Here is a 72089-nt window from a genome sequence, read left to right as displayed (position 1 = left end):
AATTTATCCCATTTGGGCAAACTCTGTAAAAGAGAGTTGTATGCCTAGAATGTATCCAATTTGGGCAAACTCTGTAAAAGAGAGTTGTATGCCTGAGCCTATACAATTTAGGCAATCTTGTGAAGGAGTGTACTAGATGCCTATAGCTCTGTAACTCCATAACTCTCCAACTCCTTGCAATTGGATTCAAATTGGACTTATTTATAAGCTTTCAAAGAAGTTGAACAACCACCACATTTATGTCCTCATTGGAAGTCGAAAAGATAATCCAATATTGAAAGGTTATTACATTTATATGAGGACAAAAATTAATTAAAGATTAAAATATTCAATACTCTCACTTATTTGTGATCATACTATTGATTGAAGGTATGAAGATAAAACTTGGACTTATTTGTTGAGTTGATCCTTAGTTTGTTTGTCCTTATTTGCTTTCTCTACCAATATGGCCACAAAGACTTGAAAGTTATGAACAAAACCATATGTGACAGGACCCAAATCTACATGTGATACATTAAAATTAGCTTCATTAGCCTCATTTATATTTTTTTCGATAGTAGGCTATGCAACTTCAACAAACAAATTGCCTGATGAAGGATTCACTGCTAATCTGGAATCTACTCTGGTCTTCTTCACTTTGACATTTTTATGGGCCAAATTAGCAACTATTTCCATATTTGGTGTGTCTAACCAGATAAATCTTTTTTTCTTCCTTTCTAGACTTTGTTGGAGCCAAGATGTAGATAATTTTGATGTAGAAAGTTCAACCGATGTAGGAACATTTGAAACCAATGTTGGGATAGTTTGATCATTCACAATGTTTGTAACTAAAACCTCTTGAGACACATTGACATCACAAGGAGAAAGAATGATTGTAGGGGAAGAGATGGAATGAATTATCTATTTAGTGAATGATGAATGCAATGAATTTATTTCTTGAGCTTCTTCTATCATCTCTTGTATTGGATTTAGAATCTTCTCCTTTCATTTTGACCTTTTTATTTCTCATTATGGAATTGTTTTCACATATTTCAACAAGGTCTATTCCTTTATTAGGATCTTCATCATCACCTCTTCCTAAAGCACGTTTTTTCAAATTAGTAGTTGAATATAAAATATGGGGGGAAGATAGCATAGATGAGCCTTCATGTGCATCATTTATTTTAGAGGAAGAACTTCTTCTTGTTGGTCTAGCGGTTGTGGGTTTTTTTAATTTTCTTTCTAACCCATCCATCTATCCTTTTTATAACATAGAAAGTCCTTTCCCTCAAATATTTTATTTTATGAAGTGACCAATTAATGAAGGGTAATGGTAATAATTGGATCCTCTCAAAGTAGAAAGGATAAATCAAATTTGATTCATCCTCTTGTATACCAGTCACATCCCATCCCAATTTGAAATCAATAATTTTCTTAACTGTGAACATCATCCAATCCCATCTTCTCACTTCAAAATCATCTTCACAGTCTTCCTAGAAGTCTTCCATCGTTGGGAAGTGAAGGTATCTTGGCCCCAACTCTAAATTGTCTTTGATATATCCTTTACTATCAAATGGAAACATCTCATTATAAAAGTATAGAGTGAGTTTGACAATAGACCTTTCTATGTTTTGTGCATCTGATGAAGAATTACAGTTGTAATGTCTCATGCCAATTGGGAAAGGGATTAGTTTTTCTTTCTTATTCTAATATTTCTTGTTAACTTGGCCAATCTACCTACAAAATTCAGTCATCACAAGTTTACCATCTACGAACTAGGGTAGCATGAATGGGCAACCATCAAAGCCCATGATACAAATATAGGTAAAGCAAGGGAATTGTATGAAGTAACTCTCATATTGCCTGAAAAGGTTAGCTACTCTGGGTGATATCCAAAGTCCAATTTTTCCTTGAATCTCTCTAACAATGAGTATTGTGAATGCATTATTTACCCTACAGAAATGTTTATAGCTATTATTCAATTGCAATTGTGGGTAATAATTATATATTTGAGTTGTGTCTCCATATACCTTAGACTATCAAGTCCAAGACAAGGTTTCATGCTTGCAATAGCATACATGAGGTATGAAGACATATGAAAACTTTGATTGAGCTCGAATTGTGTCAACTGGTTATGAAGGTTATTACTGATTATTCCCCCCCACTCAGTAAATTGCTTGCCAATATATATTGTATTGATATACAAGAACATCCATTCATAAAAATTTTAAGAATTGTCATTTCCAATCAACCTGTTAAATAAAATTACCATGTTTGATATGTATTAAAAAAAGAGTGCTTTGTGGAGTGTCTTGGGTAACTATGATTGACCTTCCCTTAGTGTCACTAACCAGCTTTTAGCCATGGTAGTCAAACATTTCTTTGTGTTCATGAAAAAATATGTTTCAGTGTTTTCTTTGTAATGTCTACAAATTCTTCTCTAATAAAAATACTAAAGTAGATCCCGAAGGATATAGGGTCAAGTCTCACTCTGACATTACCTTCTATTGTCCTAACTTCTCTTGTGTTCAGATCATATGCCTTCATGCACTCAAGAACCAACTCCAAAGATTGAACTGCTAATGGATGACCTACATTGTGTGCTAACCCACTATCTAATATCTTTTGAGAAAATGGTGTTTATCCCTCTTTTCCCATATCTTCCTATAAATAACTCATGCTCACATTACCCAACTTTGTATCAAATATCTTCAGGAGTGTTCTTTTCAGTATTGAAACTGGTTCTTGCCCCTAGCACTTATATTTTGAATATTACTTCAAAAATTGAAAAATTATTAAATATTGAACACCAAATGTTAGAATATGTGTTTGGTGCTTCTTTATTTACTGTGAACTCAATCATTCAATCTAGACAAATTGGGTCCTTTGTCATTGTTTCCACATCTCATAAGGATGATTACCAAAGCATTGCCAATTTTAAAATCCAATAAAAACCCCCTTCCTCGGTGCATTTTATTGGCATGTCCACACTCTACTCTAAACTACCATTTTAACACATGCAAGAAGATATTGGCATACATTTACTTTTAAAAACCTCTAAAATTTTTTCAACAAATTCATTTGTTACATATCTTGCATTTAACATATTCCATGAGATGACATCTCTTTGATGCATTTTATCAAACATTTTGTTGGCCTTGTATATGCTCCCAAATTCTATGCACAAGTTGAGTAGATGCATATTCTTGAAAGTTTCTATCACCCTCACAACAATTCCATTTTGAGTGGAGACTACATAGTTAATCCCTTTAGTGTGGTGACATCTTTAGGCGTTGTTTTAATTTGCTTTCTATATCTATGCTTGCACATTTTGTATGCATATCAACCATAGCATTTTTGACAAAAAATTATTTATCCTTGTATGAATAGACAAAAATTGCAGCACATTTAGGATCCAATTTAAAAGAGGCTATAAATACTCATCTTATATTCATGTGTAATCTCTTTGTTGAATAACCAAAATACTAAGAGTGGAGGGGTGAATCAGTATTTTCTTACACTTATTTAAACTTCTTATTAACCAATCACATAACATAATACAAAATGTAGTAAATGAAGTGGAGACATAACACATAACACCAGATTTGTACATGGAAAACCCGATATGGGAAAAACCATGGAGAGATGATACTCTGGAATAGTGTAGTATGCAACTAGTAACACAGTACAAAGGGGTGTCTCACTGCTAGTTTGGTTCATTGTCGGTTTGGACTTGCTATCCAAAATACAAAAGAGGGCTTATAGCCAAATTTACAAAGTATACAAAATTTGAACTGTTACAAGTGCATCTAACATATTCTTGGAATACAGTTCCATTGAAGTACATAAGCTATCACATAAATTCATTGTACTGAACTTGCACGCAAAACATAACCATATTTTTTTCACATATAATACATCAAAATAGTTGTCTTTCAACAACCATGCCTTTAGCAAATGATATCCTCGATGATTTATGTTCATACAATTTGATTGTCAAGTCGGCTCAGCCAGGATGGATGAGACCAAAATTAACCATATGCTACATCAATTTAGGTGGCTTCATGTAGTGTCAGCTTTCATCTACAAACTTAAGAAGTGTGTATCACAACATATCTGGATGGGACTGAATCTCAAAATGTGTGAAATAATCATATCTCAATAGGACCAAACTCATACACATCTTCTGGTAACACAAAATACCTGACCTCAAAACTGTGCAAAACATGATAAAGAAAACTTTTTAAGATCAGATAACATACACACATGCTGGATAGAAACAATAACCATGACATCAATGACAACAATGAAAAATAGACCAACAATCTCCCCCTTTATCATTGGTAGCAATATATTATACAAAGTAAGTTTCTTGAAATACTAATAGGAAAAAAAGTACCAATACTAACAACTACTAATTTTCGAAGGACTATTTGAGGTTTTGGGCATGAGTAGTCCAAGAGTCCTTGTGCGAGTCCCAATGAGAGATTGCTTTTGTTAGAATATCTATCCGAGCTAGAAGGGATGCATGAAGTTGTTTTGCTTTAAGAATAGAATAGGGATCAATGTAAGATAACTCTAAAGCATGGGAAGGAACCTTGTTCATAAAAGAGATAATTTGATTTCTAAAATCTCTCAGCTTGCCTAGTGGAATGATGATGTTGTCTCTTTGCTAATGCGGCTCATAGTATTTGTCATGCAGTTCCTTAATCTTTGATCTTCCAGATTTAGATAGGTCTTTAGAAAGCTTGAAGTTTTCTTGTGCTTGTCAAATCTTGTCTTCAATGATGTTCATCTCATTTTTGATGATGTGAGTAGCATCTGACCATTGTAGACTGAAAGCAAACAATATATCTCCATTCTCCAAATAGGACTGACCTTTAGAAATAAGTTGGGAAAGATGTTGATGGGCTAATTCACACTTGGACTTAATTTCTAGCAAGATCCTTTCTCTATCATCAACTAAGTCCTTATCATACTTCTTTCTACTATTATTGAACTGACTATCCAAGGATTTGATCAGTATTTTGCACTTTTCCACACTCCGAATATCTAGATGTAACTGACATTTAGGAATAGCAGCATGGAGTGTTGTTAGAAGAACTTCAACAATTTTATTGTTAGGACTCGGAGGCAACTGAGGGGGGGGGGTGAATCAATTGTCAATTAATTTCAACCCAAATATAACTTAATCAAACTTGATACTTAATACCGGTAAACCAAACTTAATGTCAGTTGACAGATTAGCAGTTAATATTAATACTGGTGAAACTCAATGCATATAACAGAAAGAGAAACAACATCCACAACACATAACACAAAGATTTGTACATGGAAACCCTATAAGGGAAAAAACCACGGTGGGAAACCTTACCCACAATTAGATCATACTACTGCAAATAGTATGTGTATACAAATGGGGTCTGCACATGCAGAAAGGCCAACCGCCTAGAGCTCACTGCTCAATCACAAAATAGGAGTCACACTGACTACAATTGGATGATTAAATCCAATGATAATGTACTACTCAAAGTAGCATCTCTAATGCTGGATTCAGTACCGGTTAAGCTCTGATAATCACCTTCAAACCTTCCTTGAACCTTCTCTATGGTCTTCTCATATGATCTTCAATATTCGCACATACCATGTTACAATACCATAACCATATACTGTCCCTCTATTCTATTTCCTCCTTTTTCATCTCACAAATGAGATCTTACATATATACCAAAACCTAAGACCAAATGTGTAGGTCGGCTAATAAAGAATATTACAATTAAATCAATTACAGATAAGTCAAGATGTGATGCATCATGTCGGCTTGATACAATTACAACAATATCCAATTGATTAAATCATCTCCATAATATGTCATGTTGATCTGGAATAGATAATGCATGTCGGTCCATAACCTAGACCAATTTGCCGATAACAACAAATATGTCAACCCGATTAGACCAATAACCAAAATACCAAAACCAAGTGATCTCCAAATGATAACAAGTCATCCTCAGTGCTAGTGAATAATATAACCTACCAGTGAGTGGTATACTGGCGACTATGCATAAGTCACTGAACTTGCCAGTAAACATAACCAAAGATCTTTGGAAGGATAAGTGGTGATAAGTGTTGACATCAATGACAAAATGAATGCAACACATCCATAATACCAAAAATGTCCCCTTTTGGCATTGATGGCAACACAAGATGGAAAAACATCTAAGAGCCAAAATAGAATGCCAAAAACCAACAACCAACAACCTCCAGAATAGATCAATACCAAAAATCAAAATACAAATGCAGAGAGTATATATCACTCCCCCAATAAGTAATCTCTCCCCGAAGGATAATGTTTTTTCATAGATATATCTCCCCCTTTGACATCAAATGCCAAAGCAATATAAATACCAGATATAACCAATTTATAGAACCAATTACAATAACCAATTGTTATAACCAACTACTTCCCCTGAGAAGTAGCTCTCCTTCATCAAAGCCGGAAAAAAAATTCTTTGTTAATTCTGCCAGTTTGATGCCAATCATCAACTGTCTAAGTCTCTACCACTGAGGGTATAACCCCAAGCTGCTCTCTGAGATATTCAAAAGTTTCCTTAGGCAAAGGCTTAGTAAATATATCTGCAATCTGTTCTTTAGTATTCACATAAACCAATCTCACTTCTTTTGCTTCAACATTCTCTTTCAGAATATTATATTTGATAGAAACATATTTAGTTTTAGAGTGAAATACCAGATTCTTAGATATATCAATTGCTATTGAATTATCACAGTAAATGATTATAGCTTCTTTGCATTTTACCTTTATGTCCTTCAACATTTGCTTAATCCATAATACCTGAGTACAATTAGTTGCTGTTGCAACATATTTTGATTTTGTTGTTGATAATGATGTACAACTCTGTTTCTTGCTCAACCATGAAATCAATCTACTACCAAGAAAGAATGCCCCACCAATGGTTCTCTTCTAGCATCTACATCTCCTACCCAATTTGCATCAGTGTATGCACATAAATCAAAATTTTCATCTTTAGGATACCATAAACCAAGATTTGTTGTGCCTTGTAGATACCAAAAAGTCTTTTTCACTGCCGATTCATGATTTTCTCTAGGATTATTCTAAAATCTTGAAACAATACACACTGCATTCATTATATTAGGTCTTTTTTGTGTCAAATATAGTAAATTTCCAATCATAGATTTGTATCTTGTCGGATTAACAGGAGCTGAATCATCCTTCAATGTCAATTTATCAGTTGTAGTCATAGGACCACTTACCGATTTAGAGTTTTCCATACCAAATTTCTTCAGTAGTTCCTTCAAGTACTTTGTTTGAAATATGAATATACCTTTATCAATCTGTGAAATATGCAATCCTAAAAAGAATTTTATCCCCCCAATCATAGACATTTCAAATTCTTCCTGCATCTTATTAGCAAAGTCTTTACACAATCCATCTTCTCCTCCAAAAATGATGTCATCAACAAAAACTTCAATAAGCAAGATGTCTTCATTAGTCACTTTGAAATATAAGTTTCTATCAGCATTACCTTTAGTGTAACCAAGCTTCAAAAGATATTTGTCCAATCTGGCATACCAAGCTCTAGGAACTTGCTTCAATCCATATAAAACTTTCCTTAATCTGCAAACCATATCTTTATCATTTGTCAATGAAAATCCATCAGGTTGTTCAATGTAAACTTCCTCTTCAAGATCACCATTCATAAATGCACATTTTATATCCATTTGATATACTTTATAGTTCTTGTGGGCTGCAAATGCAAGAAATAATCTGACTGCCTCAATTCTAGCTATCGATGAAAAGGTTTCATTGTAATCAATTCCCTCTTTATGTGAATATCATTTACACACTACTCTTGCTTAGTTTCCGATTACCTTACCATCTTCATTAAGTTTATTTTTGAATATCCATTTAGTTCCAATTACATTTTTATCTTTAGGTCGGGGAACTAATGTCCATGTATTATTCTTTTCAATTTGTTCTAATTCATCTTCCATAGATTTAATCCAATGTTTATCTTCACGTGCCTCTATAATAGATGCTGGTTCAATTTGAGAAATTAAACATACCTCTTCATTTGTTAGTCTTGCTCTTGTCATAACTCCTTGATACTTATTCCCAATTATCTAACTTTTAGAGTGATTCAATCTTACATATTTGGGTGTGTTCACTTGCTGCTATTTTGAGGTCATTGTGGAATTCTCTGATGATGCCGATGTAACTGGATCCACATTCTATATCGGTGCACTCTGTATAGGTTCATTTGTGATCATCTCAACTGCTGGTTCAAAATCCATAGACCTTGAATTTCCTCTAAAGTGGTCATCTATCTTCACATTTGCACTCTCAATGATTTTTTGCAATATTTTATTAAAACATCTATATGCCTTGCTTTTAGATGAAAAACCAAGAAATATTCCTTCATCACTTCTAGGATCAAATTTGCCTATATACTCATCTCTCCTAATGTAGCATTTACTTCCAAATATTCTAAAGTATTTAAGAGTAGGAGTATTACCAAACCATAGTTCATAAGGGGTCTTACCAGTTTCACCTTTGATGTGAACTCTATTGAAAGTGTAAACTGTTGTATTCACTACTTCTCTCCAGTACACATGAGGTAGATTTTCTTCTGATATCATGCTTCTAGCTGCATCCAGAATAGTTTTGTTCTTCCTTTCCACAACTCCATTTTGCTGAGGTGTCTGGGGTGTTGATAGTTGTCTTCTAATCCCATTCACTTCACAAAATGTATTGAACTCCTTAGATGTAAATTCACCTCCTTGATCTAATCTTAAACATTTTATTTTCTCCTGAGAAAAGTAACCCAACACATTCTAGAATAGTCATCAATGATTAGCATAAAGTATATATCTCCCTGTAGACTTCTTATTCTTGTCGGACCACACAAGTCAGTATGAATTAAATCAAGAACATTATTAGATTTCTCAGAAATAGTCTTAAAAGTTGTTCTAACTTGCTTTCCCATTTGACATTCCTTACATACCAGATTATGAGGTTTTACAATCTTAGGTAAATCCCTTACTGCCTTAGATGAACTAATCTTTATAATGTAATCAAAATTCACATGACAGTCTTTTATGCCATAACCAACTTTCATTAATATGTGCAATCAAGCATGTCTTTCCATTGTTATTTAAATGAAAGATATTACCTCTAGTCTGATTACCGGCTGCAATCTCCAAACCAATTCTATTCATGATTTTGCATTTACCATTCTTGAATTGTAACTAAAATCCCTTTTCAACTAATTGACCAACACTCAAAAGATTATGCTTCAAACCTTCAACATAATAAACGTTGTCAGTATTGTGCTTACCATCAAAAGATATAGTGTCTTTTCCTTTGATCAAACAAGTTTTGTCATCTGCAAATATTACTAGACCTCCATTGTATTCCTGAAAAGATAAGAATTTACTTTTATCACCAATCATATGATGTGAACATCCAGAATCTATAATCCATTCATCATTTTCTTCAATTTTAGTTGTCAGGGCCTACTCTACCGGTGGAACAGTAGGTGCTAGTTGATCTTATTTTATTAAAACAAAATCCCATCCATTGTTTGTCGGTTCTTCATTAGAATCATCAGTAACACCTTCATCAGCATAGTAACATGATTTGTCTCTATTCTTCTTAAATCTGTATCTCTGATATTCAGGATTAGGCTCATATGTTCTTTTAGCTTCTTCTCTCAATCTTTCATGTCTATTAGGACATCTAGATGCCATATGACCAACTTTATTGCAGTTAAAACATTTAAATGGTGCTTTACCTTCATACTTACTTCCAATAGGACCTTTAGGCATTTTCCTTGCAAATAGTGCTTCAAGTTCTTCCAGCTCTTCATTTTCCCTCCTAATATCTTCAAGTTCTCTTGCATAAAGTGCTTTCCAATCAGATTTATTAGATGATGATGATGATGATGATGCTTTGAAGGCTAAATATGTCCTAATTGTAGCAACAAGACCAAATTTCTCAAGCTCAAATGCTGAAAGTTTTCCAACCAAGGTATCTCTAGATATTGATGTATTAGGCATTGTTCTCAACTCATTAATAGCAGTTACTTTCATTTTGTATGCCGGTGGAAATGCTCTCAAAACTTTAGAAACAATTTCATCTTCACTTAAGGAACCTCCACAACATTGTATTCCCAAAACAATTTCATTAACCCTTTCCATAAAAACAAAAATTATTTCATCTTCTTCCATTTTCATATTTTCATACCTGACCCGGAAGCATTCCAGTTTTGCAATTTTGATAGTGGTATCTCCTTCATTCAATGTATCCAATTTATCCCAAATAGCTTTAGCAATAGATTGGTCTGATAATCCCATGATTTGCAGATATGACAAGGCACTCAAGAGTGCTTCTCTTGCTTTGCAATCATTCTCTTGATCCTTACCCAATGTTGGTGGATTAGGTTGATTCGGTGTAGGACCAACATAGCCATTCTTTGTAACATCCCATATGTCTTTTCCAATGCAATTTAGATGTGTCTCCATTCTGATCTTCCATATTCCATAGTTAGTTCCATCAAGTTTCAGGTTGTCCTTCCTGAAAAAGTTAGTTGCCATAGAATCTCCTCAAGTTGTTAAACTTTTGCAAAAAGAGGACTTAGCTCTGATACCAATTGTTAGGACCTGAAGGCAACTGAGAGGGGGGGTGAATCAGTTGTCAATTAATTTCAACCCAAATATAACTTAATAAAACTTGATACTTAATACCGGTAAACCAAACTTAATGCTAGTTGACAGATTAGCAGTTAATATTAATACCGGTGAAACTCAATGCATATAGCAGAAAGAGAAACAAAACCCACAACACATAACATAGATATTTGTACATGGAAACCCTGTAAGGGGAAAAACCATGATGGGAAACCTTACCCACAATCAAATGATACTACTGCAAATAGTATGTGTATACAAATGGGGTCTGCACATGCAAAAAGGCCAACCACCTAGAGATCATTGCTCAATCACAAAATAGGAGTCACACTGACTACAATTGGATGATTAAATCCAATGATAATGTACTGTTCAAAGTAGCATCTCCAATGCTGGATTCAGTATCAGTTAAGCTCTGATAATCACCTTCAAACCTTCCTTGAACCTTCTCTATGGTTTTCTCATATGATCTTCAATATTCACACATACCATGTTACAATACCATAACCATATATCGTCCCTCTATTCTATTTCATTATTTTTCATCTCACAAATGAGATCTTACATATATACTAGAACCTAAGACCAAATGTGTAGGTTGGATAATAAATAATATTACAATTAAATCAATTACAGATAAGTCAAGATGTGATGCATCATGTCGGCTTGATACAATTACAACAATATCCAATTGATTAAATCATCTCCATAATGTGTCGTGCTGATTTGGAATAGATAATGCATGTCAGTCCATAACTTAGACCAATTTGTCAGTAACAGCAAACATGTCAACCTGATTAGACCAATAACCAAAATACCAAAACCAAGTGATCTCCAAATGATAACAAGTCATCCTCAGTGCTGGCGAATAATATAACCTGTCAGTGAGTGGTATACCATTGACTATGCATAAGTCACTGAACTTGATGGTGAACATAACCAAATATTTCTAGAAGGATAAGTGTTGATAAGTGTTGACATCAATGACAAAAGCAATGCAACATATCCATAATACCAACATTTATTGCCTTTATGGAAACCTTGACATGCAGAGGAAGTGAATGCTTCTTCAATCTCAAGCTTTTGTTCTAGATCCACATTGGAGAAATCAACAAAATGCATAGAAGATGTGATTGGTGGGAGTATCAATAGAGAAGAGAATATCTTCTTCCATACATCTTTTGAGGAGTCAGGATTGGCTCAAACTATGGATACCTACACATTAGATTCCTTAGTTGGGACATCTTCTTTTACTTCTAATGGAATGTTACATTTAGTGATTTTCTCATCCTTATCAGAAACTTGGTTGACAAAGTATCCTTCAACTTATTTTCCCTTGTTAGATCTAGGATTGATTAGAGGGACTTCAGGAGTATCATTGTTGTCCATAACATTGTCTATAGGAATTTCCATGGCAAACACATCATTCACATCCAGCGGATTATTTGAGGGATCACCATTGTCTTTAGAGATGGTAATATGCACATCTTTAGATATATAATCACCTTTGTCTTCAGAGATAGTAATATTCACATCCTCAGATATATCGGTAGTTGTACCAAAAATTAGAGGAGAGAAGACCGTGGTTCTTGGCAATAGACACAACTGTATCCATGATCTCTTTCTGAACCTTCTCTTTGGAATTGGGTACACCAAGCATGAGATCATCTAAGTTCTTTTTGGTTCTTAACTTTGTTTTACATACTTCCAATAAGGTGGCCTTGATTTTTTGAGAGAGGGTGGAGCCGACTACTTCAGATATATGATCTTTAATAACATGTTCCTCTTCTCTATAAATTTTCCTTGTCCTCATTAACTCTTCATACAATTCATTTGGAACTATATTTTTTATATTCCTCAATTGTAGCTTCAAATTTTACACAATACATAATAGAACCTTTAATTATGGCATTCTGATCTTTAGCATTGACATTAGAAAATAGATTACCTACCTCCCTTGAACTCCTGCCTTGAGCGAGAGATTCACAAATATTTTTTGCATTGAGTGGTTGTTTGACCTTCTTTTCTTTGGAATTTCGGACATAAATCTGATAATTCTCAACTTCTTCTACTTTTTCCTCGGACTCCAAGACAATAGTTTTCCTTTTGATTTTTTATTTTCTTCTGTGGGGAGCTTGAAAAGGGAAGCTCTACCTGAGAAACCTTGGTTGTTCCAGATGCACCAAGTCTTCCACATCGCCTAACCTTAGATATCTCTTCCTTGGTCAGATTGGCCTTGTCTAGGGATTCTTGAATGACCTTTTTCACTCTCTTTTCACGGTCCTTCTTGGTGATTTCCATCCGAACTTATAATGATTTTTCATACAATCCCAAAATGTTCTTGGGATTCATCTACCAGACTCTCCAAGAGAAATTTATCTATGCCTTCAAGAATATAAAACACAACTTCATATCCAAAAGGAGGGACCCAAATTTTTCTTGGCACAATAGCTTCCATGTAGCATTTGTTAGTTGTAATTATAAATGTGATATCATTTTTGTATTTCTCAACAATCTTCTTTAGCATTCTATCTCAGTTTTATATGTTCATTTGGAAGATGACAAAGAACGCCACAAATATTTTTCTCTAGCCTTATCATTAATAAAACCACTGAGCCTATCTACAATCTGATGGGCTACCTATATGTCTTGAGACCACAAAACCCTACCACGACTAGGTAACAGTTCCATGAAATAGAATAGGATGCATGTGCTAGGGTACCAAATTTGAATGAGTGCTTCTTCTCCTTGCACTGAACAAGATTCTCCAAAAAATGTTGTCGCAGCATTTCACAAAGGTCAAAATCTTTGTTTAACTCTACCATCTCATAATCCATATACACAATGGTAGAAGAAATGGAATTTTCTTTATTTGTAAAATAAATTTTGTTCCCAACCATTAGAGAAAGATACTTAACTGCTAGATTTATGACATTGTCAATGGCTAGTGAATGCTTGTCAAATGTGGCACCAGTTAATTCTATGACAACCTTATTTTTGGCCGACTTCGATCTAGGAATTTCACTAGTCACTTAGACCTATGATGGTCTTCATAAATTCCTTGATTATCATATGGGTTTGTTCCAACTAGAGAAACTCATCATGAAATCTTCTCATTGCTAGTTTGACTCATTTCTCATTGTGACATAAATTTGGAAATTTTTTCCATGTGCTCAAGTTCTTCTAGACTAGGTTGGTGAATTCCGGTTTGACCTTGCCTTGTTGATCAACTATCAATTCAGTCAAGATATCTAGCATATTTCTATGATGAATGTATTCTTCTTTCCTGACATGGATGTAACCCCTGACATCTTCTGCCAAAACAACGCCAATCAGAATTTAAAAAAATGCTCCACTGGGATCTGTCTAAATTGCCACATAGGGTGTCTTTGTGAATATTCATCGAGGCCTATTAGCAACATCAACAACTATGGGGGATGCCATGATTACTAATTCTACAGATAGTTAGCCTAAACCTTGCTGAAAAAACCCTAAGATTATTTGATCACCTTAATCGCCTTAATCACCTTCACAATTCTTGAGTGTTTTTAATTCATGGTGAAATAACTAGTCATAACATTGTCCTTATATTCTTTCATCAACGGTTTCACATTAAATGTGCATGATCTATCTTCCATATTATTGACTTTCATAACAATTTTTTGGATCCTATCATGGGTTATGGTAATGACTATCAGATCAATTCTTTTGCTGGTATACAAACTCAAACAACTTTGGATGGGGATACGATTATAATCTTCCACTTACTCCCCCTTGGCGAAATCCATAAGATGCTCAATTTCCAGATGAAGTGCTTGCACCAAAGTGGGATGTAGGTATTTTTGTGGTTTCCTTCTTTATCTAGATTTTTTTCATTTCATCTTTGACATCCTCCACATTGACCTTCTTTACAGGTTTCATTTGATCTTAAACTGTATTTCTTCTACACTGCCTTTCTATGTGACTGAGTTTATTAAAACTATGACATTTGATATTTGTCAGACTTTGTCTTGACCTGCATTGGTTAGCTTTGTGTCCAATAATATTGCATGTATAACATTTACCTCTAAAATAGTTATATCTATTTTGATTTACAACCGGATTCCTACATTGATTAGCTTTATGACCATACCTATTTCATGTGTATCATCTACCAGGGAATGAATTAAAGGGTTGATTCAAACTATTTTTACATTCTACTGCGTTGTGTCCTACTTTATTACAGTTGTAGCAAAAACCATATAAATGGGTGTTTTCATACTTACATGTTGCTTGACTAGAGACTTACCTTTTTCCTCCTTAGAGACAGTCACCTTTTTCTAGAGAGGGTTCTTCTCCATCGAACTTCACTTCCTTCTTAGATTACAGATCATCCTTAGTAATGATTTTAGTGTTGGGCATGCCAAATTCATTGTTGCATTGTTGATCCTTGGTTTTCTCAAGATCTTCTTTCAGGAGTGTTACTTCTTTTTTTAGCTTCTCACATTCTTTAGATTTTCATTTCACCATTTGGTTTAGATATTCTTTAGTCTTTTCATTGTCTTCATCATTGATCCTTAGATTTAAAATGGTGTTGTTTTCTTGCTTGAGCTCGTCTTTAACTTCTTTGTGTCTAATCTTAATTTTTTGGATTTGCTCTCTTATATTTTTTATGCATTCATTTGCTAATTGAACATTCTCCTTCAAGTCTTTATTTTCAGCTTCTGTTGCCTCAAGTTCTTCAAGAGAATTTCTCAAGTCATTGTTTAAATCCATAAGTTCAACTTTCTTGATCTTTCTGGATCTCCTTTGAGTGGTTAGACTCTTCAAAGGACTTGGCTCTGATACCAATTGGTGAATAACCAGAATATTGAGAGTGGAGGGGTGAATCAGTATTCCCTTGAACTTTTTAAACTTCTTATTAACCTATCACATAACATAATTCAAAATGCAGTAAACAAAGTGGAGACATAACACATAACACTAGATTTATACATGAAAAAGTCAATATGGGAAAAACCACAAAGAGATGATAGTCATAGGAATAGTGTAGTATGCAACCGGTTACATAGTACAAAGGGGTGGCTCACTATCAGTTTGGACTTGTTGCCCAAAATACAAAAGAGGGCTTATACCAAAATTTATGGAGTATAGAAAATTTGAATTGTTACAAGTGCATCTAACATATGCATGGAATACAGTTCCTTTGAAGTACAAAAGTTCTCACATAAATTCGTTGTACTAAACTTGCACACAAAACATAACCATAATTCTTTCGCATATAGTACATCAAAATAGCTATCTTTCAACAACCATGCCTCTAGAAAACGATATCCTCAATGATATATCTACACCATTTGATTGTCAAGTCGGCTCAACCGGGGTGGATGAGACCGGACTTAACCACACACTATAGCAATCTGGGTGGCTTCATGTGGTATCATCTTTCAACTACAAAATTGATAAGTGTATATCACAACTTATCTAGATGGGACTAGATCTCAAAATGTGTGCAATATTCATATTCAGATAGGACCAAACTCATAAGTAGCTTCCAGTAACACAAAATACTTTACCTCAAAACTGTGAAAAACATGATAAAGAAAACTTTTACGGATCGGATTACATACACACATGCCAGATAGAAATAATAACCATGACATCAATGACAACAATGACAAATAGTCCAACACTCTCAACATTGAGAAAAAATGTTTTCACAATAACCACAGGTCCAAATGACATCTTAATAATAAAGGTTTTAGAGTCTCTTCAGGATAACCTGCATGAGCATGAAGGTTGGCTATGGGCACAACAGAGTATACTCCACTAATTCCAAGGTCTCAGGGGCTTCCTTGCAAGATCCTTTTTGTGCAAGATTGTAATGATTGTGCCATAAGATGGCATTTTCTCGAGGTATTAAATATTTCTTTGAGGCATTTTATCAAACAATAAGCATGCATCATTTGTATCTCCACATTTCACATTCGTCATGCATTCAGTCAAATGGTTCAAGTATCTTGTTATTGTTATTACATAGATTTGCACCGTGTTGATTAAACTTAGCAATCTAGTGATACATTGGAACATTCTCAGGTTGTGGGTAACCTGTAGTGAGAATGAACCTCTGGAGAAGGATGAATTCCTCTTGATACTTCACCTAAAACTACTTAAAACCAATCTTTTGCAGAGGAAAGGGTAAGAAGGAATCTAATGTTAAAGGTGATGCACCAAACTAATTTTTGAGACTTTCATAACATCTTTAACAAACAAACTGATTAGAAACAAAACTTATATATGCATAACTTAGATACTCACATACTATTGCATCAACACTTTATAAGAAGGCTATGACAATCTCTATCCTAGCAAGAAAACACAATTTTTCACAACTAGAGATTTCTTTAATTAGCTACACAACTTATAACCTGCAACATATATGAATCTCTACATAAAGGTATTACTTAATGAGACACAATAACAAGGAATAAAATACACTTCATGAGAAATTGCATCAATCATTCAACACACAATATACCAGATTGTAAGAAGGCAACACTAATTTTATTTCTCTCAAAAGGTGTTCAATTCTAAACTAATCTCTAAAATTGAGTTACAAATTCTCCACTTATGCCAAACAAATCTGAAAAATTACAAGTAGCATGAAATAATTAGCAATAATTCCCTTCAAAAATGAAGTTTGAGTCATACTTGTGCTTTTCCAAAACCGCTGCATGAAAATAGGAACTTAACTCTTTTGGTTAAATGCAACTAAAATCCCCTATTTTTCAGCCTCCTAAAAGACTCCAAAAAGGCATGTCCATGAGGAAAAGGTCAAGCCTCATCCTTAGTTACCATAAAGGCACTAAAAAATATACTAACCTTCCCTAAATTGACTTAAACAACCCCTATATTCCTTCCATATGTTGAACAAATTTTCCAAACCTCCCTATGTCCTTGCAAACTCATAAATTTTCAACTAAAATCCCTTGACTCATTCCAAAGACATGTTCCATTAAATTGCATTACATCTTTCCACTTAATAAAGTGACTTAAACATTATGCCTTTGTAAATATTTCTTTATTTTATGCAAAAGTAAGTTGCATGGGTTATTTGTTATGAAATGGATGGATTAAAAATAAACAAAGGCAAAAAAGATGCCCAAGTTACTCGAATGTTTTTTTCTAAGGTAATCAAAACCCTAGAGAAAGATGCAAAGTCATTATTCTTTGCATTTGCTGCATTTTTCCTCTATTGCTATTCCTTAGCGCTACCACTTTTGGATATTTGTAGGATTTCTCTGGAGTTTGAAAGGGGGCTAAATGCAACATTTGAGCTCTATTTTCCTCTTGCTATTAAACAATTATCTCAATTTTGCAAGTACATATTCTGTCTCAGATTTTCGTGAGCAAGAGTTTGGCTAGAACTTGAGACCCTTATCAAGGTTTTTATTGATACTCTTTTGGCTATTACAATTGTGCTTTGGTTTCTTTTTTATAGTAAACTCTCCTTTCACTATGGTCTTTGTATATTGTATATTCAGCAGGGTGCAAATCTAGGTGAACAATTTTTGGCACGCCCGATGGGACACGTTTGAACTATCCTAGTTCAATATTTTCTCATGCTTTGCTGATATTGGTGTGTAGGTCAACAAAATCTTCCTTTAGAGGTAATAAAATCACGTAGCTACTAGCTCTGGAAAGAAATTTTCCATTGGTTTGAAAAAGACAAGTGTTGGTATGTACCTATTTTGCTAAAATCACACCTAGTTTTTATTGCTTTCAAGGATTTTAAAGATTCTCTAGATTATATGAATGACTAAAGTATGTCCTCATTTCAAAGAAATGTGCCTTGTTTTTTACTATTTCATGAAATCATTTCTCCTACACCCTCTTATTATTTATATCAAACTGAACAAACTACTTCTTTTTGTTAGCATGATTGGCATAACTGATGCATATGAAGAATGATGACTGAACCGGTAAAGGACTATTTGTGATGACATTGTGATGAAGAGATTGAGATTTCATGATTGGATAACATTGATCAGTTATTTGTGTTGTCATTGATGGCAACTAATGTTTACTATGTTGTATTTTGTCATCTAAATCTTTTTGGTCTACTAGAAATGCCTTATCGGTATTGAAGACAGTGAACGGGGAATTAGGACCTTAACCGGTAAATGAGGAAATGTTTTGATTAGATCTGGCGATTGGTGATGATTGAAGTGTTGTGGTTTAGAATGTGATTTTATATCATTATAATATGTATCTGACCAAAATCGCATCATGTTTTGGTTATCAAAAATCATGTTTATGATTTCTATTGTAGTTTTGCTAGGGTTTAAGGACCGGTAGAAAAGGGTTTAAGGACCGGTAAAGAATTCTCTTAAACGGTAATGATTTTTGGTTTGGCAATGATCTAAATCAAGTTAAAATGTTGGAGGTGACATGGCACAAACTGCGTGAAGTGTTTGAATGATGTTTTGGCACGTTTGAAGATAAAATTTCTTGGGAAACAACAAAGTGCTTAGAAGATTGTTCTAAGGGTTTGACTTTGTATCAAATTGAGATGCGGTGATCATTCAATGGTTGTAATTGATTTGTAATTAATTTTAATGATCCATATGATGATTGATGATGATATGTAATAAGTTGCAAAGTAGTAAGTTGTAATTGTTTTTTTAGCCGACTAAGTTGTAAAGGTTATTTATGTCGGTACAATTGATGTTTGTTATGTCGGTGGTTTTGAGAAGAGTGTGAAGTCAAACCAAAGTATGAGATCTGCTAAAGTGTAGTAGATTTGGAGAAATAATTGGATCTAATTAAGAAAAAAGTTAAGTGCTATACCCTGATCATTCATTGTTATTATCTTCTCAGTTACAACAACAAAATTCCTTAACCGGGTAGGTCCTAACATGCCTTACATTGTAAATCCCTTGATCAAGTAGCTCAACATCTGAGTGTTAAATCCTCTTGCAAGGTTGATCCTAACAGGTCAAAGCTCCTAACATGGCTCATCATCTTGCTCCCTTAACCAGGTGACTCCTAACAAAGCATATTTGTAAGCTCCTAACAGGGCACATTCTGAAAGAGTGCACATTTTTTGTGGGTACCGATTCCCACCATGGTTTTTGCCTATTTGGGTTTCCACGTGAAAAAAATGGTGTTCATATGGTGAATTTTTTTGTGTTGTTATGTTTTACTTTCAGTTTATGCATGTTGATGAACACTTAATGAGCAATTCTGATAAATCGGTTTAACAGTTGGTTACTAGTGATTACTGGTTTATAATTGATTTGGTGAAGTTTTGCAAGTTCAAGTTTTAAGTTTGAAATTGTTGTTAATACTGATTCGCCCCCCCTCTCAATATTAACCGAATCCTCTAAGATTAATTATTGGTATTAGAGTATTGGTCCTTTGTGTGTAGAAAGCTTAATAGCTTGAGGGAAAGATCCTGAAGAAAGATGATGAAGAAGGAGGGTCCCAAGTCTACCAAGGACAACTACCAGATATGGAAAGACCGGATGAAGATATACATTAAAGGATTGGGTGCTTAGTATTGGAATCATGTGATAAACAAGTATTTTCCTCCTACTACCAGCCCCTTAACACTGGATGAGCTTAAATAAGATAAAATTCAAGCCTTGGAAGCAATTGTAAGTACTTTATCTAATTCTGAGTATATAGATGTTCATGTATTAGAAACTGCATTTGAGGTATGGGAGAAATTAGAATTGACTTATGGAGGAGATGAACATGTTCAAAGAGCAAAAGAAGAAAGTTTAAGAGGCAAAATTGATGACATAAAAATGGTTGATGGTGAGAACATTGCATAATAAGGTCAAAAGATTAAAGATGTTGTAGGTGGTATTAAGAGTGTTGGAGATAAGATTGATGATGATATTGTTGTTAGTAAAATGTTTAGAAATCTCCTACCAAAATATGCTATTAGAGTTTCTGCATTTCAATAACTGAGATCTATTTCTAAAGATAAAGTCATTGTTGATTCTCTTATTGGAAAGTTGACTGCATTTGAGTTAAATAACGTTGATAATAGTGTTTCAAAACCATCTGAATCTTCTTTTAAAGCTTCTATAACTAGTACATCTGTTAGGAAAGGAAAGGATATTTGTCATAATCATGATTGCAGGTCTAGTCATGGCGGTAGCAGAGGTGAGGATGATAATGAAGATCGTCTGATGGAACTTGAGGCACGATTGGCTAAAAGATTTCCGAGAGGCATTGGTAAGTATAAAGGTAAATTACCTTTGGAGTGTTTTTTCTACAATAAGATTTGACACATTGCTGCAAATTGTCCTAATGGTGATAAAAAGGAAAAGTTTAGGAAATTTAAAGGAAAAGGATAGAAGCATTGTTATGTTGTAGTTGATGAAGGAGTAACCGATGAAGAATCAAAAGAAAATGACAATGAGGAGATAGTGTTTGTTGTTGTGAAGGAATATCTAACTAATGAAAAGGCATTGGTGTCTCACGTGGATAACAGTAATGAATGGATAATAGATAGTGGTTTCTCATGCCACATGACCGATGATAGAAATAAATTCTTATCCCTTGAAGAATTTTATGGAGGTGTAGTTAGGTTTGCTAACAACTCACCCTGCATGGTTAAAGGTAAAGAAAATATTTCATTAAATGCAAAAAAGTAATACAAATGATGTCTTTTGGGTTGATGGATTAAAACATAAGCTTTTGAGTGTTGGTCAATTAAATGATAAGGGCTATATTCTAGAATTTATAAGTGGAGTGTGCAAGATTCTTGGAAGTAATGGAGAATTAATTGCTACTAGAAATCAGATAAGAGGTAATCTATTTCTTCTTAATACTAATGTGAATAGTTGTTTGGTGGAAAATATTGAAGATAGTTGGTTATGACACAAGAGGTTTTGTCATGTGAATTTTGACAATTTGATAAAGGCTAGTAAATCAAGTATTGTGAGAGGTTTACCCTAGCTTGTTAAACTAGATAATGTGTTATGTAAGGATTACCAGATGGGTAAGATGACTTTTGTATCTTTTAAGAGTAAGTCTTTCTCTTCAGAAATTATTCTAGATTTGGTTCATACTGATCTTTGTGGTCCTATGAGGACTAAGAGCTATTTTGGTGATAGATATTGCATGATTTTCGCTGGTGATTTTTCCAAGATGATGTGGGTAACTTTTCTAAGAGCTAAGAGAAAAGTTTGAGGCATGTAGTAAATTCAAAGAATTCAAAGCTTTAGTTGAGAAAGAAAACAAGAAGAATTTGAAATGTTTGAGATTTGACCGAGGAGGAGAATTTACTTTTGATGAGTTTGTGAAGTTTTATGATGAACAAGGAATCAAGAGGTAGATGTCAGCTCCTAGAACTCCACAACAAAATGGGATAGTAGAGAGAATGAATAGAACAATTGTTGAAGCTTCTAGAACCATTTTGATTCAAGGTGAACTACCAAAAATATTTTGGAGAGAAGCAGTTAGCACCATTGTTTACACTTTGAACCAGGAACTTGTTAAGAGAGGTAACAAAAAAGTGTACATAGAACAACCAGATGGATTTTATTTGTCTAAGGATAAAGATATGGTTTGCAAGTTACATAAGGCATTGTATGGATTGAAGCATGCACTGAGAGCATGGTTTGAGATATTGCATGCACACCTAATCAAGATAGGATTTCAGGTTACCAGTGAGAACAATAACATATACCTTAAGACTGATGGAGACAGAGTGTTGATATCTAAAGTATTTGTAGACGATGTAATTTTTGGAGGTGGTGATGATTTATGTATGGCTTTTGTTAAGGAGATGAAGAAATAATTTGAGATGTTTCTAATTGGTGAGATTGCATTTTTCATTGTGTTGCACGTCTAGCAATTGGATGGTGGAATATGTATCTGTCAAAGTAAGTATGTAAAGGAAGTGTTGAAAAGATTTGGCTCAGAGAATTGTAAACTAGTTGGTACTTCAATGGTGATAGGATGTAAATTGTCTAAACGGGATGATTCACCCTCTATTGATGAAAAAGAATACATGTCCATGATTGGTAAGTTGCATTATATTGTTCACAGTGGGCCTAATATTGCACAAGTCATTGGTTTGGTTTCTAGATTTCAGAAGGATCCCAAGGAGACTCACTTGGTAGCGGTGAAAAGGATATTCTAGTACTTGAAAGGTGCAATAGATTATGGCCTATGGTATCCTCATAAAAATGATTTTTCTTTGGAAGTGTTTACTGATGCAGATTGGGCAGGCAATGTTGATGACTGGAAAAGCACTATCGGTGGAGATTTTCTTCTTGGAGGTAGATTGGTTGCTTGGATGAGTAAGAAACAAACATGTGTATTATAGTCAATAGCAAAGGCAGAGTATGTTTCAGCCTCAATGAATTGCACACAGGCAATCTAGATGAGACATGTGTTAGAAGGTTTTAAACTTGATATGTCTGAACCGGTAACTATTTATTGTGACAATACAAGTGCAATTAATATTTTAAAAAATCTTGTATTACATGCAATAAATAAACACATAGAATTGAAATATCACTTTCTAAGGGAGAGAGTGCAAGAAAAACAAGTCACAATGGAGTGACAAGCAAAAAGCAGCTAGCAGACATTTTCACAAAACCATTGCCGAGGACTACCTTTGAGTACCTCAGACATAAATTAGGGGTCAAACCCCTACACAAGGAAAACTAGGATGTAGGAGATGCATCAATCTAGTATTCTTATTGAAAACTTTTCACTATGGTTTGATGAAATTATGGCTACTCCGTATGGGGGAGCAACTTAGATGAGATTTGCAGAGATGTTGAAGACAACAACAGCAAATTTGATGACAGGTGATGCATATGCACCTTTGGAATTGTTTTCAAAGGGGGAGAATAAATATTTTAGCCTAAGGAGGAGAAGATGTGTAATAGAAAGAGGGAAAAGAAATTAAGAAGAGAAGAGAAGAACCGACAGAAGAGTGAAGTGTAGTAGAGAAGTTCTAGAACTAAGCAACATGGTTTTAGTTGAATATGTTGGTGTTACCTTCAATACCAAAGGGGGAGAATGTTGGCATGATTGGCATAACTGATGCAGATGAAGAATGGTGACTGAATCGGTAAAGGATTGTTTGTGATGAAGAGATTGAGATTGCATGATTGGATGACTTTGATTATTTATTTGTGTTGTCATTGATGGCAACTAATGTTTACTATGTTGCATTTTGTCATCTAAATCTTTTTGGTGTACTGGAAATTCCTTATCCATATTCAAGACAATGAACTGGGAATTAGGACCTTAACTGGTAAACAAGGAAATGTTTTGATTATTTTTGGTGATTGGTGATGATTGAAGTGTTGTTACTTGGAATGTGAGTTTGTATCATTGTAATATATATCTAACCAGAACCACATCATGTTTTGGTTATCAGAAATCATGTTTATGATTTCTATTGTATTTTTGCTAGGGTTTAAAAAGGATTTAAGGACTGGTAAAGAATTCTCTTAACTGGTAATGATTTTTGATTTGGTGGTGATCTACATCAAGTTCAAATATTGGAGGTGATGTGGCACAAACCATGTGAAGTGTTTGAATGATGTTTTGGCACATTTGAAAATGAAATTTCTTGGGAAACAGTGAAGTTCTTAGAAGAGTGTTCTAAGGGTTTGACTTTGTATCTAATCGAGATGCGGTGCTCATTCAATGATTGTAATTGATTTGTAATTGATTGTAATAATCCATATGATAATCAATGATGATATGTAATGAGTTGTAAATATCTGGGATGATCTATGCTGTAAGTCTTAGGGTTTTGTAACTGACTAAGTTGTAAAGGTTATTTATGTCGGTACAGTTAATGTTTGTTGTGTCAGTGGTTTTGAGAAGAGTTTGAAGTCAAAACAAAGTATGCGATCTACTAGAGTGTAGCATATTTGGAGCAAGAATTGGATCTAATCAAGCAAGCAGTTAAGTGCTATACCTAAATCATTCATTGTTGTTATCCTAACAGTTATAGCAACAAAATCCCTTAACTAGGTAGGTCCTAACATGACTTACATTGTAAATCCTTTAACCGAGTAGCTCAACATCTGAGTGTTAAATCCTCTTGCAAGGTTGATCCTAATAGGTCAAATCTCCTAACAGGGCTCATCATCTAAATCCCTTAACCGGGTGACTCCTAACAGGGTCTTCTCCTAACAGGGCATCTTTGTAAGCTCCTAACCGACTAGGCTCCTAACAAGGCACATTTCAAAAGAGTGTACAATTTTTGTGGGTACCAATTCCCACCATGGTTTTTCCCTATTTGGGTTTCCATGTGAAAAACATGGTTTTCATATGGTGAATGTTTTTATGTGCTATTATTTTTACTTTCAGTTTATTCATGTTGATGAAAACTTAATGAGCAGTTCTAATAAACCGGTTTAATAGTTGGTTATCAATAATTTCCGATAATGGTAAAGAGTTTATTACCGATTTATGATTGATTTAGTGAAGTTTTGAAAGTTCAAGTTTTAAGTTTGAAATTGTTGTTAATATTGATTCACCCCCCCTCTCAGTATTAATCAGATCCTCTAAGATTAACACTTTCATCCAAAATGGTCATGCTACAAGTGTCAACATTCTCCATATATTTTCCACCCACCCAACCATGCTCAATAATTATGGAAGCCTTCATATACTCTCAATCAACCTCAAAATTTCAATGCCACTTTCCCAAACAACTTCAAAAGATAGATAATATGGAGCTGAAAGACATCAAAAAGATATTGTTGGGCTTCAATGAGAAATTGGAGGTTATCAAAAGGCAAGAAGAAATAAATGTGCAACAAGAAGAAATTTCTCTTCATGCCCATCTTCATGGGCAAGAGGTGGAGGCACAAGTAAGGTTTGAAGAAGAGAAATTGAAGCCAATGTTTTCTGAAGACCAAAATGTAGAAGACTATTCAACAATTTCCTTTCCAAACCCATTCTTTGAAGAAGGGGTTCTCTAGTTCAATACATTAAGCTTAAAACACGAAGAGTCTTCATTTGAATAAAACTCAGTTTTGTTGCAATTGAGTGATGATTGTAACCAGTTGAAGCAACAAGATGACAAGCAAGGAAGAGATGAAAATGAGGTTTCCACAATTTGGTTTGATGGGGTGCCTTTATTTGTTGAAGAGAATGAAGATGATATGGCTGGGATAACACAAGATTTGGGATGGATGGAGGAGGTCCAGTATTGTGGTCAGTTGATGGTTTGTGAGAGTCGATATGAAGGGGAATCTTTGGCTCATGAGGTAGCCTCTTTTTGCTCAAACTTGGTGACTGAACCAACACCTTGTAAACAAGGGTATTATGAACAAGATGAGGAAAAGATAACTATGGTAATGTAAACAACAAGTTTGGAGCAGCAAGAAGATATTAAAGAAAATGTGTTTTGGGATGAGCTGGAAGGATTTTGTTCAAGTTTAGATGTCAAATCAACATCTCATAGTTTAGAAAATCATGAAAATTGAACAAGTTGAGAAATAGGAGCCTATTTTCCAAGGTATGAACCTTGATATCTTTTTAAATGATCTAGTAGAAGAAGAAATTATCTCAAACATAATAGAAGATTTTTGCTTGAAGCTTGATGAAAAGCCATCATTTTCTAGACTGGAAAAATGTTAACATCATCACAAGGAAGAAAAATAAGTCTTGTCTCAAATTCATCCTCTTGAATCAATTCATATTAATCAACATGAAGATAAGATAATAGTTTTTAAGCATGAGACCAGTATTGGAGTATCAAACTTTGTCTGTACATGAGGTTGTCCAATCAGGTACCTAGCTTGGTTGGAAGTCAACATTCCATCACAAGACATGCTTGCACTCAAGCATGAGGTTGCAACAATAGAAGAGCAGGGCCAAATCACTAATACACTCCAAAACAATAGTATGGGAAACCAATATGAGTGGGTAAGTGAGTTTGTGTATGGTCTCCAAGAAGTATTGCAACTCTTTTTTGTGATTATATTCATGCTTCATCTCTTTGTAGCTTCCCAAAGACATGTAAAGCATTGTGAATTGGGAAAAAAAGGCAATTATTTCAAGGTACCTATCCATGGGTTTGCTTAAATAGTTTTATCATTTGATTAGTTTAGGTTAAGTTAAGTTTTTATGTTAAATAAGTGTTTTTGCACAATAGATTAGATGCAATTTTCATTTCCCTAAGTGCTTTGTGCACAACTAGTTAGTTGTTTCTGAGTTCAGTAGGTGAATAAGAAGGTGTTCTTGTTGTTTCCCTCTCATAATTAATCAAGTAGATATATATCATTCATGATAGTGAAGTGTGTTAGTTTGGTATCATAAACCATATACATGTACTCAATGGGTTATAAGAGGTTGCATCAATGTCATAGTGAGTTACAGTAGTGCAAAATAATATTTTTCAAAGGTTTTGTCAGGTTAGAATGACTTTGTGCCCAATGGACTGTTGTCTTGATGATGATGATATAGTTGTAATAGGTTGTTTTATGACTTTATTTGTGTTTTCATTGATGGCAACCATGTTTTTTTGGCCATCTAAGTCATCTAGGCCATCCGGTATAGCCTAACCAGTAGTGGAATAAGTTAGACAAAAAAAACTGCTCAGTTGTTGTCAACTAGTAAATAGGAATAGAGTGATGATCAAGAGACCGGTAGGGACAATTGGTGAAGATTTAGACATTTCATTTTTTACAGGAGTGTTGGAGACAGGAACATGCACCTATGTTCCAAACCACATTAGCAGATTCAACGTATTGAGGGAGTTGTGGTGGATTTTCCAGTCACAGTCAGGAAGAACAAAGAACCAGTAAAGTAGAGTTTGTTTGATCGGTAACAGGTACACTTATTGTTATGTTTTTAAGTTATGAATTTTTTGGCTAACATAAGTAAAGTGTAATGAGAAGGAAAATATAAAAGGTGACTAGGTTCATTGAACCTAGGGAATCGTTCCAAGGTTCTTAGCCGGCTTAACAAAGTTCTTTATAAGGTGATGTAAGTTGTATGATTTCATGTATTGAGAGTGAGAATTTGATCGTGTAGCTGAAGGAGAAGCTAGGGTTTTTTGTTTAGTCAATGATAGAAGTTGAGCCGAAGTAGATCTAATCAAGCACATAGGTGATAACTTCATATCAGTTGAACTTGTTGTCTTCCTAATGGTTGCAACAAGAAAATCCTCTAACAAGGTCACTCCTAATAGGGTGCAGTAGGATCCTAGCAGGTTCAAAGGTGAAATACGCTAACAAGGTGACACATTAGCTTGTGTTTGTAAATCCCAATAATGTGGGTATCTCCTAATAGGGCTAGGTCCTAACAGGCCTTATTGCATAACTCTTAACTGGGCTAAAACACTCTTAACTAGGTGTACCCCTAACAGGGTGGTTGTATGACCTTAATCGGTCAGATCTCTATACTGTAGATAGTTGATCTTTGTGGGTACTAATTCCCACTATGGTTTTTCCCAGTTGGGTTTCCATGTGAAAAATCATTATGTTATGGTTTGCATGCTTTGTTGGATGTTTTCTTATGTGGTTATATTTCTTGCATGCATGTTGATTTTTAAGTTGGCCAAAGTTGTTATTAGATTTATTAAGTTTTTGCTTGCACTTATTAACCCCCCCCCCCCTCTCAGTGCCTTATAAGTTTATCAATTGGTATCTGAGCCTAATTCCCTTAAGGATTAACAACTTGGGAAGGATCTCTAAGACTAATATAGGGGAAGGTTTAATGAGTTATAGAGAGATTTCACATAGGCTTGTAGAATTTGAGGAAGCTCTTGGTGAAATAAAGGTCAAGTACAAAGATTCATTGGCTAAGAGAAAAGAGTTGGCTGAGTAGTTGTTGGAACTTAGTGAAAATAGTTCATCTGAGGAAGCAAATATTGATGCCTTATCTAATGAGGTGGAAAAGCTGAATGATGAAACATCAAATCTGAGGAGAGAGTTAGAAGCCCTTTCCATTAGGATGGGCTAAGAGTTGGAAGCCAAAGACATAATAAGAGATAAGGAGTATGAGATTGTTAAGCTGAACCGGGAGATTAGTACCCTACATGCACATCTTCATGAGGAAAAAGTGGAAAAAAAGAGGAAATACAAGCTGATCTAGACATGGCTATGTCTCTTAGACAAAGTTTCACAAAGAAGAATGAGGAGCTTACCAAGGAGTTAGCTGATGCAAATGAGTTATTAGCTAAATTCAACAAGAGCATTGCTATGTTTGATGAGCAAATTCAGACACAAAGGTTGAACAAAGATACACATGGCTTGGGATAGACAACCTTTGAACAAGGAGAGCCATCCGGTACCAAGAACACCATGTATGAAACCAAATCTGTACCAAAGACCAAGAAGATCACTAGTAAGAGAACCTACAAACCAGTATGTTTTAATTGTCATAAGGTAGGTCATACTGCAAATGTTTGTAGAAGTAGATCTATTACTTTTGATGGATATAGACCTAATGCATATGAAGAATATAAGCCTAGTACTTTTGATGGATATTGCTTCAATCGCAACAAGTATGGGCATAGAGCTTTTGAGTGTAGGTCAAGAGTGAACAATCATAGATCTTACATGAATCAAAGGTCTAATGGTGAATTGCAGAGATCTTACAATGACCGGAGAAACCCTACTTGGCAGAGACCTTATGTGAACCAGTCTAGTCCATATGAAATGGAGAATAGATGGAATGTGACATGTTCAATCTATCACAACTATGGACACGTTTCTATGAATTGTCAGAGAAGAACTAATACAGGCAATGTTGGACCCTAGAGAGCATCTGGAATGGCATGTTTCCATTGTCACAAAATGAGACATATTGTAAGGTTTTGTAGAGCTAGATTGAACCAATTGTTAATCAGTCTATTGATCAAAAAGGAAAGAAGAAGGTAGATGTGGAAGAAACCAGAAGTAGGATGAATAAGATATGGAGAAATAAAAGTGAGGAGAAACCATCAGAATATTCCAATTCTTCACTAGGTGTGGAGAATCTCTTACCAGTAAACTAAGCTATGTATGAAGCTTAGGGGGAGCATATTGTCAGATCCATTTCTGGACCCCCTAAATGGTGTGCGGTAAGTCAAATCTACATGTTTTGATGCAATATGATGTTATAAAGTTATTTTGAGATATAATTGGTAGATTGGATGTGTTATATGAACCGATAGCAATTTTTAGGGTTGAACGGTGATTAGGGTATGTTCAACTGGTTTAGCATTAAATGCAGTTGGTAAAAGGCAAATAAAAAGGTGTTTTATAGTCTCATTTTTCACTTAGCATTTTTGAGAGCACATTTGGAGAGTGATAGAAGCATAGAAGAGAATTTGATTGCTACTTTGGCAAAGTTGATAGCAGATTGTGAAGATTTGTGGAAAAGTGAATCGATGGAAGAGCATTCATACCAGAAACCCCAGTTGCGAAGAAGTTTAAAGGTATTTCTCTATGAATATGAGTCTGTGTTTGAATTTTCACAATGGATACACCAAATATTATTTATATTACCGAAAGGCCTTGACCAGAATTCAAGAGACATCCTCATTAGTCCACGGAGACAGATCTAGCTAGAGCCCTATCCAGCGTACCCTACAGAGTTTTGCATGTTGAGGACATTCGATCATACATTCATTGAAAACTAGAAGATTTGGGCACATTTTCCATCTTTGATCAATACCTAATACTATGTGATAAACAAGGATTGGTTAAGGATGAATTTAGAAGGGTAACTGATAAGGGTTTTCACCATGCATTAAAATTTATAGATGATTTTGAACAAGACCATGTGAGATATGTTCTGAGTAGGATTCATGATCAATTTATGTGGTTGGATAGACCACACAATATCACAAAAGAGGCTATCCATGTTGTCACCAGATTATGGGCAACTGATGAAGTTCCTATTTTGAGATCAATCCTGAAGGATGAGGTTGTCTGACTGACAAAGTCGAAGTGGGATGGTCGTGCCATGATAGTAAATGATATTGATGTTAAAAGAGAATGTTGATTATGACCTAGTAGAGGCTTTGAGAGCCCAACCAGTATTGAATCTTGAATCAATCAAGAAGGACAAGCGACAAAAGTTCAAATTTGGTCAGTTTATTATTGGATTGTTTTTCTATTTCCAAAATTTCTTTCTCGGTATAGGTGATATCCAATGGTTTGTGGATACACTGACAATGTTGCAAATTAAGAACAACATTAATATGCTTAGCAATGAATTTACAAAGACTATCTGGGGATACTTCAAGGATTTCCAAAAGAGAATGCATGTCAGAGAAAGGATACCAGAGCATGTTGTAAAAAGGTATGAAGACTCCATTTGTTTTATGGTTGATATAAATACTTATTAGATGGAGGATGCAAACCCAAGGACTTCATGGGCCATGCCTATGGTATGAGGTAGAAGTAGAGATATTGACTATTTATGTCAATCACCTTCTATCTAAACCAGTAGATCCTAATGTACCTATGTTTGGCACATTCAAAGAGAAATCAATACAGGTACATGTTGAATTGGCCACACCGGTAATAACCAAAAAGATTAGGAAAGAGGTTGAGGAATTTTCTATTGCACAAGGCTTCACAAAGGAGCTGATTGATGAAGCAAAAACTAGATTTGAAGCAAGGAAGGCAGGAACCTCTAGTGCACCCACCAGTAGAAAAACTAGAAGTGAAAATGTCAAGAAGGAGAAGCCCCCTCCTCCTCCAAAGATACAAATCAAGAGAAAAGAAAAACAAGATGAGCCTCAAGAATCTAAAGCTACAGGAAAAAAAAAAGAACAAGCACAAAGATTCTTTAAGGCTGTAGCAGAGGAAGAAGTAGAGGAAACCGAATCAGAAGGAGGTAAGAAATAATTAAGGGCAAGTAGCGAGAAATATAAAGTAGTTGGTGCACCCACTATCAAATCAGTTAAGGTAACTAAACCTACTTCTCTTGAGAGTTTATTGATGAATATAAGGAAGTATGGTATATTGGTTGTTGTACAAAGTACTATAGCCATTTTGATGAGGAAGAGAAGAAACAAATTGAGGATTCAGTTGTTTGGTTTATGAATCATTATAGCAAAGAATTGATTGAATTACAAGGACATATACTTGATTCTTTGTATAGAAAATTGGAAGATAGATGGAAGATTGCAATTAAGCAGGACAAAGAAATAATAGAGTATGTTCTTATGCATTTACAACCAGAGACCCCCAAGGAGGAAGTGTAGGAAATTCTTTCAAATTAAAAACCATTATTCCAAACCAAAAAGAGGTTAACAAGATTTCTTGTTGGTGAGTCCCAGTCGGTGCAAGCTAAGACTGAGGAAATTTTGAAGAAATTTTTAAGACTTGAAAAAGAAGAGGAACCGGAGATGATGGATTCTTTTGAGGAAGAACAACTCTCTGAAGCACCGATAATTGAAGGTGAACTATCGGATGTGTTTGTGATTGATCAGATAGAGATAGAATCGAAAGATGATACTACATCTGTTCCTACTGTCACAGTAGAAGAACCAGTGATACCAAAAGTTATTCTGACTAGTAAAGATGAAGAGAAGATAGAGACACAAGAGAATGCACAAATAGATGATGTGAAAAACACAAAGCCATCAAAAAAAGATGAAGAAATGCAGAAAGACACATAGGAGAGTGTACAAAAAGATGATGAGCAAACAACAAAGTCACCGGTGAAGGCAGAAGAGAAGCAGAAAGAAGAAGAACAAGAGCAGAAAGTGATCCCCCGATCACTTAATTCAAAGAAAATCATTGATGATGATGAAGAAGATACAATGTCCATCCAAGGACCAGTAAATATGGATATGTTGAGTCCAATAGAACTGATGGAGATTTCATCTGCTATGCAATCCAAGGCCAAGAAGAAGATAATGAGAACTCATAGGAGAGAAGCTCAAACCATACAAACTGTAATTGACATATTTTTCAGTCTGTTACTGAAGACTATGTGTGTGAGAATTTGAATAAGTATCTGCAAGCTGTAAGACACAACACTTCAATTAAGTCATTTTATGCATGGTTAGACAATTATAATCATGAATATAAAAACCATAACAAATTAACCTATTGCCTTCTAAAAGATGCGAGTATAGACTTGCTCTCATTTTTGTCTAAGCAATATCAGTGACTAGACTACACCAAGACGAAGGATTTAATCTATATGAACACAAGAATAAGCTAAATGGATGCAAGATTATGCAAGATATGCAAGATTAAGCTAGATGAATTAAAGATTAAGCTAAATGAATGAATATTAAGTTAAATGAATTCAAGAAATCATAATTAAACTAAATATGTAAAAAACTAAACTAAGATGCAATAATCTCAAAAGCACAATATTTTCAATGACTCCAGAGCAAAAACTGCATAATAACAATAAATCTCCAGGGTGTTTTGAATGAGAGATGAAGGCTAAATTTATAGAGACTCAAAAGAGAGACCAACGGTCAAGATCGATTAGCAATGAGCGATTGAGATTCCTCAAGAAAATGCACAATTTAGGATAATTGAAATAATTGAGAGATTATATTAAGTTAACCTTGAGATAGATTCCCATTATAGATTGATTTAAATGCATTCAGATTATAAGTTCGAGTTTGCATTGGAGATAAAATTTAGTTGATTCCATGCACTCAAGATAAAAATTGGTGATTCCATGCATATTTCTTTAATTTGCTCAAGATTTTTATTTAGAAAAAGCCTTTTCAATGCAACTGAACTTATTTTCTCAAAAGATTTGAGTTTTATTTTTAGAGAAAATGATTAAATTCAATTTAATTGCTTTTCTGATTTTTCAGGTTATCTCAATTTAGAAAAAGAAATATCTTAAGTTTGATTTCTTCTCTCAATTTAATTTTTTTATTTTATTTTCAATTTAACTCTTTTTTTTGCAAATTAATTCCTTTTTTTGTGATGATTAATGGCAAATTTATTAATTAATTAAATATGCTAGGATATTTATTTAAATAAATAGGATAACTGATCAAAATGATTTACTTGGAATGATTTAATTAATTAATTAAATATTTAATTAATATAGAGTGATTAATTTGCCATGTGACATTGATGATTGAAGAATTAATTAGGTAGGTGCTCAAGGTTGATTTAATTGCCTTTGGTTAGGACCTTGGTGATGTTGTCAAGATTAGGGGCCCATGGTTTAGGTGACCATTTTTAGGGTATTACATTTGCCCCTCTTTGAATTAATGTGTGAGTAATGTGTTGGTTCAAAGAATAGTTGATGTCAAATGTCATGCCCAAAATTTAGGGCAAAAACGGAACAAATTTTTTTTTAAAAAAGATACTGATTTAATTAACAAGCACACTCTTGCGACAAGCGTTAACGAAAATTTCATTAATAAATTCGAGCTCATTCTGGAACGAACGAAGCATCGACAATCTGTTATAATTTAATTGCGGAAAAACCTACTGGTTTAAATTCTATCTCCAAAAGATATTTAATTAATAGTTTTATTAAATTATTCATACTAAAAGTATTAGGAGAGATATTTTAATTTATCCTCCAATATGACTTTATAGTCTTTTTAATTCTTTTATATTTCTCTTTATAATTTAACCAAAGTTAAAATCGGAATTAATTAAATATATACATATATACATAATTGATTATGCATATATTTATATATTTAAAATTTAATTACTTATACAAAAATGCTCAAATTCATACATTTACATACATATATATAATTTCCATATGTATTTATGGAAACATATATATTAGTATATTTACTAAACTGGTAATTATTTTAATTAACTGCCCTAACCTCCACTCGGTTAGGGTTTTAAACCCTATAAATTATTATATTTCTCTTTTAACTGTTAAACATCTTAGCTGGGCCGAAGCCCTTGGCGGCCATGAATCCATCTATTTCTTAGCAGGTCGCGGGGGTTTAATGGCATGCTGGGCCGCGCGCGCGCCACTGTGTGAGCGCACAGTGGGCGCCGCGGCACCACTGTGTGCCCACATAGTGGGCGCCGCTGGCGGCACCACTGTGTGGCCACACAGTGGCGGCCGTGGCCGTCCACTGTGTGCCCACACAGTGGGAGCCGCAAGCGGCTCCACTGTGTGTGCACACAGTGGGCGCCGCGCGGTCGTCCACTGTGCGTACACACAGTGGAGCCTGCGGGGTTTCCATCTTATTTTTTTTTTAATTTTTTTTTTTTAAATTACAATAACATTTAATAATATATGTATATATATATATATTTATATATATATATATATATATATACATATTTATATATAAGTATATATATATATGTGGTATATTCATAAATTAAAAAGCATAGATAAAAGATAAATTTAAATTCTAAATAAAATCTATATATATTTTAAAAGAGAATTATTACATGCAAAATTCTAAGCTAATATAATAAAGGAAAAGATTACCTTAAGTTAAATCAAGAATTTAATTATTATTTATATATATATATATTTATTAATTTAAATGCATCTATAAGACAAGCTTCTAAATCAATGTTTAACAAAAACAAATACAATTTAAAGTATTTCACAAGGATACATTATACATTTCTTTTTTTTTTGTAATAAGAAATCCATTAACATGCTTTATTTTTTTTTTCTAAATAGATTATTCACATAAAACAACTTCTCTTTCCATCTAAAATACTTATAAAGCTTTCAGCTTAAATAAACTTCTATTTTGACTTAATTAAAATATAGGTAAAAATCTAAATGAAATCAGACTTTTTATTTCTTTCATAAAACAAGAAGCTTTGCATGCATTACTAATTTGCTTTTCTTTTTCAATTATTCAAGGAGTAAAATCAAGCCTTTTCTCTTTCTTTAAAACATCTCTATTATATACTACCAAATTTACAGCAATGTTTTCTCTGAACAGTCACAACAATAAGACTTCAAATCTATTATTACAAAATTACAACTTGCTTCTCCTTTCTTTTGAATTGAGACATTTATTCACAACAACTTTAAAACAACATCTGCAACTGAAATCAAATATCTTCGAATTCATCTTCTGGTTAACTTTCATGAATTTCTAATTCTCTTTGCTCTGGATTTCCTGCATAATAGAAAATACAAAACTGACCACGGAGTGCTCACCTCCCAGCCTAGGCTAACTGGTAGCCACCCCCGAGCTCGGAGAACCAATTCCAAGACGGGTAACAAACAGGCAAACACAAAGAACACAAAACATACAAATACTCCAGACACATTCCCAACCTGGCTTTCACAGTACCACACTCTGGTGGTGAACATTTTCAAAGGGTGGTAGTGGACCAAATACCCTGAGGAGAATCTGCAAGTATGTAATAACAAGAAGCCACCTCATGGCACAAATAACATATCAAAATCTCAACCCCATAATTCCTTATGCCCCCCAAAGGCATTCTAGCCTTATAACCCTCCTTATGACCCCCATTGCACAAACAGGCCATGCAGCAAGGGTCACACAAAGATCCCTTGTGATCGCTCTCTAAAGAGAGTCTCTCACTCGAGGGCTGTCACTGCTACCACCCTCAAGATCCTCTTCTCTCCCAAGAGAAAGAGGGATCTTGAGAAAACTCCCAAAACACATTCATTCATAAAACAAAACCAAAAGATTTTCAAAAATTCGATTTCAAGAATACAGATTTTCTTATTCAACAACTTCCAGAAATAAACAAAATCAAGTCATTGAAAGTAAAAAAAATGAAATCAACCTTAATCTGCCCAAAGGTTATAATGATATCTGAAGAAGAGCTGCCCAATCCACAATTCTTTATTTTCCTTAATCAATTTCTTTAACCCATAACATTATTTTTCTTCCAAGTTTTCTTCTGTCTCCAAAAAAATGGAGAGTGGGTGATTAACCAGCTATTCCCAAAAATCTTCCTTAAGAAGCTCACTCACTGAGTTCTCACAGGATTCTAAAAAAAAAATCAAAAAAAGAAGAAAGAAAGCAAAAATGCAAAAAGACTTTCCTTCCAAGAGGGAAAATCTGGATTTGATTTCACTTCAATATTCAATTTTCGCTCAACTCAAAAAAACCAATTTTTAAAGCGTTAAAAAGATCATAATAAAGTAGAAACTTGCCTAAAATTACCCCTAACCCCTAGGTATACCTTATGGGCTTCAGGAAACCCTAATAAACTACCCCTAGGTGTTCATTTAACCCATTTTAAACCCCTCTGGAGTTTATTTTCGGGTCAAACATAAGTTGACCACACCAAATATTATATTCTCAAAATATCTTTTTGACAACACATTATTTTATTTAAAAATAATAATAATTAACACTTTCCCATCAAGAGACAAGATAAAATATTAAAATTTAAATCCTCACATGTGTCAAGTGACACTAATAAAATACTTTTACAAAAATAAACATGAAATTGTCTCTTGAGGTTTTTACACAATAATTTTAAATAACACAAAACACACATGCAGCATATACTGATACGAATAAAATACAACACAAACGGGGTGTTGTCTCTCCAAATAGACAAACCCTGGCTTTACAAACATACATAAGTCTAGGTTTGATTCTCCGTAATTTTCCATGGTCACATGGTAAATTTCCTGCGCATCTCAATGTACACATAAGTACTCCCAAATATTCATATAAAATATAATTCAATAATATAACAATGCACATCATTACTTGCATACAATTTTCATCTGCACAGATTGAATACATCTTTTGTCAAGCAAATTCACATAAGCAATTTTCATCCCAATTCACATAAACTAAACATACATCATAGTTCTATATTCAAAGTAAGGTCCTGCAAATTCATTAACGACATCTATCATTGCAATATCATTCTATCTAATAATCATGTAGTGTTCTATCTCATAAAACATGTAAGTAAAACATCAATTCATAGCAATGTTATCCAATATCCTGAAGTCATAAAAGTTCTAAATCTCAAAATGCATCAAAACAAAGTATCCATAGTAGTCTAAAATATAAAATCCACTGAATGTCAAACTGAGTCGAGGTGAGGCCTCACATCCTCCCCCTCTAGGCATGAACTTCCTCCTGGAGTTCATCAAAGAGGTGAGGGTACTCTGATCTCATACGTACTGCGTCCTCCCATGAAGCCGTAACCTCATCATAACAATCCCACTGGACCCTAACCTGGTCCAGCTCTCGACCTCGAAGGGCCAATGTCCGGCGTGCCAAAATGCGAATGGGCTCCAAAGCTAGCTGCCCGTCCGACTCCACCTGCAAGGCATCCCAATCTAAAATGTGAGACTCATCATAGATATATTTCCTCAAAACTGAAACATGAAACACATCGTGGATGCGTGACAGGCTAGGTGGCAAAGCTAAACGGTAGGCTACTGGGCCTATCCTCTCCAGAATCTCAAAAGGTCCTACAAAGCGAGGTGCGAGCTTAGAACCCTTTCCGTAACGGATCGGACTCTTATGCGGTCGCACTCTCAAGAAAACTCTGTCTCCAACCAAGTAACTACGGTCAATCCTTTTTGCATCGGCATACTTCTTCTGTCTATCCTGAGCCTCTCTGAGACGCTGCCTAATCAAATCCACCTGCTGTTCCATATCTCGAACTAACTCAGGACCAATAGCAACTCTATCCTCTATGCGATCCCAACTCAAAGGCGTCCTGCAAGGCCTGCCGTATAATGCCTGGTAGGGTGGCATTCCCAAAGAAGTGTGATGCCCATTGTTATAGGCAAACTCCACTAAGGGAAGATACTCCTCCCACCAGGTCTGATGATCCATGACGTACATACGAAGCATATCCTCTAACACCTGATTGACTCTCTCAGTCTGACCATCTGTCTCCGGGTGATAAGCTGTACTGAAATTGAGCTTTGTGCCCATAGCTGCCTGTAATGACTTCCAAAAGGTAGAAGTGAAAAGAGAATCCCTGTCAGAAATAATCTTGCGGGGTACGCCATGAAGTCTAACAATGTCTCGCAAGAACACCTGTGCTACTGCAGGAGCTGTGAATGTAGTACGGACTGGTGAAAAGTGAGCTACTTTGGTCAACTTGTCAACTGTCACCAAGATAGCATCATGGCGACGAGAAGACATAGGGAGACCAATGATGAAATCCATGGATATAGTATCCCACTTCCACTCTGGTATAGCATGAGACTGAAGCAACCCACCTGGATGGCGGTGCTCCGCCTTTACCCTCTGACACTCGAGACACCGAGCTACTATCTCAGCAATGAGCTGCCGCATTCCCGGCCAAAGATACAACTGCCTCAAGTCTGCATGCAACTTCTTAACCCCGGGATGTGCAGCATAAGGAGCTCTATGAGCTTCCGAGACAATGAACTCTCTCAACCCTCTGGAGGAAGGTACATAAATGCGCCCTCTGTGGCGTAACAGTCCATCGGACTCCAAAGAAAAATCCACATATTTCCCTTCTAGTGTGACCTGAGAACGTAACACCTGACAAACCTCTGCGTACCAACCATCCTCTGACAAGTGCCGAAGTATACGGTCCCTCAAGTCTGTGCCCATGGATATGGTGCAAACCTCATGACGTCTCCTACTCAAGGCATCTGCAACTACATTTTCCTTTCCCTTGATGTAGTGAACGTCAAAATCATATTCGCACAAAAACTCCATCCATCTCCTCTGACGTGCATTAAGGTTTGGCTGAGTGAAGATGTACTGAAGACTCTGATGATCTGAATGCAACTCAAAGTGATGTCCTAGAAGAAAGTGTCTCCACCTCACAAGTGCATGCACTACTGCTGCGAGCTCAAGGTCGTGAGTGGGATAATTAAGTTCATGAGTCTTAAGTTTCCTAGACTCGAAAGCTATGGCCCTACCACCTTGCATAAGAACTGCCCCTAAACCCTCTAAGGAAGCATCGGTACAAACCATGAAATCAGCTGAAGGATCTGGTACAACAAGGATAGGAGCGCTAGTAAGTGCCTTCTTGAGTTCCTGAAAGGCCTTCTCGCACTTCTCTGTCCATTCAAATTTCTTCCCTTTACGCTGAAGAGAGGTAATAGGGTGTGCGACTCTGGAGAAACCTTCGACAAAACGTCGGTAATATCCTGCTAAACCCATAAAACTCCTGACCTCTGTCACACTGGTAGGCGCTGGCCAATCCATAATAGCCCTAATCTTTGATGGGTCAACTGAGATCCCATCACCGGAAATAACGTGTCCAAGGTACTTGACCTTAGATCGAAAGAAAGCACACTTCGATAGGCTGCCAAACAATTGGTTATCTTGCAAACACTGCAATACCTGTTTCAGGTGCTCCTCATGCTCCTTCTCATTCCGAGAATATATCAATATATCATCGAGGAACACAATAACAAAACGGTCCAGAAAGGTACGGAACACCCCATTCATGAGACTCATAAAAACTGCTGGGGCATTCGTAAGTCCAAAGGGGACTACGGTAAACTCATAGTGACCATATCTAGTGCGAAAAGCGGTCTTGTGGATATCACTTTCCACTATTCTCAACTGATGGTATCCTGACTTCAGATCTATTTTGGAAAAGACTTTGGCACCCTGAAGCTGGTCAAATAAATCATCAATTCTAGGCAAAGGATATCGGTTCTTGATGGTTACTTTATTTAGCTGCCGATAATCCATACACAATCGGAGAGATCCATCCTTCTTCTTAACGAAGATAACTGGTGCACCCCACGGGGATACGCTAGGACGGATATGACCCTTCTCAAGAAGTTCCTCAAGCTGAATTTTAAGTTCATTAAGCTCATTTGTGGTCATTCTATAAGGTGCTCTGGAAACTGGCTCGGCTCCTGGTACTAGGTCTATATGAAAATCAATTTCTCTGCGGGGAGGCATTCCCGGTAACTCTGAAGGAAATACATCTGAATATCCCTGAAGGATAGGATGGTCATTGAGCGATGTTTCTTTTTCCTCCTCTTCTCCTCTGTCACTGATAGTGATAGCAAAAAGCTGACATCCCTTCCGCATGCTCCGCTTGAGCTGCATTGCAGAGATCATACGAAGAGACACGGGCCTCTGAATCCCGGTGATAACTATGGGCGAACCATGATCATCCTCACACTCGATCTTTTTCAGGCGGCAATCCATCTTGGCTCTGTGGGCATAAAGCCAATCCATGCCAAGTACGATTCCATAAGATCCAAGTGGAGTCACTCTAAGGTCTACTACAGTGGTGGTTTTGCCAATCTGCAACTGACATGCCCTAACTTCTGATTCCACTGACACTCTAGCCCCTGAAGCTAATTCCACTTCCCAACTGACACCCTGTCTAGTTGCCACTAGCCCGCAACGCTCCAAAACCAATGGAGATATAAAGGAGTCAGTAGCTCCTGAATCAAACAAAATAGATACATTGTTACCTCTGATTATACCTGAAGATTCGATAACCGTGGCCTGATGATCGGCCTGGCGGTTGTCAACCACTGCGAATACTCTATGGGACCTGCCCATATCACCAACTGTCGGCTCTGAAGCGGCCATCCGCTGACTCCCTGCTACCTGTCCCTGAGGGCAATCCCTCGCCAAGTGCCCCATGGCTCCACAAGTAAAGCAAGCACCCCGTGCCTGGAACTGGGCACCCTGAGGCCTAGAAAAACCCTGACCTCCTGTCCTACTGGATCCGCTGTACCCACCCCTGGAGGACTGCTGAGTCCCCGCCGGCTGTGTGTACTGCCCCTGTGCTCTCTGATCACGTTTCTGTCCCTGAGTCTGCCACTGCTTGGGCTTGGAGCCCTGCTGATACTGTGGAGGCTTCTGTTTCTGGTTCTGTGGTGTCTGTTGTGGAGGAGGGGGTTTGGAGAACCCCTGAGAATTTCGATTGTTCCCCTTCCAATGTGGTTTCTGAAATCCATAAGTCTGAGGTGCGGGATTTCGGTTCTGATACCGATCCCTATTGTCCTGTGGTCTAACCTGAATTTCCTCGGCAATCAGTGCCTTCTCTACAGCAACCCGAAGGCTCTCTGGAGCGGACATCTTAACAGGCCCGGCTATACCGGCATTCAATCCCCTGATGAAGCGGTTTACAAGAAGTTTCTCATCCTTTAGATAATCTACATATGGCAACAACTCAAAGAATTTACTCTCATACTGGGTTACTGACAAGCTTTTTTGTTGGAGATCATGAAATTCGTCTATACGACGCTGCCTGAAGTGCTCTGATAGGTACCTCTCACGGAACCTCTCGGTGAATATCTCCCAAGTGAGTGTATCAGGTACTAATCCGCATTTGTACTCTTCCTGTCTCCACCAGGTGGAGGCTGTCCCTCTCAGAAGATGAACTGCAACACGTGCTTTCAAGTTGCTCTCATAAGAACGCAACGCAAAGCACCTCTCAAGACTCAGAAGCCATGCCTCGGCCTCTACTCCATCTGTAGAACCTCCGAAGGATGGTGGTTGGAGGCGCATGACCTCTCTGATGAGATCCCCTGGATCTCGACGACCTCTCTCAAAATAAACTGGTTCCACTGCAGGAGGTGGTCCTGGCATATGCACTGACTCTGGCTCATTACCACCCTGGCTCTCTACAGGAATCGGAGCTGGGCTCCTGCTCCGTTCTCTATCAACAGATCTATGACTCCCAGAGTCATGACTCCTAACCGGAGGGTTCTCTGCAGGAATCCTTTCCTGAACAATGCCAATAAGATTCTGAATGGCTGCTAGAAGGTCACGGTTAGGTTCATTTGGCTGTTCGGGAGGTGCTCCTGGGTTCTCCTCTGGAACCGATGCCTCTCTCTCTTCCTCATCGCGAGCTAGGCGCTCACGTCTAGGACCCCGTCCGCGCTTGCGAGCTTGTCGTGTCAACGGAGGCATCCTAAGAGGAAAATAATACAAAACAATTAATTTATTTCTTTTAGAATTAAATTTATTTAAATTCAGAATTCCATTAACAAAATACTTTAAAATATTCTAAGGCGAAACGTAAGTGAGTAAGGCTCCTAGTGTGGAAACCTTGCTCTGATACCAAAATGTCATGCCCAAAATTTAGGGCAAAAACGGAACAAATTTTTTTTAAAAAAAGATACTGATTTAATTAACAAGCACACTCTTGCGACAAGCGTTAACGAAAATTTCATTAATAAATTCGAGCTCATTCTGGAACGAACGAAGCATCGACAATCTGTTATAATTTAATTGCGGAAAAACCTACTGGTTTAAATTCTATCTCCAAAAGATATTTAATTAATAGTTTTATTAAATTATTCATACTAAAAGTATTAGGAGAGATATTTTAATTTATCCTCCAATATGACTTTATAGTCTTTTTAATTCTTTTATATTTCTCTTTATAATTTAACCAAAGTTAAAATCGGAATTAATTAAATATATACATATATACATAATTGATTATGCATATATTTATATATTTAAAATTTAATTACTTATACAAAAATGCTCAAATTCATACATTTACATACATATATATAATTTCCATATGTATTTATGAAAACATATATATTAGTATATTTACTAAACTGGTAATTATTTTAATAATTATTTTAATTAACTGCCCTAACCTCCACTCGGTTAGGGTTTTAAACCCTATAAATTATTATATTTCTCTTTTAACTGTTAAACATCTTAGCTGGGCCGAAGCCCTTGGCGGCCATGAATCCATCTATTTTTTAGCAGGTCGCGGGGGTTTAATGGCATGCTGGGCCGCGCGCGCGCCACTGTGTGAGCGCACAGTGGGCGCCGCGGCACCACTGTGTGCCCACACAGTGGGCGCCGCTGGCGGCACCACTGTGTGGCCACACAGTGGCGGCCGTGGCCGTCCACTGTGTGCCCACACAGTGGGAGCCGCAAGCGGCTCCACTGTGTGTGCACACAGTGGGCGTCGCGCGGTCGTCCACTGTGCGTACACACAATGGAGCCCGCGGGGTTCCCATCTTATTTTTTTTTTAATTTTTTTTTTAAAAATTACAATAACATTTAATAATATATGTATATATATATATATATATATATATATAAATATATATATATACATATTTATATATAAGTATATATATATATATGTGGTATATTCATAAATTAAAAAGCATAGATAAAAGATAAATTTAAATTCTAAATAAAATCTATATATATTTTAAAAGAGAATTATTACATGCAAAATTCTAAGCTAATATAATAAAGGAAAAGATTACCTTAAGTTAAATCAAGAATTTAATATATATATATATATATATATATATATATATATATATATATATATATATATATTAATTTAAATGCATCTATAAGACAAGCTTCTAAATCAATGTTTAACAAAAACAAATACAATTTAAAGTATTTCACAAGGATACATTATACATTTCTTTTTTTTTTGTAATAAGAAATCCATTAACATGCTTTATTTTTTTTTTCTAAATAGATTATTCACATAAAACAACTTCTCTTTCCATCTAAAATACTTATAAAGCTTTCAGCTTAAATAAACTTCTATTTTGACTTAATTAAAATATAGGTAAAAATCTAAATGAAATCAGACTTTTTATTTCTTTCATAAAACAAGAAGCTTTGCATGCATTACTAATTTGCTTTTCTTTTTCAATTATTCAAGGAGTAAAATCAAGCCTTTTCTCTTTCTTTAAAACATCTCTATTATATACTACCAAATTTACAGCAATGTTTTCTCTGAACAGTCACAACAATAAGACTTCAAATCTATTATTACAAAATTACAACTTGCTTCTCCTTTCTTTTGAATTGAGACATTTATTCACAACAACTTTAAAACAACATCTGCAACTGAAATCAAATATCTTCGAATTCATCTTCTGGTTAACTTTCATGAATTTCTAATTCTCTTTGCTCTGGATTTCCTGCATAATAGAAAATACAAAACTGACCACGGAGTGCTCACCTCCCAGCCTAGGCTAACTGGTAGCCACCCCCGAGCTCGGAGAACCAATTCCAAGACGGGTAACAAACAGGCAAACACAAAGAACACAAAACATACAAATACTCCAGACACATTCCCAACCTGGCTTTCACAGTACCACACTCTGGTGGTGAACATTTTCAAAGGGTGGTAGTGGACCAAATACCCTGAGGAGAATCTGCAAGTATGTAATAACAAGAAGCCACCTCATGGCACAAATAACATATCAAAATCTCAACCCCATAATTCCTTATGCCCCCCAAAGGCATTCTAGCCTTATAACCCTCCTTATGACCCCCATTGCACAAACAGGCCATGCAGCAAGGGTCACACAAAGATCCCTTGTGATCGCTCTCTAAAGAGAGTCTCTCACTCGAGGGCTGTCACTGCTACCACCCTCAAGATCCTCTTCTCTCCCAAGAGAAAGAGGGATCTTGAGAAAACTCCCAAAACACATTCATTCATAAAACAAAACCAAAAGATTTTCAAAAATTCGATTTCAAGAATACAGATTTTCTTATTCAACAACTTCCAGAAATAAACAAAATCAAGTCATTGAAAGTAAAAAAAATGAAACCAACCTTAATCTGCCCAAAGGTTATAATGATATCTGAAGAAGAGCTGCCCAATCCACAATTCTTTATTTTCCTTAATCAATTTCTTTAACCCATAACATTATTTTTCTTCCAAGTTTTCTTCTGTCTCCAAAAAAATGGAGAGTGGGTGATTAACCAGCTATTCCCAAAAATCTTCCTTAAGAAGCTCACTCACTGAGTTCTCACAGGATTCTAAAAAAAAAATCAAAAAAAGAAGAAAGAAAGCAAAAATGCAAAAAGACTTTCCTTCCAAGAGGGAAAATCTGGATTTGATTTCACTTCAATATTCAATTTTCGCTCAACTCAAAAAAACCAATTTTTAAAGCGTTAAAAAGATCATAATAAAGTAGAAACTTGCCTAAAATTACCCCTAACCCCTAGGTATACCTTATGGGCTTCAGGAAACCCTAATAAACTACCCCTAGGTGTTCATTTAACCCATTTTAAACCCCTCTGGAGTTTATTTTCGGGTCAAACATAAGTTGACCACACCAAATATTATATTCTCAAAATATCTTTTTGACAACACATTATTTTATTTAAAAATAATAATAATTAACACTTTCCCATCAAGAGACAAGATAAAATATTAAAATTTAAATCCTCACGTGTCAAGTGACACTAATAAAATACTTTTACAAAAATAAACATGAAATTGTCTCTTGAGGTTTTTACACAATAATTTTAAATAACACAAAACACACATGCAGCATATACTGATACGAATAAAATACAACACAAACGGGGTGTTGTCTCTCCAAATAGACAAACCCTGGCTTTACAAACATACATAAGTCTAGGTTTGATTCTCCGTAATTTTCCATGGTCACATGGTAAATTTCCTGCGCATCTCAATGTACACATAAGTACTCCCAAATATTCATATAAAATATAATTCAATAATATAACAATGCACATCATTACTTGCATACAATTTTCATCTGCACAGATTGAATACATCTTTTGTCAAGCAAATTCACATAAGCAATTTTCATCCCAATTCACATAAACTAAACATACATCATAGTTCTATATTCAAAGTAAGGTCCTGCAAATTCATTAACGACATCTATCATTGCAATATCATTCTATCTAATAATCATGTAGTGTTCTATCTCATAAAACATGTAAGTAAAACATCAATTCATAGCAATGTTATCCAATATCCTGAAGTCATAAAAGTTCTAAATCTCAAAATGCATCAAAACAAAGTATCCATAGTAGTCTAAAATATAAAATCCACTGAATGTCAAACTGAGTCGAGGTGAGGCCTCACATCAAACAGATATCAGTTCTGAACTTGATGGATCAAAAACTAATGAAGAGTGAGATGTTTAGCTTGATTTGAAGCGATGAAACTAAATAGATTGATTAAAGAGATACCGATCCTGAACTTGATTGAACTAGGACCAACAATGAGTGAGATACCATTCTTGAACTTGATTGATCAAGAAACGAGCATTGATCCAGAACTTGATTGAACTAGATTGAGCGAGAGACGCAACTGATTCCAAACTTGATTGAACAAGAATTGACTAAGCGAAGTGAGATAAAACCGATTCCGAACTTGATTGAATAAGAACCGATTAGCAAGAGAAAATGTCCAGCTTGATTTGATGTGATTGAAACTGAAAATCGATTTGAAGATTAATTCAAATAAGGACAAATATTGATATGCCCCTAGAGATTTCTCTATTTGACATCGAAGAATCTCAACTTAATACGATGTGATTTAGTTAAGATGCCCCTAGTAAGAAGGTTTGGTTGATTTTCTTTGGTTGAAAAGATTTTTTCTCGACTTTTGATGATGATAATCATTGAAAAGATGATGAGGTCATGAGTATGCCCCCTCGGGGGTGAAATTGAAAGATAGCGAGGGTACAACGATTTTAGGCAATTTTTGGCAATAATAATTATTTGAGCACTAAGATTGATGTTGAAGATTTAAAATCAGAGATGATTTGAGAATTAAATTAAGATTTAAAATTGAATTGAGCACAAAATGATTCAAAAATTGACTTGAGGATGAAAGTGCTAAGTGGTCAACGTCATGAAATTTTGACTAGAAAATTGACGTCTGATTTCAATTTCGATCCCAAAAATGGACTCAGGACAGTCGATTTAGCTTAGAGTACAAGTTTTATGTCCATCAGAGCAAGTTTGAAAATTAGGGTTTAGGCTATATAAGGGGTTCATGTGTCATTTTCATATCATTTTTACCTCTCGAAGTTGAAAATTTGAAAAACCTCTTGTGAAGAAAAATGGCAATTCCAATTCAGGAGCATCAATTCGAGTGCTAGAGATGACATAATCAACCATGGAACTACGACCCAAAAGTAAGGGACTGATCTTTAGCCTTTACATTTCTTAAATATTTTAATTTTTGTTGAATTTTTGTATTTTAAAATTTTTGTCAAAGTCATTTTCATCATTTTGTCATGCGGTTTAATACCATTTCTCGTATGAGTATCTGTCCTTTTTTCTGTTTTATTGTTTGAGCAAGTAAGGTTTGTCATCTAGTGTCCTCCCATGGATCGTACAAGAGTGTTCTTGATAGTTCATTTAGTCATGAGAGAGGATACCTTTTGTCGTATGGGAATGTTTAATTGTGCGGGACTTATTGTTTGCTCGTACAAATTTTTGCTTGTCTTTGAAAACTCGTATAAAAAATAGCAAGCATTTTTTGAGAGTCTAAACAACAATTTTTTATTTTGAATATTGTGTATTTGGATTCGTGAGCATGTTTAACATATTTTTAGCGCAAATTTGATCTTGTGCTGATAATTTGTATGTTCGATTTTGTAGATTAGGCTGCCAGATATTCAGTTTTGGTGTACATTTCCATCGATGATGAGATTAGTTCACGAGTTATTAGACGTAGAGAGAGGCATATCGGTTTATGTGGATCCAGATACCTTTTACAGATGCCTGATATCCATGTGAATCATGATATGTTGATTGCTTTAGTTGAGCGTTTTCATTTAGAGCATAAAACCTTTCATTTATCGGTTGGAGAGATGACCATTACACCGGAAGATATATATAGGATTTTGAGGATTCTATTTGCTGGAGACAAGGTGGATTATGATTCTACTCAATGACCAAGTGTTTTGGCATTGAGATGGATTTTCCATGATGAGACTATTCTTGAACGCACCATTACATGGGATGATTTGATGAGTAGATATGGTGTACAGTATCCTCTAGCTTGTGTTTTGGTAGGTATGATCGGTTGTTTTGTGATGCCTGATAGAGGATAGCAGGGGTTTCTATGTGGTTGGGGCAGAATTATTGAGAGGTTGTTGAAACATCCAGTTTGATTAGGGTGGGGATCTTGTTTACTTTCTCATATGTATCATGAGATGCATGGGATTTTGTATTAGGAGAGGAAGAGCATGGCAGCTGGTGTACTAGTTCTATAGATATGGGAATGGGAGCATATCCTAGTATACAAAACTATTGTAGATGATTCTAGAGAGGTGCACTAGCCTATTGTATGTTGTTATTTAGGTTATGTTACTCAGCGCCACCTGGGCAAGACTGACTATTGGAGGAGACCTTATAGGGATCTAGAGTTGTGGGATGATTGGAGAGCATAGAGGAAGGATATGTTGATGACTCAACCTCTTATTGGAATATTGGTGTCTATCATTGAGCGATTTGTAGTATCTAGGGTGATGAGATAGTATGGGAGACCATAGAGTATATCCCAAGAGTTCACAGTATATGCTCGATATGGGGATGAGGAGAGATGAGGATGGGCACCAAGATTTTCATATGCGCTAAGCATGCAGAAGTTGGCAGGTTTACAACCACAGAGATGGGATTACTTAGAGGATGTTGTAGACGTGAGAGCATTGCCCCGATATAGAGATTGGTTTCAGAGACATCCTTTTCCTTGGTTTATAGATCCCAGAGAGAATGCACCTCTTATAGATGAGGTTGGGGATGAAGAACTAGCACAAGTACAAGTACCAGGTCAGGTACAGGGACAAGGATAGGTGCAGGGACAGAGAGAGGATGCACCTAGGCGGACAGGAGGTGATCCTAGTGCTACTAGTAGCAGGGCACTAGTGGTTGGTAGACATCGACAAAGATGGGAGGGTGGATCCTTATGAGTTGTTGGGGTCGAGGCTGGTAGTGCTAGGGCAGAAGAGGTCAGAGGTGAGGAGGAGAGAGTGACTCCTAGGTAGGTTAGGCAACAAAGAGATGAGCACGGAGATGGAGAGGAGGATATTGGGAGAGAGCAGGGAGTACCAAATGTAGTACGGTCTTTGAGATCGAGGTTGATAGGTTTGCAATCATAGTTGATAGTGGCGCAGATGTAGCTGGCAAAGCGAGACTGAAAACTTGCAAAGGTCATAGCAGAGTGAGATTCTCTTCAGTGAGAGGTTTTTCACTAGATGAGTTGTATAGCTTATTATGTCGCAGCTTATAGTGTAGCGGTCCTAGTAGCACAACAGGTTGTTCTGTATTTTCAATATATGGCTTGATCTGAGGGAGCTAGGGCACCTAGATAGGATGGTGGTCAAAAAGCACCACCTCCTCCACCTAGAGATGAGGGAGAGGCAAAGAGCTAGCATGTTATATCTCCTAGTTTTTGTTATATACCCCATTTTTGTAGCCTATGTGATTCTTGCTTCGATGAGACATTGTATTTGATAGTTGATATCATTTGTACTCTTGGATACTGAGATTATGATGAGATATATGAGCTCTTGATTTGATTTCATCATACTTGTGTTGATTGATTATGAGATGTATTTCTATATGCTTTATTTTATATGTATGTATATCTTTTAAATATGGATGTGTGCAATGGAGATGTATTTGGATGTTGTTGTTTTCTTTATTTCTTTTTCATATGCAAATAAATGATGAAAATGAGTAACTAGTAATGCAAATGTTTATTTTTCATGGAATAATATGAATGCAAATAAGTATAATGAAATGTATGGATCTATATAAGATGCTCATGTATGTAGCTAACATCTCAATACACAAGTACTCGATCAGAGAAATGATGATGAAAATGAGACCACTTAGCTGAGAAATGATGATGCTTCAAACTCTCATTCAAAAGATAAAGAGATCATTGTTATCATGCCGAAATCACTTGAAATGCCTAAAATTTAGAATGAATGCAACCTAAACCTAGTCACTGGATTTGGCATGCTTAATTTTCATCACTGAGCTTTTACAAATAGAGTAGGAAATATAGAGTTCCTTTCTTTTCATGTGCAATATTAATTATCTTGTCTGCAATGACCCTTTTTCCGTTCATATCCTTGGACAAATTACGCATGCATCCGGATTTCACATTAAAGAAATTCCCTCAAAATAGACAAAGAAATAACTCCAACCTCCCTATAGCATACAAATAAGCGAAGTGGAGGTATGTGTGGTGATTTCACCTTGATTTGAAGGAACTTATTATAGACGCCTAACTGATTAGATATTTCTAGATCATCGAAATCACTCCTACAAGCAGAAAATAAAGAAAAGTATTATGCCCCCAATCCCTGCTCCTCTTAGTCAAGATAGACTTCCTCGAGTTACTCAGACGGAATAATAATAAAAAGCCAATGTAAAAGATAGCACACAAAGAAAATTTCAATCATATCTCAAACTGTCTAGTGATTGTTTTCAGTAATCTTGTTTTGCTTGTTTACTCAGTGATAAAACTCTTCAGTAGTTTGTAGATGAATGGCTGACTTGGATCAGATGACCTGGTACTAGCGATAGAAAGATGAATTGGTTGATACTGCTTAGGACATGTAAATTAATTAGTCGGTTACCCTAAGACTAGGACATTGATCAATTTCAAGCCATGAGGGTTCCAAAAGAACCAGATGTCACAAAAGTAACTAAAAGATATGTACAAGTTGAAAACAAAGATGCAGTAAAGCGGGAATGAATAGGAAATATCAAATTTGTGTTAATAGATAGAGTATTTGAGTACAAGAGGCGCCTGTTTACTAGATTTTCACCTGCTTGCCAAAGACCCTTTTTTTTTTGAAACTTTTTTAGGATTTTTTTCTCAAAACAAGATCACCAACCTAAAATTCTCTTTGTTAAACTTTCTTGTTATATCCTCTAGACATTCTCTTTTGATATGCTCTCAGACGATCAAATGCCACTTGTTGATGTTCATCCAACAACTCGAGTTCTTGTAATCTAGATATTATGTAGTCTTCATTAGTAACAAGACCTTACAAAAAAACTCTCAAAGAAGGTATTTCCACCTCAATAGGCAAGACTTCTTCAGATCCATACACCAAAGAAAAAGGTGTATCCCCAATAGGTGTTTTGATACTTGTTCTATAGGCCCATAGTGCAGGATTGAGTTGCAGATGCCAATCCTTTCCAGACTTGTTTACTATTCTGTGCAAAATAGTTAGCAGATTTTTGTTAGATGCTTCAGCTTGTCCATTACCTTGAGGGTAGTATATGGATGATCAGTTCTATTTGATTTTGAAATTTTCACAAAGCTCATTTATATCTTTGTTTTTGAACTGCCCTCCATTGTCAGTCACAATTGAAGAAGGTATCCCATATCTGCAGATGATATAGTTAAGGATGAACAGAGGTACTTGTTTACGAGTTGCTTTGATTAGCGGAACCACTTCTACCCACTTAGTGAAGTACACAATGCTAGTTATGATAAACTTGTGTCCATTAGATGATGTAGGAAAGATTTGACAGATGAGATCAAACACCCATTATTGAAATGACCAATGTGTGATGAATGGTATCAGATCCCTTGTTGGAGCATGTATGAGATTTCCATGTAGCTAACACTTTTCACAAGTTTTAGAAAATTTAATAGCATCTATTTCTATATCTGGCTAGTAGTAGCTAGCCCTTAGCAGTTTTTGAGCTAAAGTTAGACCATTTGAATGAGATCCAAAAATACCTTCATGCACTTTAGATAATGCATGTTGAGACTCTTTAGTTTCTAGATAACTAAGAAAAATACTATCCAAACCTTGCCTATATAAATCGTTAGCAATGATGACATACCGTGAAGCATTTTGAATAAGGTTTCTTTTCTCATTACAGGTAAGATTAGTAGGAATAATTTGGTCACACAATTAAGAGTAAATATGGCTGTAGCATGATGAGTCATGTCCAATAATAAAATAGACCATCTAGGACTTAGGGGAATCATAAGAAGGATAATGTAACTCTTCCACCAGGAACTCATAGCGGAACTTAGATTCTTGTAGCTGTGGTATAGATGCCAAAGTAGCCATAACGTCTGCTGCTTTGTTTGCTAATTTAGGAATCTGTTGAAATGATACAAAGATAAAGTATTTCTTGAGGCCATCAACCATTCTTTTATAAGGCATCGATTTCTCATCCCGAGTCTGATATATAACATTGATTTGGTTGATAATCAACTGAGAGTCTCCATAGATGTGTAACTCAACAACCTTCCATTCAATAGCTAGCTTGATCCCATTTACCAAAACTTCATATTCTGCAATATTGTTTGTGCAAGGAAAAATAATTTTGTAAGCCTTTGGGATTGAATATATTTGAGGAGTGATAAAAAGTATTCCAACACTAGAACCATGTTGAGTGTGATGCCCCACCTCGACTCAGTCTGACATTTCAGTGGTTTTTATGATGAGACTATTATGGATGCTTTATTTTTTTATGCATTATGGATTTAGAACTTATATGATTCCATGATTTGGATAACATTGCTATATGTTGATGCTTTATTTATATGCTTTATGATATAGAACAGTACATGATTTTTGAAAAGGATGAATTTGTGGTGATAAATATCATTATTGAATTTGTAGGACTTTACTATGATGATAGAAATATGATGTATTAAATTGTTCAGATGTAAATTGTATGCAAGTGATGATATGTATTATTATTCTTATGATTTATATTATATGAGGTTACTTGAAGCTACTAATGTGTAAATTGAGATGCACAAGAAGTTATCCATGTGACCATGGAAATATTACAGAGAACCAAACCTAGACCTATGTATGTTCGTAAAGCCAGGGTTTGTCTATTTGGAGAGACAACACCATGTTTGTGTTGTATTTTATTCGTAACAACAAATGATGCATGTGTGTTAAGTGTTATTTAATTGATTTATGTAAAATCCACAAGAGACACGATTTCATGTATAAATTAGTAAAAGTATTTTCTTTGTGTCACTTGACACGTGTGGATTTATGTTTGAATTTTAAATTTGTCTCTTGGTGGGAATTGTTTAACTATAACTTTTTCAATTAATGTAATGTGATGTCATAAATGCCTTGGGAAAAGAATCTTTGGGATGGTCAACATAGGTTTGACCCGAAAATAAACTTCAGAGGGGTTAAAAAAGGGTTAAATGGACACCTAGGGGTAGTTTAATAGGGTTTCCTAAAGCCCATAAGGTATACCTAAGGGTTAGGGGTAATTTTAGGCAATTTTCTACTCCCATGTGACCTTTTAGACACCCTAAAAAGTGACTTTTCTAAGTTGTGCGAAAATTGAACTAGAAGACTTGAACCAAGTTGAAAACCTTCCTTTTCGAATGAAAGTTCCCTTTCCCATTTTACCTTACCTTCCTTTTTAGTTCTTAGAAACTTGTGAGAACTCTCACAATGGGCTTCTTAAGCAAGAATTAGAAAATTTGTGGGTAATCACCCACTCTCCATTTTTGGAGACAAAAGAATTTTGAAAAGAATAAGCTAGATTTTTGGATTGAGAATTTTGCTAAGGGTAGAAAGGGAAGAACCGTGGAATTGGGCTGCTCATCCTCAACAAAACGAGCATACCTTTGGGCAAATTAAGGTTGGTTGTATCTTTCTTATAATGGATTTCTTATTGCATGTGTTTTTGAAAGTAATGTTTGTGTAAAAGTCTAGTTTCCATGCATGTTCTCTTGGAAATTTATTTGGTATTTTGTGTTTATACATTGTATGTGTTTTTGGGAGTCATCAAGACCTCTTACTCTTGGGAGAGAGGAGGATCTTGTGGGTGGTAGAAGTGACAACCCTCGAGTGAGAGACTCTCGTTATGAGAGTGATCACAAGGGATTTTATGTGACCCTTGTTGCATGACTTGTTTATGCATTGGGGGTCATAAGGAGGGAAATAAGGCATGAATGCCTTGGGAGGTGTTAGGGTTTCAAGCAGATCCGAAGCAAATATGAACTAACAATTATATGCAAATTTAAATACAAAAGATAAAGAAATAAAACAGGACACAGATAACACAAAGATTTAACGTGGTTCACCCAGAATGGGTTACATTCACCATACACAGTCGTCCAATCTTTCTTATTATCCAGCAAAAACAATACATCAACATACCAATGCCTTAAGCATCCCAGCCGCTTATAACATGCGTTTTTAGGGCAACAAACAAAGTCGGCCTTTTTTAGGGTTTTATTACAATGTCAGTTTTCATCAACAACAAAAAATGGCAAAAAAAAAATTTCTTGGGGGTTGTCGCCCCCGAACCCCCACTTTCTCGAGGGCTGCCGCCCCCGAACCCCTGCCAGGGGCCCGGCCCGGCCCCAGACCCCGGTGAGGATACGTGCTAAGTGTACAATACTTTGTTGATCAGTCGCCACATTTCAACAATCTCCCACTTGGAGACTGATACTACACGATACCACTGTACATGCAACATCCGCTGGATAAAACACTAGGACTTGACTGGTATAAATTCCACAATTATCAATCAAGAAGACCAATAGAAACTGATGAAGAAATCAGCTTCTCCTGTGGAACTGCCTTTGTGAACATATCAGCAGGATTCTCACTCGTGTGAATCTTCTCAAGCCATAATTGACCCTCCTCCAAAATAGTCCGGATGAAGTGGTACCTGAGCTGAATGTGCTTTGTCCTTGAATGAAAAGCAGAGTTCTTCGCAAGATGAATGGAACTCTGGCTATCAGTATACAATGGGCTATCCTCCTGTGTCTGACCCAATTCCTTCAGAAAACATTGCAACCAAATCATCTCTTTGCTGGCTTCTGTAGCAGCAACATACTCAGCTTCAGTGGTTGAAAGTGCAACAACCTTTTGCAGCCTAGAAATCCAACTGACTGCAGTTCCCCCTATAGTAAATGCATACCCTGTAGTACTCCTCCGTGAATCAATATCACCCACCAGATGAGAGTCAACAAATCCACTTAGAGCAGCATTAGATCCTTTGAAACATAATGCCTTCATAGTAGTTCCTTTCAAATACCGAAGAATCCATTTCATAGCATTCCAATGTTCCATACCCGGATTACTCATAAACCTACTCACAACTCCCATTGCATGTGCAATATCTGGCCTTGTGCATACCATTGCATACATCAGACTGCCAGCAGCTGATGAATATGGGATGTTAGACATTTTATTAACCTCTTCCTGTGCCTTTGGGCACATCTCCTTAGTCAATTTGAAATGACTAGCCAAAGGTGTACTAACTGCTTTTGCATCTTGCATGTTAAATATTTTCAACACCTTCTTTATATACTCACTTTGGGACAAATTCAAAGTTCTATTTTTCTTGTCCTGTGTAATCCTCATACCGAGAATTTGCTTAGCTGCACCCAAATCATTCATAGCAAATGACCTGGCTAATTTCTGTTTAAGATCATTTATATGTTGCATGTTAGACCCAGCAACAAGCATGTCATCAACATAAAGCAACAGGATAATATAACTGCCATTATCAAATCTCTTAAAATATACACAATGATCAGAATGACATCTATGATAACCGTGTTCAGCCATGAAACTATCAAATTTTAAATACCATTGTCGGGGTGCTTGCTTTAGGCCATACAAACTTTTCTTCAACCTGCACACCAAGTTCTCCTTACCTTTGACCTCATATCCCTGTGGTTGCAACATGTAAATTTCCTCCTCCAAATCTCCATGGAGAAAAGTTGTTTTGACATCTAATTGTTCAAGATGTAAATCATCTGCAGCCACAAGACTAAGTACAGTTCTAATTGAAGTCATTTTTACAACTGGAGAAAATATTTCATCATAATCTATACCCTTTTTCTGTGTAAAACCTTTTACCACAAGTCTGGCCTTATATCTTTTCTGACCTCCTTCCTCCTCCTTCAGTCGATAAACCCATTTGTTAGGCAAGGCTCTTTTTTCTGCAGGTAAAGGAACTAAGTCCCAAGTCTTATTTTTCATCAGGGAGTCCATCTCCTCTTTCATGCCTAGCTGCCACTGTTGTTTGGCATCCACCTGCATTGCTTCTTCATATTCTTTTGGTTCACCAGAATCTGTTAATAAAATAGAATACAAAGAAGAAGAAAATCTTTCAGGGGGTCTACTTGTCCTCATAGAACATCTAACACTTGCAGGAGTTTGTGGGACAATCTGTTGTTGCTGAGCATCAGGTACCTGTGGCATTTCATTTTCAGGAATCTCATCCAACACCACATATTCTTGTTTGTCCTATTCATGCTTCTTTTCCTGCATCTATTCTTTATACATAACCTTCTCATTGAATATAACATCTCTACTTCTAATTATTTTCTTATTTTCAAAATCCCATAACCGATAGCCATATTCATCTATCCCATATCCAATGAAGGTACATTTCTGAGATTTAACATCAAGCTTGGTTCTATTTTCTTTATCAACATGGACAAAAGCTTCGCAACCACAAGTTTTTAGAAAAGAATAATTTACCTTTTTACCAGTCCATGCCTCCTCTGGAATACCACCATCCAAAGGGGTTGAAGGTCCTCTATTTATCAAATAGATAGCAGTATGTACAGCATCTACCCAAAAATGTAAGGGCAATCCAGCATGCAATCTCATGCTCCTCGCACGTTCCATGACGGTCCTATTCATTCTCTCTGACACACCATTTTCCTGTGGAGTTCCTGGAACTATCTTCTGCTTTCGAATCCCATTTAAGGAACAGTAATCTTCAAATGCTTTGCTGCAATACTCACCTCCATTATCTGATCTGAGACACTTCAACTTTTTTCCTGTTTCATTCTCAACCAAAGCTTTCCATTTCTTAAAAGTTTCAAAAACATCTGATTTTTATTTTAGGAAATATACCCATGTTTTTCTAGTTGAGTCATCAATAAAAATAACATAATAACAAGAGCCACCAAGAGATGATACCTGAGCCGGTCCCCATACATCTGAATGTACAAGCTCTAACTTCTCACTCTTCTTCTCTTTCCCAACCTTGAGAAATCTGACTCTTTTCTGTTTACCATAAACACAGTTTTCACAGAACTCTAAATCAATCTTCTTTAGTCCTGGCAATAGATTTTTGGAGTGAAGGATTTTCATCCCTTTCTCACTCATGTGCCCAAGCCTATGGTGCCACATTATCGAATCTGTTCTTGCAACATTTATTGTTGTTGTCCCTGTAGTAACTTTATCTGTAGCAGCTAAGGTAGAGTAAGTGTTACCAGTACACAGATATAATGTGCCTACCTTCGCACCTTTAGCTACTACTAATGATCCTTTAGTGACCTTCCACATACTATCTAAGAAGGTAACTATGCAACCTTCACTACCTAGTTGCCCTGCAGAAAATAAATTTCTTCTTAAATTAGGAACATGTCTTACCTCCTGCAGAAACCAGTCATTGCCATTCTGCAACTTGATCTTTATCTTTCCTTTTCCAACAATTTGACAGGGCTCATCATCACCCAAATATACTTGTCCAAAATCACCTTGAACATAATCTAGAAAATATTTTCTATGGGGTGTAGCATGAAATGAAGCCCCAGAATCTATTACCTAGGAATCATTAACATTATCCAAACATAAGATTAAAGCATCTTGTAAAGTATTACTTGCAATATTAGCTTCCTTACTGTCATTTTCATTTTTGTTTCCTTCTTTATTTTTCCGAGACCAACAATCTTTCTTTAGATGACCAGGCTTTCCGCAGTACCAGCAATCTTTCTTTCCTCTAGATTGAGAGCGTCCTTTCTTTGACTTCCCTCGTGACTTCTCATTCCCAGGGCCTTTTCCTCTTTCCTTTGATCTTCCTCTATTCTCCACATTCAAAACACTACCCGATGATGTTGGAGTCTCACCTCTGCTTTTCCTTCGCATTTCCTCGCTTAGGATAACACCAACAATATCATCAAATACCAAAGTATTTTTACCAGAGACAGAGTTACTTACAACCATAACCAAGCTATTCCAGCTTTCTGGCAAAGAACATAAAATCAAGAGAGCCCTAACCTCTTCTGCAAAGGTAATTTTTACCGAAGACAATTGACTGGTAATTGTATTAAATTCATTTAAGTGCTCTGCTACAGATCCTCCCTCACTCATTTTCAAGTTAAACAAACGCTTCATAAGAAATACCTTATTCGAAGCCGAGGGTTTCTCATACAGCTTAGCCAATGTTGCCATCAAATCTACAGTCGTTTTTGCTTTTGTTATATTGAATGCTACAGACGTCGCAAGGCACAATCGAATGGATCCCAGTGCCTTTCTATCTAAAATGTCCCACTCTTCATCTGATATTATGGTCGGTTTCTTTGCCTTTCCTTCCAATGGCCGCCACAAATCCTTTTGATACAGGCAATCCTCCATCTGCATTTTCCATAACTGATAATTCTGGCCGTTAAACTTTTTGACCTTGAATTTGGAATCCTCCATTGCTCCCACTCAAATCTGAAAGTCCTACTAATTTACAGAAAACCTCGTTCTGATACCAATTGTTAGGGTTTCAAGTAGATCCGAAGCAAATATGAACTAACAATTATATGCAGATTTAAATACAAAAGATAAAGAAATAAAACAGGACACAGATAACACAGAGATTTAACGTGGTTCACCCAGAATGGGTTACGTCCACCATACACAGTCGTCCAATCTTTCTTATTATCCAGCAAAAACAGTACATCAACATACCAATGCCTTAAGCATCCCAGCCGCTTATAACATGCGTTTTTAGGGCAACAAACAAAGTCAACCTTTTTTAGGGTTTTATTACAATGTCGGTTTTCATCAACAAAAAAAATGGCAAAATTTTTTTTTCTCAAGGGCTGCCGCCCCTGAACCCCCACTTTCTTGGGGGCTGCCGCCCCGAACCCCTGCCAGGGGCCCGGCCCGGCACCGGACCCCGACGAGGATACGTGCTGAGTGTACAGTACTTTGTTGATCAGTCGCCACATTTCAACAGGAGGCATAAGGAATAAGGGGTTGCTATACTTGATGTATTTGGTTTTCCATGAGGTGGCTACATGTTTTTCCATACTTGCAGTTCTCCTCAGGGTACTTGGTCCACTACCACCCTTGAAAAGGACATCACAATGTGTGGTGCAGTGTAGCCTGGGTTGGGATGTGTTTGAGTTTGTGTGTATTCTATCTTTTTGTGTTTGCATGTTCGTTACCCATCTAGGGCTTGGTTCTCCGAGCTCGGGGGTGGCTACCAGTTAGCTTAGGCTAGGAGGTGAGCACTCCATGGTCATAGTTTGATTTACTTGCAGATTGTTAGAAGAAATATCAGGGCATGCAGTTATGGTGGAAGATGTTGAGAAAAAAAAATGTTGTAAATGTAATTAATACCCTTTGAAAAGTCCTCATTTGTTTGAAATAAGAGGCTATTTGTAAAATAGAAATAAAGACTTGGGGATATGTTATTTGTTATATATATGCAGAAAATATCATGTTATTTTGCAAAAAAGATAAATGGTTTATTTCTAAGTTCTAGTCCTAAAGTTGAGGTTAAATCTTGTAGAGTATTTAATATTTCTTGAAAGGAAATGAGTTAAATTTATTCTTTTATTTAATTGAAAAGAAATAGAATTGATTTTGCATGCATGCAAAGGCTGAAATATAAAAGCATTTAGGATTATACATGGGAATGTAAAAGTATTTTAATTAAATTTGTGATTTTATTTTAAATGCAGAAAATAAAATCTAAATTTATCATAACCATCTCTATAGTTTAAGTTAATAAATTATTTATTTAATATAGTTGCTATTTTAGGATTAGTTAATTCTATTATTTATTTTTATTACAAAAAGTACATCTATGTTTTAGCTATAAAGTATCCAAATCTGTCATTTAAATAGTTGCTGTAGATTTTTGCAAAGTCTATCAATTTAATTATTGCAGGAAATGAAGATCTTAACCTATTATAGTTTTATTTAAATAAAATCTAGATTTATTAGGTTGCTGGTAAATTTATTAAATTTAGTCCTTGATATAGTTGAAGTTAGGTATTTTTAAAATACTGACATTATTTATTTACAGAAAATAACATCTACAGTAAACAATTTAATTACTTTGCTTTTGTTGTAATTGAAATCAGAATCTTTCATAATCCATCTAATTTATATTTTGCATCTAGGAAATTTATGCAAAAAAAATAAATCAAAAAGAAACAATATAATGCCTCAGTAATTTGTCGAATACTCACCTAACTTCAAAATACTATGGACTCTTAGATATATAAATTTTGTTTTATAAAAAAATAAATTAATAATATAGTTATATATAAATATATATAATCATATACATGCAGATTTCATGTATATATATATATATATAAATAATTACATGCGAGATAAATATATATATAAATATATAAATGAATATATACATATATCTATATAAATATATATAAATATATTTATACTTATTTGCACATGAAAATGTATATATATATATATATGTAAATATATATATATACATATGTAAATATATATATATATACATATGTAAATATATATATATATATATTATATAAAAAATATATAATAAAATAAAATACATTAAATTTTTTTTTTTTAAATAATAATTTAAAAATTTGGAGAGGGCTCGGCCCCTGCGGTCTCCCCCACTGGGCGGCCCCTCCGCTCAGTGGGCATGGGCTCCCCAATGGCAGCTGCAGCCGCCACTGTTGGGTCAGCCTTCCACTGTGGGTGGCGACCCACAGCGACGGCACCGCCATCCCCGTGGGGAGCAAGCCCCGGCTTCGCCCGCCCTCTGTCAAAAATGTCACCGCCTCCCCATTCTCTTAACCCGGCCGAATCCACCATGGCCGCCGCCCAAGCTCGCCTTGCAACAAAAAAAAATATGATGGAACCCTAGCCCGGTTAGGGCTAGGGTAAATAAGTGGGAAGAAATGTAAATAAAAAAAAAAAGGAAAATAATAAAGGGGCATATATTTATATGCATATAATGAATTAAGACTTTATTTTATATTAAATTTTAAGTTAGGGTTTTGCATGAAGATATTTTTTGGAGATATGGGGAAACTTCTATAATAGTTAAAATATATCTTTATATATATATATATATTGAGTTTGAAAAATCAATAAGGATTAGGCAAATTTTGGGTTAAAGAAATCATTAAGTAATTTATTATAAATGTGTTTTATAATCAAGAGGACCAATATTGATGTTTTTATAAACCTAAGAGTATTTTAAAAGGATGATGTTAAAATTGAATTGTTATACTTGAATATAGGTTTAGGAGATTATTCTTTATGGAACATATGCCATTTTAAATTTAATTTACAATAATATTTTGCTCACTTGAGTTAATGAATTGAGTTAACACACACATAGTTAAGACAATACATGTTAGCACATTAAGTGTTGGCCATTATATTGTTATCTAGTTGCTATTTAAAAAAAAAAAAATTATCCCGTTCTTGCCCTAAATTTTGGGCATGACATTTTGGTATCAGAGCAAGGTTTCCACATTAGGAACCTTACTCCACTTACGTTTCACTTTAGATTATTTAATTTATTTTATTATATTGATTTTTATAGGATATTTAAATTTAATTAATTAAATATTTTTCTAAAAGAAATTAGTTATTAAATCTATTTTATTTTGTTTTCCTCTTAGGATGCCTCCGATGATGCAACAAGCTCACAAGCGCGGAAGGGGTCCTAGGCGTGTGCGCATAGCACGCGAAGAGGTAGTTAGGGAGGAATCGGTTCCAGAAGAGAACCCAGAATCACCTCCCGAACAACCAAATGATCCTAACCAAAACCTCTTAGAAGCAATCCAGAACCTAATTGGCATAGTTCAGGAAAGGATTCCAGTAGAGAACCCTTAGGTTAGAAATCAGGACTCTGGGAGTCATAGATCAGTTGAGAGAGAATGAAGTAGGAGCCCAGCTCCTATTCCTGTAGAGAGTCAGGGTGGAAATGAGCCAGAATCTGTGCACATACCAGGACCACCTCCAGTGGTGGAGCTAGTTTATTTTGAGTGAGCTCGTTGGGATCCAGGGGATCTTATTAGGGAGGTCATGCATCTCCAGCCACTGTCTTTTGGGGGCTCTACCGATGGGGTAGAAGCTAAGGCATGGCTTTTGAGCCTTGAGAACTGCTTTGTGTTGCGCTCTTATGAGAACAACCTAAAAGCACGTGTTGTAGTCCATCTGTTGAGAGGAACGACCTCCACATGGTGGAAGCAGGAGGAGTACAAATGCGGATTAGTTCCTGATACTCTCACTTGGGAGATATTCACAAAGAGGTTCAGAGAGAGGTACCTATTAGAACATTTCAGACAGCATCGGATAGATGAGTTTCACGACCTCCATCAAAAGAGCTTATCGGTAACCCAATATGAGAGAAAATTAGAGTTCTTTCCTTATGTGGATTACCTAAAGGATGAGAAAATTCTCATCAACTGCTTCATTAGAGGGTTAAATGCCGGTATGGCCAGGCCAGTGAGGATGTCCACTCTAGAGAGCCTTCGGGTTGCCGTGGAGAAGGCACTGATAGCTGAAGAAATTCAGGTCAGACCATAGGACACTAGGGATCGGTTTTAGAACCGCAACCCCACACCCCAAACCTATGGATTCCAGAAACCACATTGGAAGGGAAACAACCAAAACTCATAGGAATTCTCCAAACCCCCTCCTCTGCAATAGACACCACAGAACCAAAGGCGGAAGCCTCCATAGTATCAGCAGGGCACCAAGCGCAAGCAGTGGCAATCTCAGGGATAGAGGTGAGATCAGAGAGCGCAGGTGCCTTACACATCTTCGGCAAGGACTCAACAGTCCTCCAGGGGTGGGTACAGTGGATCCAGTAGGACAAGAGGACAGGCTTTCTCTAGGCCCCAGGGCGCCTAGTTTTAGGCATGGGGTGCTTGCTTTACATGTGGAGCCATGGGGCATATGGCGAGGGATTTCCCTCAGGGTTAGATGGCAGGGAATCAGCGGCTGGCCACTTCAGAGCCAATAGTTGGTGATGTAGGTAGGTCCCATAGAGTATTCGCAGTGGTTGACAATCGTCAGGTTGAGCATCAGGCCACGGTCATCGAGGTTGGAGGTATGATCAAAGTTAACAATGTATCTATTTTTTTTTATTCAGGAGCTACTGACTCTTTTATATCTCCATTGGTTGTGGAGCATTGCGGGCTAGTGGCAACTGGACAGGGTGTCCGTTGGGAAGTGGAATGAGCTTCAGGGGCTAGAGTGTCAGTGGAATCAAAGGTTAGGGCATGTCAGCTGCAGATTGGCAAGACCACCACATTAGTAGACCTTAGAGTGACACCACTTGGATCTTATGGTATTATACTTGGCATGGATTAGCTTTATGCCCATAGAGCCAAGATGGATTGCCGCCTGAAAAAGATCGAGTGTGAGGATGATCATGGTTCACCCATAGTTATCATTGGGATTCAGAGACCCGTGTCTCTTCATATGATCTCTGCAATGTAGCTTAAGCAGAGCATGCGAAAGGGATGTCAGCTTTTTGCTATCACTATCAGTGATAGAGAAGAGGAAGAAAAGGAAACATCACTTGATGACCATCCTATCCTTAAGGGATATTCAGATGTGTTCCCTTCAGAGCTACCTAGAATGCTGCCCCGTAGAGAGATTGACTTTCATATAGACCTTGTACCAGGAGCTGAGCCAGTTTCCAGAGCACCTTATAGGATGACCACAAATGAGCTTAATGAGCTCAAAATATAGCTTGAGGAACTCCTTGAGAAGGTTCATATTCATCCTAGCATATCCCCTTGGGGTGCACCAGTCATCTTCGTTAAGAAGAAGGATGAATCTCTCCGATTATGTATGGATTATTGGCAGTTAAATAAAGTAACCATTAAGAACTGATATCCTTTGCCCATAATTGATGATTTATTCAACCAACTTCAGGGTGCCAAAGTCTTTTCCAAACTTGATCTGAAGTCAGGGTACCATTAGCTGAGAATAGTGGAAAGTGATATCCACAAGACCGTATTTCGCACTAGATATGGTCACTATGAGTTCACCATGGTTCCATTCAGTCTTACGAATGCCCCAGCTATTTTTATGAGCCTCATGAATGGGGTATTCCGTACATTTCTAGACCATTTTGTAATTGTGTTCCTTGATGATATACTGATATATTCTCAGAATGAGAAGGAGCATGAGGAGTACCTAAAACAGGTATTGCAGTGTTTGTGGGATAATCAGTTGTTTGGCAGTTTGTCAAAGTGTGTTTTCTTTCGATCAGAGGTCAAGTACCTTGGGCACGTTATTTTCGGTGATGGGATCTCAGTTGACCCATCAAAGATTAGGGCTATTATGGATTGGCTAGCGCCAACCAGTGTGACAAAGGTCAGGAGCTTCATGGGCTTAGCAGGTTATTACCGACATTTTGTTGAGGGATTCTGCAGAGTCGCACATCCTATTACTTCTCTTCAGTGTAAAGGGAAAAAATTTGAGTGGACAGAGAAGTGCAAGAAGGCCTTTTAGGAACTCAAGAAGGCACTTACTAGCACTCCTATTCTTGTTGTACCAGACCCCTCAGTGGACTTCATGGTTTGTACAGATGCTTCACTAGAGGGTTTAGGAGCAGTTCTTATGCAGGATGGTAGGGCCATAGCTTTTGAGTCTAGAAAACTTAAGACTCATGAACTTAATTATCTTACTCATGACCTTGATCTCGCAGTAGTAGTGCATGCACTTGTGAGGTGGAGACACTTCCTTTTAGTTTATCACTTCGAGCTGCATTCAAATCATCAGAGTCTTCAGTACATTTTCACTCAGTCGAACCTTAATGCATGTCAGAGGAGATGGATGGAGTTCTTGTGCGAATATGATTTTGATGTTCACTACTTCAAAGGAAAGGAAAACATAGTCGCAGATGCTTTGAGTAGGAGACGTCACGAGGTTTACACCATATCTATGGGCACGGATTTGAGAGATCGTATACTACAACATTTGCTAGAGGATGGATGGTATGCAGAGGTTTGTCAAGTGATACGATCTCAGGTTACTCTAGAGGGGAAATATGTGGATTATTTTTTGGAGTCCAATGGACTATTACGCCATAGAGGGCACATCTATGTACCTTCCTCCAGGGGATTGCGAGAGTTCATTGTCACGGAAGCTCATAGAGCTCCTTATGCAGCACATCCTAGAGTTAAAAAGTTGCATGCTGACTTGAGGCAGTTATATCATTGGCTAGGAATGCGACAGCTCATTGCTGAGATAGTAGCTCGATGCCTCAAGTGTCAGAGAGTAAAGGCAGAGCACCACCATCTAGGGGGGTTGCTCCAGTCTCATGCTATACTAGAGTGGAAGTGGGATACTATATCCATGGATTTCATCATTGGTCTTCCTATGTCCTCTCATCGCCATGATGCTATCTTGGTGACAGTTGACAAGTTCACCAAAGTGGCTCACTTTTCACCAGTTCAGACTACCTTCACAGCACCTGCAGTAGCACAGGTGTTCTTGTGAGACATTGTCAGACTTCATGGTGTGCCATGCAAGATTATTTATAACAGAGATTCCCTCTTTACTTCTTCCTTTTGGAAGTCATTATAGGCATCTATGGGCACTAAGCTCAATTTCAGTATAGCCTATCACCCGGAAATAGATGGTTAGACAGAGAGGGTTAATTAGGTGTTAGAGGATATGCTTCCCATGTACATCATGGATCATCAGACCAGATGGGAAGAGTACCTTCCCTTAGTGGAGTTTTCCTATAACAATGGGCATCACACTTCTTTGGGGATGCCACCCTACCAGGCACTATACAGCAGGCCTGACAGGACACCGTTGAGTTGGGATCACATAGAGGATAGAGTTGCTATTGGTCCTAAGATAGTTCGGGATATGGAACAACAGGTGGATTTGATTAGGCAGCGTCTGAGAGAGGCACAGGATAGACAGAAGAAATATGTAGATGCGAAGAGGATAGATCGTAGCTACTTGGTTGGAGATAGAGTCTTCTTGAGAGTGTGGCCACATAAGAGTCCAATCCATTACAGAAAGGGTTCTAAGCTCGCACCTCAATTTGTAGGACCTTTTGAGATCCTTGAGAGGATAGGCCCAGTTGCCTACCATTTAGCATTGCCACCTAGCCTGTCACGCATCCACGATGTGTTTCATGTATAATTTTTAAGAAAATATATCTATGATGAGTCTCATATTTTAGATTGGGATGCCTTCCAGGTCGAGTTGAATGGGCAGCTAGCTTTGGAGCCCATTTGCATTTTGGCACGCCGGACACTGGCCCTTTGAGGTCGAGAGCTGGACCAGGTTAGGGTCCAGTGGGATTGTTATGATGAGGTTACAGATTCATGGGAGGACGCAACACGTATGAGATCAGAGTACCCCCACCTCTTTGATGAACTCCAGGAGGAAGTTCATGCCTAGAGGGGGAGGGTGTGAGGCCCCACCTCGACTCAGTCTGACATTTCAGTGGTTTTTATGATGAGACTATTATGGATGCTTTATTTTTTTATGCATTATGGATTTAGAACTTATATGATTCCATGATTTGGATAACATTGCTATATGTTGATGCTTTATTTATATGCTTTATGATATAGAACACTACATGATTTTTGAAAAGGATGAATTTGCACTGATAAATGTCATTATTGAATTTGCAGGACTTTACTATGATGATAGAAATATGATGTATTAAATTGTTCAGATGTAAATTGTATGCAAGTGATGATATGTATTAGTATTCTTGTGATTTATATTATATGAGGTTACTTGAAGCTACTAATGTGTAAATTAAGATACGCAGGAAGTTATCCATGTGACCATGGAAATATTATGGAGAACCAAACCTAGACCTATGTATGTTAGTAAAGCCAGGGTTTGTCTATTTGGAGAGACAACACCCCGTTTGTGTTGTATTTTATTCATAACAGTAAATGATGCATGTGTGTTAAGTGTTATTTAATTGATTTATGTAAAATCCACAAGAGACACAATTTCATGTATAAATTAGTAAAAGTATTTTCTTTGTGTCACTTGACACGTGTGGATTTATGTTTGAATTTTTAAATTTGTCTCTTGGTGGGAATTGTTTAACTATAGCTTTTTCAATTAATATAATGTGATGTCATAAATGCCTTGGGAAAAGAATCTTTGGGATGGTCAACATAGGTTTGACCCGAAAATAAACTTCAGAGGGGTTAAAAAAGGGTTAAATGGACACCTAGGGGTAGTTTAATAGGGTTTCCTAAAGCCCATAAGGTATACCTAAGGGTTAGGGGTAATTTTAGGCAAGTTTCTACTCCCATGTGACCTTTTAGACACCCTAAAAAGTGACTTTACTAAGTTGTGCGAAAATTGAACTAGAAGACTTGAACCAAGTTGAAAACCTTCATTTTCGAATGAAAGTTCCCTTTCCCATTTTACCTTACCTTCCTTTTTAGTTTTTAGAAACTTGTGAGAACTCTCACAATGGGCTTCTTAAGCAAGAATTAGAAAATTTGTGGGTAATCACCCACTCTCCATTTTTGGAGACAAAAGAATTTTGAAAAGAATAAGCTAGATTTTTGGATTGAGAATTTTGCTAAGGGTAGAAAGGGAAGAACCGTGGAATTGGGCTGCCCATCCTCAACAAAACTAGCATACCTTTGGGTAGATTAAGGTTGGTTGTATCTTTCTTATAATGGATTTCTTATTGCATGTGTTTTTGAAAGTAATGTTTGTGTAAAAGACTAGTTTCCGTGCATGTTCTCTTGGAAATTTATTTGGTATTTTGTGTTATACATTGTATGTGTTTTTGGGAGTCATCAAGACCTCTTACTCTTGGGAGAGAGGAGGATCTTGTGGGTGGTAGAAGTGATATCCCTCGAGTGAGAGACTCTCATTATGAGAGCGATCACAAAGGATTTTATGTGACCCTTGTTGCATGGCTTGTTTATGCATTGGGGTTCCTAAGGAGGGAAATAAGGCATGAATGCCTTGGGGGGCATAAGGAATAAGGGGTTGCTATACTTGATGTATTTGGTTTTCCATGAGGTGGCTACATGTTTTTCCATACTTGCAGTTCTCCTCAGGGTACTTGGTCCACTACCACCCTTGAAAAGGACATCACAATGTGTGGTGCAGTGTAGTCTGGGTTGGGATGTGTTTGAGTTTGTGTGTATTCTATCTTTTTGTGTTTGCATGTTCGTTACTCATCTAGGGCTTGGTTCTCCGAGCTCGGGGGTGGCTACCAGTTAGCCAAGGCTGGGAGGTGAGCACTCCATGGTCATAGTTTGATTTACTTGTAGATTGTTAGAAGAAATATCAAGGCATGCAGTTATGGCGAAAGATGTTGAGAAAAAAAAAATGTTGTAAATGTAATTAATACCCTTTGAAAAGTCTTGATTTGTTTGAAATAAGAAGCTATTTGTAAAATAGAAATAAAGACTTGGGGATATGTTATTTGTTATATATATGCAAAAAATATCATGTTATTTTGCAGAAAAGATAAATGGTTTATTTCTAAGTTCTAGTCCTAAAGTTGAGTTTAAATCTTGTAGAGTATTTAATATTTCTTGAAAGGAAATGAGTTAAATTTATTCTTTTATTTAATTGAAAAGAAATAGAATTGATTTTGCATGCATGCAAAGGCTGAAATATAAAAGCATTTAGGATTATACATGAAAATGTAAAAGTATTTTAATTAAATCTGTGATTTTATTTTAAATGCAGAAAATAAAATCTAAATTTATCATAACCATCTCTATAGGTTAAGTTAATAAATTCTTTATTTAATATAGTTGTTGTTTTAGGATTACTTAATTCTGTTATTTATTTTTATTACATAAAGTACATCTATGTTTTAGCTATAAAGTATCCAAATCTGTCATTTAAATAGTTGCTGTAGATTTTTGCAAAGCCTGTCAATTTAATTATTGTAGGAAATGAAGATCTTAACCTATTATAGTTTTATTTAAATAAAATCTAGATTTATTAGGTTGCTGGTAAATTTATTAAATTTAGTCCTTGATATAGTTGAAGTTAGGTATTTTTAAAATACTGGCATTATTTATTTACAGAAAATAACATCTACAGTAAACAGTTTAATTACTTTGCTTTTGCTGTAATTGAAATCAGAATCTTTCATAATCCATCTAATTTATATTTTGCATCTAGGAAATTTATTGCAAAAAAAATAAATCAAAAGGAAACAATATAATGCCTCACTAATTTGTCGAATACTCACCTAACTTCAAAATACTATGGACTCTTGAATATATAAATTCTGTTTTATAAAAAAAATAAAAATAATATAGTTATATATAAATATATATAATCATATATATGCATATTTCATGTATATACTTTTATATATATATATATATGATATAATTACCTGCGAGATAAATGTATATATAAATATAAATATATATATATATATAAATATATAAATGAATATATACATATAAAAATGTATACATATCTATATAAATATATTTATACTTATTTGCACATGAAAATGTATATATATATATATAATATAATATAATAAAATAAAATACATTAAAAAAAATAAAAAATAAAAATAGTAATTTAAAAATTTGGAGAGGGCTTGGCCCCTGCGATCTCCGCTCAGTGGGCACTGGCTACCCAGTGGCGGCCGCAACCGCCACTATTGGCCGCAACCCACAGTGGAAGGCCTCGGCATCCACTGTGGGCGGCGACCCACAACGACGGCGCCGCCGTCCCTATGGGGAGTAAGCCCTGACTTTGCCCACCCTCTGTCAAAAATGCCACCACATCCCCATTCTCTTAACCTGGCCGAATCCACCATGGTCGCCGCCCAAGCTCACACTGCAACAAAAAAAATATATAATGGAACCCTAGCCCGGTTAGGGCTAGTGTAAATAAGTGGGAAGAAATGTAGATAAAAAAAAAAGGAAAATAATAAAGGGGCATATATTTATATGCATATAATGAATTAAGAATTTATTTTATATTAAATTTTAAGTTAGGGTTTTGCATGAAGATTTTTTTTGGAGATATGGGGAATCTTCTATAATAGTTAAAATATATCTTTATATATATATATATATTGAGTTTGAAAAATCTATAAGGATTAGGCAAATTTTGGGTTAAATAAATCATTAAGTATTTTATTATAAATGTGTTTTATAATCAAGAGGACCAATATTGATGTTTTTATAAACCTAAGAGTATTTTAAAAGGATGATGTTAAAATTGAATTGTTATACTTGAATATGGGTTTAGGAGATTATTCTTTATGGAACATATGCCATTTTAAATTTAATTTACAATAATATTTTGCTCACTTGAGTTAATGAATTGAGTTAACACACACATAGTTAAGACAAAACATGTTAGCACGTTAAGTGTTAGCCATTATATTGTTATCTAGTTGCTATTTAAAAAAAAAAAAAATTATCTTGTTCTTGCCCTAAATTTTGGGCATGACATTGAGTGAAAGACCCATCAAAGAACATTTTCCAGGATCGCTGAGTAAGGTGCATGATGGATTCATCTGAAAATTCTATGTGCAAAGGTTGTTTGTCTTCAAGTAGAGCATCAACAAGTTGATCTGCAATAACCCATCCTTTGATAAATTTGGGTTCTATATATTCGATGTCAAATTCTGTAAGAATCATGACCCGTTTAGCCAATCTCCCTGTAAGTGTTTCTTTGCTGAGAAGATATTTTAGTGGTTCAATCTTAGCCACCAGCTTGATAGTATATGCTAACATGTAATGTCTTAATTTTTTTGATGCAAATACTAATGCCAAACAAGCTTTTTCTATGATGGTATAGTTCATCTCATAGGACACTAAGGTCCTGCTAATATAGTATATATCTCTTTCTTTGTTATTCTCATCTTGTTGTGCCAAAAGTACCCCCAGTGATGTATCAGTAGCTAATATGTAGAGAATTAAGGGCCTTCCTTTAATTGGTGGTATCAATATAGGTGGATTAGAAAGATATTCCTTGATTTGCTTTAGATGTTGTTCACAATCTTCATCCCAGTGATATGTAACTCCTTTCTATAATGCCTTTGTGAATGGTTGAGCTTTATCTGCTAGCTAAGAAATAAAGTGTCTTAATGATTGAAGCCACCCTTGTAAACTTCTCATTTGACTGACATTCTTTGGAGGTGGCATTTCCATGATAGCGTTGACATTTTTTGGATCCACTTAAATTCCTTTCGCTGAAACAATATATCCTAGAAGCTTACCAGATGCAACCCCAAATGCACATTTCTTGGGATTCAATCTAAGTTTGAATTTTTCCATCCTGTCTAATATTGGACCTAGTTTTGATAGATGTGTTCATCTTTTCAAATATTTGACTAGAGTATCATCAACATAGTCTTTCATATTTTTGTGCATCATGTCATGAAAAATTATTGTTACAGCTCTTTGATAAGTAGTGCATGCATTATTTAAGCTGAAGGACATTACATTCCAACAGAAGGTTCCCCATGCGCAGGTGAATGTTGTTTTCTCTTATCCTCAGGTGTAATTTTGATCTAATTGTATCCAGAAAAACCACCCATCAAAGAGTGCATTTCATAGCCAACAGTCATGTCCACGATCATGTCTATATTGGGTAGTGGAAAATCATCCTTTGGACAAGCTTTGTTTAAATCTCTGAAATCAGTGCAAACACAGATTGATTTGTCAGGTTTATAAATAGGTACAATATTAGATATCCACTTGGCATAATCAATTGCTCTGATGAATCCATCTTTTAGTAATTTTTCTAGCTCAACCTTAACAAGTAATGCAACATGAGGATGCATT

The 72089-nt window shown here is 35.9% G+C and overlaps 1 protein-coding gene across 1 annotated transcript; it reads left to right on the top strand.

Annotated features, from left to right (window-relative positions):
- The first annotated feature begins 25412 nt into the window (after positions 1 to 25412).
- On the top strand, positions 25413 to 32308 carry LOC131859011 (uncharacterized). Its single transcript, XM_059212522.1, has 4 exons — positions 25413 to 25553; positions 25749 to 26039; positions 31179 to 31521; positions 32025 to 32308. The coding sequence occupies exons 1-4, from the start codon at positions 25413 to 25415 to the stop codon at positions 32306 to 32308; spliced, it is 1059 nt and encodes a 352-aa protein (XP_059068505.1).
- Positions 32309 to 72089: the final 39781 nt, after the last annotated feature.

This window comes from Cryptomeria japonica, chromosome 10 (genome assembly GCF_030272615.1).
Source record: "Cryptomeria japonica chromosome 10, Sugi_1.0, whole genome shotgun sequence".
Lineage (NCBI taxonomy): Eukaryota > Viridiplantae > Streptophyta > Pinopsida > Cupressales > Cupressaceae > Cryptomeria > Cryptomeria japonica.
The sequence above is the reverse complement of the archived record's forward strand: the minus strand, read 5'-3'. Positions and strand labels throughout refer to the sequence as shown.

Coding starts and splice junctions, on each gene's coding strand:
- LOC131859011 (XM_059212522.1), top strand. CDS start 25,413: ATGGAGCTGAAAGACATCAAAAAGATATTGTTGGGCTTCAATGAGAAA. Junction 26,040..31,178: donor ATGAGGAAAAGATAACTATG/GTAATGTAAACA, acceptor AAATCAATACAG/GTACATGTTGAATTGGCCAC. Junction 31,522..32,024: donor GGAAACCGAATCAGAAGGAG/GTAAGAAATAAT, acceptor TTGAAAAAGAAG/AGGAACCGGAGATGATGGAT.